Source organism: Clinocottus analis, unplaced genomic scaffold, assembly GCF_023055335.1.
Source record: "Clinocottus analis isolate CAN_PGR_092001 unplaced genomic scaffold, fCliAna1.0.p SCAF_17, whole genome shotgun sequence".
Taxonomy (NCBI): Eukaryota; Metazoa; Chordata; class Actinopteri; order Perciformes; family Cottidae; genus Clinocottus; species Clinocottus analis.
The window spans coordinates 8,294,438-8,363,682 of NW_027175898.1; the positions used below are offsets into that span (position 1 = coordinate 8,294,438).

At 41.3% G+C, this 69,245-nt stretch overlaps 6 protein-coding genes across 12 annotated transcripts; 2 read left to right on the forward strand and 4 right to left on the reverse strand.

The window, feature by feature from the left end:
- Positions 1-256: 256 nt before the first annotated feature.
- rpap1 (RNA polymerase II associated protein 1) lies at positions 257-16,466 on the reverse strand. Of its 4 annotated transcripts, XR_011077669.1 has the most exons (28): positions 15,945-16,006; positions 15,043-15,260; positions 14,748-14,896; positions 14,468-14,560; positions 14,036-14,198; positions 13,721-13,885; positions 13,353-13,580; positions 12,004-12,119; positions 11,807-11,905; positions 11,315-11,416; positions 11,056-11,223; positions 10,669-10,848; positions 10,066-10,200; positions 9,788-9,958; positions 9,271-9,428; positions 8,908-9,078; positions 8,305-8,500; positions 8,098-8,207; positions 7,729-7,924; positions 7,345-7,491; positions 7,021-7,163; positions 6,305-6,737; positions 5,507-5,625; positions 5,184-5,415; positions 4,865-5,041; positions 4,335-4,391; positions 687-1,097; positions 257-604 (listed from the first exon to the last, which is right to left on the reverse strand). XR_011077669.1 is itself a non-coding variant. In XM_068580296.1 (27 exons), exons 2-27 carry the CDS (start codon positions 15,254-15,256, stop codon positions 948-950), a joined length of 4,272 nt encoding a protein of 1,423 aa, XP_068436397.1. In that variant the 5' UTR covers positions 15,257-15,260; positions 16,251-16,466; the 3' UTR covers positions 257-947. The 4 variants fall into 4 exon arrangements, 3 of the variants coding, with proteins under 3 accessions (XP_068436397.1, XP_068436395.1, XP_068436396.1); XM_068580296.1 differs by lacking the exon at positions 15,945-16,006 and adding an exon at positions 16,251-16,466 and having other exon boundaries at positions 257-1,097; XM_068580294.1 differs by having other exon boundaries at positions 257-1,097.
- si:dkey-13p1.4 (transmembrane protein 151B) lies at positions 16,101-21,275 on the forward strand. The gene is made up of 2 exons (XM_068580297.1): positions 16,101-16,756; positions 18,733-21,275. Exons 1-2 carry the CDS (start codon positions 16,634-16,636, stop codon positions 20,353-20,355), a joined length of 1,746 nt encoding a protein of 581 aa, XP_068436398.1. The 5' UTR covers positions 16,101-16,633; the 3' UTR covers positions 20,356-21,275.
- A 1,481-nt stretch (positions 21,276-22,756) lies between these two features.
- lrr1 (leucine rich repeat protein 1) lies at positions 22,757-26,501 on the forward strand. Of its 2 annotated transcripts, XM_068580670.1 has the most exons (5): positions 22,757-23,300; positions 24,033-24,131; positions 24,743-24,995; positions 25,209-25,683; positions 25,776-26,501. In XM_068580670.1, the coding sequence occupies exons 1-5, from the start codon at positions 23,118-23,120 to the stop codon at positions 26,029-26,031; spliced, it is 1,266 nt and encodes a 421-aa protein (XP_068436771.1). In that variant the 5' UTR covers positions 22,757-23,117; the 3' UTR covers positions 26,032-26,501. The 2 variants fall into 2 exon arrangements, with proteins under 2 accessions (XP_068436771.1, XP_068436772.1); XM_068580671.1 differs by lacking the exon at positions 24,033-24,131.
- A 113-nt stretch (positions 26,502-26,614) lies between these two features.
- Positions 26,615-28,965, reverse strand: LOC137787929 (protein kintoun-like). The gene is made up of 2 exons (XM_068580700.1): positions 27,080-28,965; positions 26,615-26,991 (listed from the first exon to the last, which is right to left on the reverse strand). The coding sequence occupies exons 1-2, from the start codon at positions 28,811-28,813 to the stop codon at positions 26,707-26,709; spliced, it is 2,019 nt and encodes a 672-aa protein (XP_068436801.1). The 5' UTR covers positions 28,814-28,965; the 3' UTR covers positions 26,615-26,706.
- A 2,103-nt stretch (positions 28,966-31,068) lies between these two features.
- Positions 31,069-34,697, reverse strand: klf11b (Kruppel like factor 11b). Of its 2 annotated transcripts, none has more exons than XM_068580701.1 (4): positions 34,386-34,697; positions 33,347-33,625; positions 31,911-32,874; positions 31,069-31,666 (listed from the first exon to the last, which is right to left on the reverse strand). In XM_068580701.1, exons 1-4 carry the CDS (start codon positions 34,422-34,424, stop codon positions 31,365-31,367), a joined length of 1,584 nt encoding a protein of 527 aa, XP_068436802.1. In that variant the 5' UTR covers positions 34,425-34,697; the 3' UTR covers positions 31,069-31,364. The 2 variants fall into 2 exon arrangements, with proteins under 2 accessions (XP_068436802.1, XP_068436803.1); XM_068580702.1 differs by lacking the exon at positions 34,386-34,697 and adding an exon at positions 33,787-33,940 and having other exon boundaries at positions 33,347-33,624.
- A 10,775-nt stretch (positions 34,698-45,472) lies between these two features.
- On the reverse strand, positions 45,473-59,092 carry grhl1 (grainyhead-like transcription factor 1). 2 transcript variants are annotated; one of them, XM_068580251.1, is made up of 16 exons: positions 59,037-59,092; positions 56,689-56,878; positions 56,389-56,462; positions 55,677-55,810; positions 55,354-55,589; positions 54,799-54,881; positions 54,283-54,436; positions 54,054-54,165; positions 53,731-53,825; positions 51,437-51,680; positions 50,991-51,118; positions 49,845-49,873; positions 49,545-49,627; positions 47,689-47,774; positions 47,332-47,396; positions 45,473-46,844 (listed from the first exon to the last, which is right to left on the reverse strand). In XM_068580251.1, exons 1-16 carry the CDS (start codon positions 59,054-59,056, stop codon positions 46,730-46,732), a joined length of 1,848 nt encoding a protein of 615 aa, XP_068436352.1. In that variant the 5' UTR covers positions 59,057-59,092; the 3' UTR covers positions 45,473-46,729. The 2 variants fall into 2 exon arrangements, with proteins under 2 accessions (XP_068436352.1, XP_068436353.1); XM_068580252.1 differs by lacking the exons at positions 45,473-46,844; positions 47,332-47,396; positions 47,689-47,774; positions 49,545-49,627; positions 49,845-49,873 and adding an exon at positions 50,263-50,343.
- Positions 59,093-69,245: the final 10,153 nt, after the last annotated feature.

Genomic DNA, 69,245 nt, shown 5'->3' on the forward strand with positions numbered 1-69,245 from the left:
CCGAGAGGGAACAATGCTCATCTCGATATTTCCAAGAGAACCAGGCTGGATGTGGGTTTTTACCTCAAATTTAATTAGGTTAAACCCACTGAAAGCAATATGTTTTGTTTTTAATCAAATAGTGTGGGTTTGCATCTGTGTTAGGGTCGTCTATAAAAAACAGCTCCTTCAAACTCTATTTTATGGTCTGCAACTGCAAGCATTGTGATGAAAGAAAACACACACTGACATTAAACAAACTTGAAAACCTGTTTTATTCACACAAGAGACAATTTCAGGCACTTGTAAAGAAGAACATGTCTTTACTCTGAGATGCCAAAAACCATCCGGGACTATTGCAGACACACACCAACTTTGGTAAAGTGCTGGTGTTACAAGGAAATGAACAACTGTCTTTTTACTGGGTCCAACAGACTTTGCCAAACATCATGCAGAAGCCTCAGCAGCTGATACCATGCTGCTGTTGTGTTTGTTTGATTTCAACTCTTCCGGTTTGGATAGGTTTGTGACCTGCACCCCGCTGCAACAGCACTTCACTTTTAGTATTTGTATTTCACCTTTGAATTTACTTCAGTTCAGACTTCAGAGTTCAGGTTTAAGTGACCTGAAAATACCAAAACTTTAACAGACTTGTCATATCAACTACACTGACAGTGTAAAATGTAGTTTTCAATTGTACGCTTTACCTTTATTATGCTTGAAGCAAAGACCTGGTCAATTCTATCTCTGGTTGGACTTCTTTTAAGATAAAAGGGGACAGAAGATGTTCTTGAAACCTTGATGAGAACTTTAAGAATTTGAAATGAATGTCTCACTTTGTGTTCTTTTCTTTCTCAGCGTCTTCTTCTCGTGTACATCTTTTGATTTGTCTCAGTCCCGTATCGTCCCTCTTCCGGAACAGCTGCTTTTGATTCACTACTTTTTTATTTTTCCACTCCCCGCTGCTTTCAGTCTCCTTTGTCATCACTGCTGTCTTGCTGTTTCAGGACACTCTCCAGACGTTTCGCCCTAATTGGAGGCAATTGCTCATACAAGTCAAAGCCAAACTCTGAGTGCTGTTGTGGAAGACGGAAGAGCAGCAAGTGGTTCCTCAACACCTGGAAATGAGACAAGGAGCGTGAGAAGAGCAGTATCGGTTGTTGCCAAGATGTATGTGGAAGCATTGTGGAGTATATATATATATATATCTATATATATATATATATATATCTATATATCTATATATATATATCTATATATATATATCTATATATATATATATATATATATATATAGATATATATATATATCTATATATATATATCTATATATATATATATATATATATATATATATATATCTATATATATATCTATATATATATATATATATATATATATCTATATATATATAGATATATATATATCTATATATATAGATATATATATATAGATATATATATATATATAGATATATCTATATATATATATATATATATATATATATATATATATATAGATATATCTATATATATATATATCTATATATATATATAGATATATCTATATATATAGATATATATATATATATAGATATATATATATAGATATATCTATATATATATATATCTATATATATATATAGATATATATATATATATATATCTATCTATCTATCTATCTATCTATCTATCTATCTATCTATCTATCTATCTATCTATCTATCTATCTATCTATATATATATATATATATATATATATATATATATATATATATATATATATATATATATATGGTGTGGGAAGGTGTGGGAAGAGACACACCTGATCCTGATCTCCTCGTCAGAGAGGAGAACGGTGCTGAGGAGAAGACATGCGACGAGAGCAGAAAAGAGGCTTTGCCTCTTTGTGAAGGAGATTAAACCGGTAAATTGGCTCGCGGCCCGGCTGATATACTTTAGTTTGTGTGGTTAATTGATACCGCTCTGGACAGAATTACGATTTCAGTTATTTTGTGTTTGTTCAATTAAAAACCTTTCAAACCTGCAGAATTGACTGTGATTGCGACGCTGCCCTAACTTCTATGTCCTCCATATCGTCCTGTTACAGCTGTGTTATAATTGAAAACATAAAAATTATTTAGCAAGCCAGCAGAGAGATCTAAACAGCCAAACTTGGAACCTATGGTCTATTTAGCCTGACTATTTAGCCTTTGAAGACGAGGCCCACATTTTGAGAAGGTCTAACGGGAGGTAGTGCCTAAATACAATAAATAGCAGAAATAAGTACATGAGGACTAAAGGGCATCGTTTTTATGATCACATCTCTTCCCCACTCTGTTGTGGCTGAGCCCCGACTAACACAAACTAAAAGAGATGTCAGCAGATCAGAGAGGCCACAGGGAAGACAGCGAAGTAAAGATAACTCTAGATGATGATAACTATGCTTGTTAAGTACAATAAAACCTTCATGAGAAAAATGCTAATATAATATCAATACAGCTGCATAACAAGCATAATTTAAATGTAGTCTGCTCTGGTCTCAGTCTAAGCCCCCACTGCCATGTTTTAACTCAAGCACATCAGTTTCAATAAAAGCAAAATGTTACAAACAAGCTAAAAACAAAAGCTGTGGTCTGTTTCGCTTAGTTTACCACGTATCTTGAATGTTGTAAACTTATCTGCTGGCTGAGACAAAGCAGCTCACCACCCGCGACCAGCAGAGGAAAAGACTGATATCTGTGTTCTCCATTCTTTCTAAACTTCACTTAAGAATATTAATCATTTAATTGACATTTTAATTTCCAGTAACATTCATTTAATTTAATTCAAATAGCTCAAAAGCTGTTTAGACTGCTATTTAAAGAAACGAGTCAAAGATCAGCAGGCAAACTCTTTCATTCTTTCGGTGCCTGAAAAGCCTGAAGTCCATCGCACCAGATTGAGAAAGTGCTCTGGACACATGCAGGAGATTTCCATTGTTACCAGATTCCAGGTACTTACAGACAAGCTGTCTCTGGGCTTTAGCACCCACCACCAAAATATACATTTTCTGACTTCAGCTGGAGGAAGTGTGCTGCCATCAAGTGGTTGATTTCTTCTAAGCAGCTCGTGGGATGAAAAGCTGCACGTCATCTGCATAATTATGTTATTTTTGGTGATGATGTAGCTAAGAGGAAGCATCTGTTAAATAGAGGAGGTCCAATGAGGGAGCCCTGTGGGGCGCCTGCACACTAACATTTGACTGTTGGAGTGGAAGTCCTCAAGTGTATATATACATGTTATATGTTATTTTATTGTCACCTTAGATCCTCATGTCATTAACAACTAGAGTAGTTTATGTACATTGTTTATGACTAAATAAAGGCTATTCCACTTACTGATATGTCTTCCCTAATGTAAGTCTGAGGGAAAACGTATTTTTGACAGACCAGGAATTTGTAATTCCACAGTTTGCCCACGATGTGAAATTTGCTTCAAAGCCCTCGGGTTCAGCCAGAGTTAATGGATAATGGATTTCCGGGCCAGGACCTCCTCTTCGGTGCAGTGGTCTTGTTTACTTGTAAATTACGGGCCTATTTAGAGAATAATAGACCATAAAGCAGGGTATGCTTTAGGGCAGGCTACCTTGTGATTGACAGTCTACAAATCAAAGGCGATGTAACGATGACGACGTCTACCTCTTATCCACAGTCTATGTATGTTACAAAATATCTGGCGGGTCAGGCATTTAGCCGTCTGGCTGGAAGACAGCAGCCAAAAGCAAGTAGGAAAACTTCCAGCTCGCTTGAGCTCTCCAGACGATCTCCCTCCAACCAGCTGCCCCCTTATTTAAATTTTTGTAGTGAAATAAGGAGGTATCCTTAAAGATAACTCCTCATTTCAACATGAACGACCAGCTGTGCCTCGTCTATTACGTCCATTTCAAAGCAACCGACGGGAATAAATAGAAACGCTGTGTTTTACAACAGCTCAAAAAGTCTCGTTGCACTGAGCAGTAAGACACAGAACCATGAAAAATAATAAATTCAAACTTCACTATTGGCCAATTTTTAAACACTTTACGTGAAAGTTGAAACATTATTCACCCTTAGACATTCAAATTAATTGTGGAGGATTTAAGTGAAAAAAACAGTAAGAAAAATGTCTGGTGACTTGCAAGGTGTTGAACAAGATGAGAAACAGACGAATTTATCAAAGAATGTGGAGAGACTATAGAGAAAAAAAATTCTCAGAAAGTTTCATGGGAGGAGAGGTGAAGAATTGGTACAATCAATAAACACCTCAGAGCATAAAGATCAGAGAGTGTGAAAGATAAAGGAGAAAAAGCAGTTGATTGCAAAAAGTAGAGCAGTACCTCATCGGTCAAGTAGTAAATTTTCCTCAGCATACTGTGTCGAGCTGCTTCAACCTCCTGGAAAAAGAATCATAGGATTTAAGATCAAAGGCCTCATTGACGTAGTGTACTGACTCACTTTAAGTCATAAGTGTACAAACTCTACACATGCACGCATGAGCAGTTTCAGCAACACTGCTGTGAAAATAGGTCTTTGTGAATTGAGTAAATATGGTAAAGTTTCTAAATGTGTTTCTTAGCCCTTGACCCTTTGACAGTTATTAATAACATGCGAGTTTTGCAGAAGCATGAAATCTGAAAGATCTTATGTCCAACAAGCGCATATTTGATGCAGAAAATGTACATAAATCCTAATAAAAACCCCTTAATTCTCACGCAAATCCAACTTTCTATTCAGTGCAGCTGTAGCAGCTTCTGGATTTGGTAAATTTTCACATATGTGGTAACAGTTTGTAATATGTTTTACTGTCGCTGACATTGAAAAAGGCACAAACTACAATCGTAACATTAATAAATATACAGTGGTGTACCTGTGCTGCAGCATCCTGAGAGAAGATGAAAGTATTGACATGAGACAAGGTCACCACATATAAGACGGGACACCAGCGGGGCTTCAGGGTCCCCGTAACCAAAGAGCGGAAGTAGAGGTGGAGGAGAGGGAGGGAGTCTTCAGGGGGGGAGGTGAACCGCTCAATAGGAATGGAGAGCTTCAAATTAAGTGACAAAAAAATAATACATTTATCCAAACTGATCATAAATTAATCATAGAATATTGGTCAGAAAACAATTGTCAAATGACTTTCAAAGTGCAACGAGTGAGAATGACAGCAGGAACATCCTCATCGTTACCTGTTCCAGAGTGACTCCCAGTGACCTCAGCATTCCCACATGTTCTCCAAACACAGCCAGCCTCATGGTGGCGCTGTACCTCCTCTGCAAGGGTAAGAGCACCCAGCAGCCAAACAGCCGGTCTCCAAAGGACACAGCTTCATACTGGGACAAAAGAGCAGTATACAGGTCCTGGAAGGAAGCGAGACCAGGAGGAGGGATGTTGAGGTCCAAAGAGTCCAGCCTGGATTGCCTGACGAGGGATAAGATTTGATTTAATTCTGTTCTCTGTGCTTAATTTAGCTCATGTACAGCAAAAATATGGATATCAAACATGTTCAGACCTGGTCAGCAGTCTGAACAGACCCCAGGCCAGTTTCTGAACAGGTCTCTCCAGGAACAAGTCGCTGGAACACAGGAACACGCAGGACAGGCGGGCGAGTTTGGCGACAGGTAGTATCACCTACGACATCACAAAATATTCCAGGGGTTAGTCACAACAACAAATATAATGTTATATTACCTAACAAAGACACACTAGACTAGAGGCTAGACAACCAGAGGCTCAGTATTAATGACTAGTATATGTTTAACGTGAATATGTTGGGCTTCATTTACCAATATCTTCTTAAGTTTGAGCTGAAATTTGTTCTTGAAAACGGTCCTACAAAAAGCATACGTCAGATTCTCAATGTCTTCTTAAACTGCTGACGTGTGCGAATATAATGTTGAATACCATTGCCTGCATGTTTCCAGTTGATCATAATCATCTGGCATAAAAAAGGCATAAACTGCACAGCCATGTGCACACAGATATTAAATAACAGTTAAAAGTGAAGAAGAGGGTGTCAATCAATGATCAAGAAATAATGATGATAAATCATAATAACATTTAAAAAGAAAGTGTATGAAGATAAATAAATGTTATTGTAGTGTTTATTTATATTAAAGAGCTTAATGCTTTGTAAAATAATTAAACTAAGAGTCTGAACACTCTGTTCTTACCTAAGATTATATCCCAAGTACGTGGGTTTTAAGCAGTTCTTTTATTAAGAACGTTTGGTGATTGTTATAAAGGCAACAATAAACAATGAATTTTGATGTGTCTGCTAAATAAACTTGTAATTGACTTGTTTCTGTACCTTTAATGCCTCCTCCCTCCAGACCTCCAGCAGCAGCAGCCACTGCAGACAGTGGCTCACCGCCTGCAGCGCCCCCTGTGGGAGGTGTTCCACCTCTAGCCCGCCACCGTCGGACAGCCCCGTCGACTCATAGAGGCTCACAAGTGGGAGAAAAGGCCAATCAGATGGTACAGTGGGACCAGTGAGCTCTGGGAGGAGATGGGAGCTTATCCAGGGGCCGCGACCGAGGAGAGCGTCTCGGGACGTCAGAACGGACGACTCCAGGTGGGCCAGATGAGTGAGGAAGCAGCCTCGGATGGATGGCAGCTGGATGCAGGCTTCTCTCAGGAGAGCCCCAACAGTCTGCAGAGAGGGAGAGGTGTGGTGGTGCGTTTCCTCTTGGAGTTTCAGCTCTCCCAGCTCTACAGCCTCGGGTCCTCCACTGTGGCCCTCTCTGGAAAGCAAAGAAAACATGCAATGAGTAACTAAAGAGGAAGTAAAGAATGAAGAACATCACTTTTGGTAGAAATGGATCATCCGCTAAATCTATCAAATTCCAAAGAGATGCTATTTTGAGTATAATATGACCAATGAAATTAGTTTATATTACATTACAATTATATCACAATTACAAAGAAAGAACTCATGATTTGAGTCAACAAAACAAAAGAGGCTCAGTGTTGATCATGTCGGCACCTACTGGCAATCAATTACAATGAGTATGGTAGTCGACTTACGATATAAAGTCTTTGTTGAAGATGATGCTGGACAGCAGTTCGTGTCCCAGATATTCACTGCCTGGTAACAACCATGGTAGCAGAACCAGCGCCACCTGGTGGTACATTGAGGCATGCTTGGCTACTTCTGGCTCAATGGAAACCTGAGAAAACACAAAAATGGTTATTATGCATTACTAATGAGAGGTGGATTTAGTTTGGAACAGAAGCTAGCATAATCTGAAAGAATAGCAGAAGATAGTGTTGCTGACTGAAACAAAGCTTTAACTTCATGCTTTAGGTCAACACAATCATTTACGGGACATTGATCAAAGTTGGACCTACCAGCCTGTGTGCCAGCCGGAGCAGCAGGTAGAGGAGATGGTGTTCATGACGGACAAGCCAGGCTCTGGTGTGAGACAGTGTGGGCACAGCCTGACTGCAGCTTCTCAGATAACCAATCACAGGTTCTGACAGGAGGAGGCTGTTGAACTAAAGAGACGGTGTTGAGATAAAACAGATGGGATTTTGGCCAAAGCGTGCACTCGTCTGCCAAGAGGCCACAACCAAGATTACACTGGATCGTTTTACTGATTAGTAGCTCATCTTTGGCTGAAGGTGTGCTGAGCAGTGATACAATCTAATGAACAAAATTGCTTGGCTCGTTATTGTCTGTCGCTGTCCTTGCACACACAAAAAACACCTCTAAAGTTCTCCCTGAAGATTTACCTTGTAGCTGAGGCCTTTGTGAATGCCTGTGATGGTTTCGAGGAGAAGCCCCAGGGCTGTGAGAAGAGGGAAGGGAGAGCTGGGAGCAACCAGCCACGAACGATCCCTCCATCCTGAGCAGGCCAGACCAGGGAGGCTGGGAGTGGTTTCTGGGTCCCGGTGACTAGACTGGACATTACAGACCACGGAGGAAGCCCTGGTGAAAAAAAAGATAATAATAATGGAAAAAACTGTCAACAAATCAATATTTTTTTTCAGAACCAAATGAGGCTGAGAGCAAAACAAAGGCAAATACCATTGTCCTTATTTAGACATTATTATTTGACAATATGACGATAAATAACAACAATTGCTCTCAGTCAGACATACTTTAGGTTCTTAATCAGGCCTTGAACGACATGGTGGGACAGCAGAGGAAGGAGAAGCTCGGACGCCAGCCGCTCCAATTCCTGAAGGGCCTCTACTGGCTTGAAACAGTGCTGAGGAAGAGTCAAATAGGTCATGGATTCATAGAACTAGTTGAGCGATAACAATACACTTATACACTGCAGAAAGTAGAACTTGATTTGCCCTAACCTGTCTGGAGAGCTGATGGTAGTAAGCTTCTAGGTAGACCAAGTAAGCTGGTATGACAGCCAGACTGATGTCTTTCTGCACTGGATTATCAAGGTTCTTCACAAAGCCCCTCAAATGTCCCAACAGGGATGCCTGCAACCCTGTGACATGACCCCAAGACACAGGAGGAGGAGGAGGGCACTCTTCTCCCTGAGAGCTGTGGTAAAACAGAGAGGGGAATGTGTGTATGGCTGCAACGAACAGACATTTTAATTGTTGATAATCTTGCAATAATGTTCTTCATTAAAAATATAGTGAGAGGTGACAGTGTTGCCCAAAGCTGGTTGACGTCCTCAAATGTCTTGTTTTGTCCACAACTGGAAAGGTATACAATTTTACTGTTGACACTAGAAAATGTTCCCGTTTAGGAAGCATATCTGACAGAATTTAACTATTTCTTTCTTTAAAAATTACTCAAACCAATGAATATATTTTCAAAATAATTGCCAATTCATTAAACAGTTATCAACTTATCCATCCATTTTTTCAGTTCTAAACTTGTCGATAAATTAGGACACAACTGTGATGATTTTTTTTTCAAACCACTTTAATCCTGATCTGTACCTGACCATGCCAGCCTGCAGCTCCTGGTGGCAACCAGCTGTGTGTGTGACCTGCGTGAGCAGAGAAAGCAGAGCCAGGACCCGCTGGATCTGCAGAGGCAACAGAGGACCTGAGAGGGCCAGGACTGTGTGAACCGACTGTAAGGTCTTTGCTAAACTTGGATAGAGGTCTCTGTGGAAACATAATGACAAACAGTGTGAGAGAAGCACAGAGCAGAGGATTAGGGAGTCAAGGTAATCAGCACAGTCTTCATAAAAACAGTTCTACAGATTGTCTGTCTCTAATTAGCCTACTCAACACTCAACACTCCTGAAGTGAGAGTTCTCTGTCCCTCTGCTGGTCAGATTGAATGGGTTCACTTGCATGTATAATTTGCAGGCCTGTCCATAGCCGGCTGCCACCGCCCACAGCCTGTAGGCCTCAGTGGTGATCCTGAGGGCCTCGGTCGGTTCCAGCAGCAGCTGACCGGGCTCCGCACTCAGCAGACAAGGTAGACGCTCCTTCACTCCAAGAGAGTTTAACTAGAGAGAGGAGAGACAAAGAATAATCAAATAATTTAGATAGAATAATGATGATATTGGTACTTGTCATGCGGTTGCAAATCAGAAACAGTTATGTTTTGCGTTTTCCTCTTGACTGTTTTTGTATTTTACCACTACATCCTGTAGTAAGCACAACAAATAACTTCACATGATCAATAAAGACGGGTGTCAACACAACACCCTTCACACACCACAATACACTTTCATATCTGCTGCATCAGTTCATCTAGTTATTAAAGACCTCTCTAAAACACAATCTAATACATTGTAATGCGGCTAAACACTGCTTCGGACACTGGCCCTCATATTCCATATGTAAAAGGCCAGATTCCTCTTACCAGCCTGGCACAGGTATGTCTGCCAGAGGTGGCCAACACTCTCAACAGCTTCATGGCGCTGGCCACTGGGAGTCGGTAAACAGACTGAGGAATGGAAGAAGATGGAGCCGTCCAGGACACTGGAAGGAACTCTGACAACACCGTCTCCATCAAGCGAGGACAGTCGAGCACCTGTGAGTGAATTGCAATCTTACTGAATTTGGCAAAAGATGAAACTGTAGACAACAGTAATGAATTGTCCTATTAGCATGTTGATAAGTGACTGTTATTGTTGTTACCTGAGTGGCAGATAAGGCAGAGTGCCTTGCGATGCGAATCAGGATCTGCAGGACGTCCTGGACCACTCGAGGCGAAGGTCGGAACACCTCGAGGATGTAACGCAGCCTGGGGAGCAGTTTCATCTTCAAGAGACCCTGAAACGACAATAAGCATTTAATCTTTATCTTCTGAACAACTTAATCACTTTACATTTACATCAAATTACTAAAAAGGAAGTCTCTTTGTCTGTATGGCCTCAATTTTTTTCGACAATCATTCATCATATCGACTTCCCACTTGGCAGCATGCTGATGCAGAATTCTCTGCACAGCGGATGTAAGAGCATGAGGGTCAAAGTAGAATGTCCTGCTGAAATGCAAATCTGCATGCAACGGTAAGTACTATGCAAGGAAAGTTGCAGAATGTACTAAAAAAAAATTTCATGGATGCGATTTAGAAAGCGGTCAGCTGAGCCCCGCCCGCTCTCCATCAACGTTCGTGTGAGCCTTTGCACCCAAATGACGCGAATATTTCCAGACAGGCATGTTTGAGCTGACACTGCAGCTCTGGTTATTAAAATCTGAAAAAGCCAAGGAAAACAAGTAAAAAGTAAACATGTTTACCTTGACAACATCCTGCCTGGCCACGTCATGATCAGTCTTCCTCTCCTCCTTCTCCTTCGCCGTGTCCTTCATACATTCTGGCAGCCCAGCATCATCCTCTTCTTCCTCCTCCTGAGCAGACGGCAGCAGAGGGAAGGAGGCCAGGCCACGAAACCAAGAGAAGGTGCCGTCCAAACACTCCTGAGAAGGCAAACAGTGTTTATTTGAACATGAGCAACATAAAAACAAAGTGTATTTCTTCTACAAATTACGTTTACAGTTCTGGGACATATTTTGTGATGACTGTTCAATGTTACTGGGATTTTATTGCACTGCATTTCGCTAACTTTATTACCGTTAATTTTTGCACATAAAATTACACAATAAAAATGTAATGGATTGTCTTACTTCATCGTCTTCACACACAAGGAGGGCCTTAAGTGCATGCACAGCTGCAGACATGACTCCTTCCACACTGTCATCCAATGCGAAGCGGAGCAAGAAGAGCAGGCCGGCATCGAGCAGAGAGGACACCATGCTGCCTTTCAGAACTGACAGGTACTCTCCAGCACGTGCCTACGGGGTAAGAAAATCCACCACTTAAATGAACACAGACATGTGCCTCTGCAGCTACATTGTGTATGTGTGTGTTTATTTGTTTATGTACCTTTGAGAGGATGTTGGACAGAGTACCGAGGGCCAGACTCCTCTGCTGGATGAGCTGACTCCGAGACAGCAGGAACAGTTCCTGCAGGGAGTAACCTGCTTGCTGCAGAGAAATCCTCAATGTTAGGAGTAAACTTATCTCAAAGCAAAAGTCCTTTGAGCCTTGTCTCAAAGGCTAACTTCGATATTGATCTGGTTTTCAGTCTCACATTGACACTGCATTCAAATGAACAAGACAGAGCATGAAAAAGACTGTTCCGGGAGCAATGAACCACCATAATGAGATTCAAAATTGCAGGTAATGTTCAGAACTAATCAGAATTGAACTTTGCAGTTAGCTGGTACTGCTTTTGTGCTTTGTGAGCCAAACCCGGCTATTAAACACAAAAAATGTCATAAACAATAGATCTGATGCTGGTATAAACATTGTATTGGTAACTTTAAACAAAAATAAAAAATGTAATAATATGAATAAAATGACTTGTCCACTGACCTCAGGCTCCTCTCCGTGGTGGTGCAGGCCTAAATGGGTGGGCAGATCCTCAGTGGGTGGAATCAAGGTCCCCGCAAAGTCAAACCGAGCTTGCATGGCCTATCAGTACACAGAACCACAAGTGACTCAATGAAATGCAAGCTTTAGGTTGAAACTGATAACAATGACATCTGCTGGTATAAGAAATATATCCTTACCTTCTTGGTTCCTTTCCTTTTGGGTGCAGGCAAGTCCCTCATCCACTCCAGCTTCTCTGGCTCCAGCTTATCCATGTGGACCCACTCTTTCTGAGGCTTCAGCAGCAGGTCCATCTCTAAATTCACACACACGGGAGAGGTAAAAGCAAGAATCATAACTATGGATGATTTCATCTAATAATTGGTACAACAGCTGTTTGTTGTAGCCAGCACAGAGAAAGTCACAACTACAACATGTGTCGAAGCTGTAAACACAAACTACTTCTGCACTCACTACCCTCAACACCGCTCTTTCCCACGGCTATGATTAATGATACTTTGGAAGGAGCTGAGGCAATGCCTGGCTATTTATTCTCAACCCAAAAACAAGGGTTGTTTTCTCTAAAAGGGAGGTAGAGAAGGCAATGAATTATCTCTGCAAAGAATAAAGTAAATCGTCTTGACATGCGTCTTCAGAAAGGTCCTAGAGGCCAAAACGCCGACTCTTTTTAAATGAATGGATGCAGAGCTGATTTGTGTTGTGCATATTGGCTTCTACTCATGTAAGAAATCATCTCTGACCAAAATAACAAAACCAGCTCGCATTTTAAAATAACACAGTTTGGAAAACTTTTGGCATCCACGATGTGCAAGATCGGTCTTCATGTGATCCATTAGCATCACTTTCATCAGGGATGGGAGTATACGTTGAATGATCTGCAGTAACTTCATTGCAGAGAGTGGCTACTTCTGGCTCAGTCTGGCCTTTCTGCTCATCAATCAAAGTGAAGTCAATGATCAGCATTACGTCGGGACTTTAGCCTTGCAGCAGAAGCATTGCACATTAATTATACAATTAAGGGAATGGATCCTTGAGAGAGAGGGAGAGCAGAGAAAGTGAAGGAAAGAAACATCAGGAGGGAGACGAAGGGGGGAATGGAGGCAGAGAAAGCTGGCAGACACACAGGTGGGATGGCCTTCTTTACAGTGGCAAGTTTAGGGATTACCAGAAAGATATACCACTGATCCAAATAATTGTATAATATCAGCAACAAGCTTACAATTAAACAGTGGTGAAAGAAGAGTTTAGGTCCTTAATTTAAGTACAAGTACTACCGCATTGTAAAAATACTCCAATACAAGTATAGTTGTGTATTAATAATTAATAATATTTATAATAATGTACGCTGTTACATTCCACCTCTGCAATTTAAACAAGTCTAAATAGGCAAGAAGTAGTGTGAAAAAATTGCATAGTCATCCCCATAACTTTGATGCTATTGAAGTATTTATATCTCCAGCAGCAGCAGCGGCCAGGAACAACTGACAAGGTAGACCTGATGAAGAGGTTGCTTTAAAATTCATCATACCTGTCACAGCAGGTGGTGGTGGCAGGTCCTCCTCTCTTTCCATCTCTACTTCTCTGGGTTTCTGAAAAAGCACAGCAGCACCAGAGGAGACTGACTGTCTGCTCTTATTTCCAAGAGAAAAATTGTCCTTGCTGCTTTTGCCCCAGGGTTGTTTGGATGCGGAGGCGGAGGCAGAGGACGGGACGCTCTGGGCTTTGCGAGATCTAACAAAGTCCACCAGTCCAGGATCTGGGAAGCAGAAATAATTGTGTTATATGCAGTAGTACCAACAAAATGTCCTTCACTAGTTATAAGACAAGCTCAACACATACCATGTCAATATATATTATATATAAATTTACCATCATGTGAACAACATGATTACCTACCGAGTTGACATAAGAGCTTCTTCTGCTCCTGTAGTATCTCAGATTGAGACATGGCCTGGAGCTTAGCCTGGTTCTCTCTGTGGATCCTCATAGTTTCTGCTGAGCTATCTGAGGCTCCAAGTCCCTGACCAGACAGCAGACTGAGACATGAGGCTGCAGATGGCTCTGGTGAATGGAGAGGAGGTGGGTATAAAGACAAAGGGAGATACAAAACAATATGAAAGGGGGTTCTGTGGAGAAAGATACCACGGACCAATTCCGAAATACAAAACATGTGAAATAATTACTCACGATGATCTGTAGCACCACACTGACCTGTATCCATGCTGGTCTCAGGTGGCAGGTTTTGCTTTCTGTGTTCAGGTGTGTGAGCAGCTTCAGGTGCACAATGTAAAGGTGTCTTTCCCTCCTTTTGTCTCTGAGCTGCTAACTGACGTGCAAAGATACTCTTCTTTCCAACAGTGGAAGACAGTGTGGCCTAGACGTAAGGATGAATTAACATTAAAAAAAACAAGCTGAATTGCATATATTGTGATAATACAATGTATCTGTGTGTCCAAGTGTGGACACACAGATTGAATATAAAAATTGTATACGTTTAAAGTATTTTTAAGTAGTATGAGATTTTTCCGGTAAAGATAAGCCATTCATTGTCAATGGCCAGAGTATGTTTCCATGTTTGTAATTAAACTATTCACACAATGTAAGAATCACATCCAACGTAAATAATTATTAATGTTATCTTACCTGACTGCTGGTTTCTGAACAGTGCAATACTTTAGGGAAAGCCATGCCGGTAAATGCTGGTAGAGATACTGGAGTAGAGGTGGTGTCTCTCTCCTTAAACAAAGATGGAGGTGACAGATCCATTAATAAAATAATAGATAAAAACACTGATGGAAAAAAACTGCTAAACACACCATATGCATGCATACTTGGGTCCAATACGGGAAAGAAATCTACTTAATTAAGCACATAGTCACTGATTCATACTTTTTTCAATTTGCATTCAACAACAGCAACTTACAACTATTTTGGAGAGAACAGCACTGACGTGCATGTCATGTCGGTCCAGCCTCTCACCAGCGTCCTCATCCTCGAAAGTAACACGACTGGCTTTGAATCGAGACTTCTTAGGAGGGGCTGGCGTCAGAGACGGGAGTTGGTCTGGAAGATCTGGAGGAAACATAAAGAATATTCAATGGTCTTACATATTGTTGTATACTATCCATGTGTGTAACTTATCCCTTTTAGGTACAACCGTATACACACAACATGTCAACAGTTGATGTGTTTCTAATCTCAAAAAACACATTTCTCACCTTCTATGGTGACGACATCCTTCTCTCTTCCTTTGTTCTCCCTGTTATATTCCCCTCTTTCCCCTTCTTCTTCTCCTCCTGCTCCAGCCTCGCCTCTCCTCTTGTCAGGTCTGCGGACTACAGTGGCAGCAGACGATGCGCCAGAGGTCAGAAACTCCTCCTGCTCCCTCAGGAGGTCTGCCTCACAGTCAGATGGCTTGGGGCGCCGCAACATCCCTCTAAAGGACACACAAGATCATGTTAAATGCATTGCCACAGTTGGGTCTAACGATAACGCTCCTGTCTATTTATGCCCGTATTTACTTCCACAACACCTAGCTAACTGTTAACCTAAACCCTGACTGCTTTACTGAAAAACTTTCGACAAAAGACTATTGAAGTGAAAGGTGCTGAATCAAAGAACCCCAAACTGGTGTTTGCCCTCAAAAACAACTGCGTGACGACCCTGTAGCCAGATTAAAAAATATAGTATTTTATTAAACAGAGAGGAGGCCATCGTAATTCAAGAAAATGTGTAATTTAAACGTTAGCTCTGGAGTAACGTTGATTGGTTAGATGCTGCACTTAGCTTTGCTAACCTTAAGAAGAACTAACGTTATTTGGGATGATAAGAAAGGACAGACAGCAACACGCTTTAACCAATAAACAAAATGCATGGCACTTATTTAACGTTGTTTTAAAACAATTAGCTATTGCTTCAACGTCAGTTAAGTTTACATCCGACTCGGACCGGGGGACGAGTCCAACTCACAGTTAGTTAGCTATTGTTAGCTTAACGTTAGCTTGAAACGTCAGATCGTATTCAGCTGAAGGTAAAATTAGCCAACATAATACCAAAATGTGTCATGACAGTATGGCCGTATTTGTTGTTTTTAAAATATGTCACAACTGTGGTGGCTAACCTTCAGTTGACGTTAAGTGTTGGGTCCGTGTTACCAGCGTGATGCACAACTCTCGGTTGACCACACGGAGGATTTTGAATGTAACACCAAGCTCCTCCTTCATAATAAAAGCTCGGCCCGAATAAACCGACAGTAACGCACAGCGACTTCCTTCGTTTTTCTCCTACATCCCGCATTTTCTGCCAAAGTGTATTACGGTAATTGTGGGCTTGGAAGGCATACGTAATGTATCTGAGTTGTTGACAAATATTGTAATGCGCGCTCGCTGAATTATCCCGTGTAACGTGCAGGGTTTCCCCCACATACCTCAGCTACATCTCGCGGTATCCTCCTCCCTTCTCCAGGACACTGGACAGCGCGCCGGCATCTGGATCGGCACTGCGCAGTGACGTTTTTTGTTATGTATTGGTTTATTAGATAATTGAAACTGGCCATTGACAACGAGCCTCGTTTACTGCATAATGGTCAACCTCTGCTGCCTTTGCTGCGGTGAAATCCCTCAACCCCGCCCCCCTCCGTCGGGCCAGGCGGGACCTCCGCGGGATCCCCGCTCCGTGCAGCAGCAGCCCGCTGGCTCCGGCCCAGACGGTGTGGGGCTGAAGGGGACACACAAAGGGGGGACAAAGAAAGCGAATAAGAAGGAGTGAGTTCATAATCTCTCTCTCTCTCTGACATGCAAAAAGTGCAGCATGCTCTCCTCCGATCCGGACTCTACGGAGGACACGGCGGCCAGCGCTCCCAATGATGCTGAGGGAGAGGAGCAGGAGGAAGAGGAGGAGGACTCGCCAGCTGAGAGCGATGTCCTGGAAGAGGTAGGTGTAGTCGGTAATTAGTTTATTTTTTTAAACAACACTCCTTAAAATTGCACACACACACACACACACACACACACACACACACACACACACACACACACACACACACACACACACACATACACACACACACACACACACACACACACACACACACACACACACACACACACACACACACACACAAACGCCTGCAATTAACAATTTAAAAAATAGTAAAAGAAAAGTATAAGAAATAAATAAGAAACATGATGAACCAAAACATCCTTGTTGTGCACAAAAAAATATCTTAAGTGCACGTTCCTTGTGCTCAATCTGTTTTATTAATTCATTTAGAACATTTTTTTGATTTAAAACACATTTAAGTTGTGGGATCACTGGAAAAATAAATATTGACATCCTCTCTGTGCCATTAGAGCGCAAATGTGTCCACCTGCAGACAGACAACCTCTCGACTTGATGAAATGTCAGATTCCATTTCACACAGAGGCAGTAGAATCCATTGATGTGGAAAGATTCTCTCAGAAGTGCATGCATAACATTTTGAAAGAGAGTTGTTAAGCCAGCAAACAATTATTTTTTCAAATTTTTTACAATTTTAAGTTTTGATCAAGTGTACATGCATGTTTCTGTGTTTGCTCCACTATGGCCTACGTCTTTACTGTCATGGAATAATTACTGTGATTCCATCTGGGGGATTGGCTGTGTGCAGCCAGCCATGCACAGATAGTAAGAGAGCGCGAGTTACCTCAGAGCCATTGTTCATCTAACTGCCAGGTCCTATTTTACTGTTAAAGTACAATTTAGGAACAAGCAAATTGTGTCTTTTTCCCATGCCTCCTATTTATCGTCAACTAAATTTAATTTTAATTTTTTCTAAGAAGACTCTTGCACATCTAAACTGTAGTGTGTAATGTCTGCAGTCCAAAGGCCGAGACTACTGAATGCCATCCTCTCTAGAATTGCGTCTCTGTTGCTCCATAAATAACTGAGGTGGAATCCGCAAAGTGACATCCCCACCCCGGTGTCAGCGCAGTAATGGATGGGCTGGATGTCAGCGTAAATTGTTTTACTCCATAAAACACCAGAGGTAGCCTACGAGAAGACAGGATCTCATGGGGATGATTGTCACAACAAGAACCCACAATATTAGAAAGCACCATGAAGTCATTTAGAAATCGATTGATGTGACTGACAATTGCAAATTACTTTTGAATGTGTGAAACTTCCAAACTAAGAGATGCACACATTAAAAGTGTCGGTCCTGGTTTGCTCTCTTTGTGCACAAAGGGTTACACTCAAGCTTCTTTTACTCTTAGTGTTACTGATGAGAGCTTGGGCCATTGTGTCTTTGCTGGATGTAAGCACTTTCTGTGTGTGTGTTTGTGTATGTGTTTACATGGGCAGTGCTTTTTCTTGACTTGAATATCTAAATTAGAATGAAAAATACTACATTATAACATAATGTTATATTATTATAATATTATTTCATTATATGTATTAGATGGGTTACTATATCAGCAGCAATTTAATTATTACATACTTTACATACAGTACAGTATTTTACATACAGACATAATTCATTTTAATCTCCAAGGTCTTTAGGAACTTTGTCTACATATAAAAGTCCTAACGTGTGATATTAATGTGACAACTTTACTAGTATATTCGCCCATGTCATTATAAATTAAATTAATTTCAGAGAAAGATGTGTGAAAACATCTCAGTTAACATTTATAGGACACGCTTGGTTTTCTCTGAGCTTTCTTTAGTTTGATTTACTTTGTGCTTAGGTATGGGAAAGCTTGGCAGTCCATAGTGGAGCCACGTTAATTTGCATTTCTACTGAATGTCACCACCAGGTTTCATGGCCTCATTGCTTTAAGTACCCCTCTCTCTCTCTCTCTCTCTCTCTCTCTCTCTCTCTCTCTCTCTCTCTCTCTCTCTCTCTCTCTCTCTCTCTCTCTCTACAGCAGCGTCCAGTGAAGCAGTCCCTGGGTGCTTGCATCTTTCGGGAGTCCCATTGGCGCTGCCTGTTGCTCTCTCTGCTCATGTACAGCTGCCTGGGCGTGGTGGCCTGGTGTCAGCTGACCAGGGTCACCAAAATCCGCTTCAACTCCGCCCTCACCTCCTCCTTCACAGCCACTTTCACCTCCTCCCTGCGCGGGGCCTCTGGGATGGCCGTTGGAGGACACTCAATGATCTATCACGACAGCCCCTGCTCTGACGGCTACATCTACATCCCTCTGGCCTTCCTGCTCATACTCTACATCTTATACATGGTGGAGTGCTGGAACTGCAGAGCCAGGAGCGAGCTGCAGAGCAAAGCAGACGTGGACAATGTGTATGAGCGTGTGCTGCGGATGAGAGAGGCCCAACCTTGCATATGGTGGAAGGCTATCAGCTATCACTTTGTGCGAAGGACTCGGCAAGTCACTCGATACCGTAACGGGGATGCGTACACCACCACTCAGGTGTACCATGAGAGAGTGAACACCCACGTGGCTGAGGGTGAGTTTGACTACAGCCACTGTGGGATGAAAGATGTATCGCGGGACCTCAGAGGCTTGGATGGCCATCCGGCAACTCGCCTGCACTTCACCAAATGCTTCAGCTTCACAGAGGCCGGTCCAGAAAATGAATACCTCAACCAGAGGGCCAGGTTCTTCTCTGAAATTGAGGGTTTGGACGAATACATGGAGGCCAGGGAGGGGATGCAGCTGAAAAACGTGGACTTCAGAGAAAACCTAATAGCCTATATAGATCCAGATAGGATGCCTTGGTACACTTCGCAGGTTGCCTTCTGGCTGGCAGCTCTGCTGATGTTGTCCTGGCCTCTGAGAGTGCTGATAGAGTACCGCACTGCTTATGTGCACTACCGCATAGAGAAACTATTTGGGTTAGAGTACAGACCCTCTCCTCTAGATGAAGACAGGCCTTTGGGGAATAATACTGGTTGTGTTATTCCAAGAGTAGACACACTGGACAGCACTGAACTGGAGTGGCACATACGATGTAACCGCCAGGTGATTCCCAGCTACTCAGAGGCCATGCTGATAAACCTGAGCACAGCAGACTCAAACTCATTACAAGACACCGAGCGCACCTCGTCCTCAAACTGCTTCCTTCTGGACAGCAGCCAGACTGCTCAAAGTTATGGCGCTCTGCAAAGCCAAGAGGACTGCGGGCAATGCAGAGAGCCGAACGGGCAAGGGAATGGAGGAGGCAGGAGGAGGACCATCACCAGCTCCAGCTGCTCCTCCATCTTCTCCTGCCGGGGAGCGCTGCTCCACTCGCACCTCTCCTCGGACACGTCTCGGTTCTCTCTCTGCCGCATGTACGGCTCCCATCGCACCGTGTCTCTGTGGAGGAGCCACAGCAGCAACCTGACGGACCCCTGCTGCATTGACGAGCAATGCTGCCAGTCTGACTCCAGCCGTCTGGCGCTCAGCGATAGTCCACCGACTTACAGGGACGCCCGGTTCTTCCCCGTTCTCATTGTGCATCGGTCCGAGGGCTGCGGCAGCGAGGACGGGAGAGAAGTAAGGCGATATTTCATACGCAGAGGGTCGTCCTGTGTGGAGACGGATCTGTGAAGGACACAGAGACACTTATTGATGAGTCAAGATAGATTTAAACCAGGAATGATAGATGGTGTTGGTCACTGTTTGCTCCATAGACAGAATTACATTAATGAAGATGTATGGAGCTCTTTCAAAATATTCCATTAAGGTGAAGGAAAACTTCCTTCTATTTTTTAACAGTCACCAAAAGGTCAAAGAGTCCTCGTATTGAATTGCACATGTCTATATTATTACAGTTTAATTGGCTCTATGAACAGACACAGGTGTTGTAGGAGTGAATCTAAATGCGTCACCTCTGCAGTGCCGTGCCCTCCTGGTTGCAGCAACAGTCTATCAGTTGCAGTGTGTACAATGACAATAAAAATCTGAACACATAGTCCAGACATGCCACTGAGACATGAAAACTGCACGACGTCAGCATCCGACTGTTTTCATCATTTACATTTTTTTTAAAAGCACAGGATGCAAAACTTCACCGGTTCTTACATTGACCTTGTAAGTGTTAATATACGTGTGAGGATTGTGCTACTTAGAGGTAAGAATACAAGTTGCATGTCATAAGCTGTTGTCTTTTTAGTTGATTTACAGTAAAACAAAAGACATGAGTTTTTTCTATTTCGTTTATTTTTCCAAATACTTAATATTAATCAACTAATTTGAGTAAATAAACCGCCATGTTTTCCTCTTAAATCTGACATGGTACAAGTCACAACTCTGTTGGACACAAATAATTTGTTTAGACTACTTATATTGCTTACATTTTAACATTTCAGTTCATGTTACTCATCATATTCCTCATCAATAAAAGTGTTGTGGTGTTTAAATCATACACTGAATCATATCACTGTGGCACATTTCTATATTTCAATTTAAGGTCACAAACAAATGTACAGGTCCCCGTTGTGTGTGCTGAAGAAGAAGAAGAAGAAGAAGAAGAAGAAGAAGAAGAAGAAGAAGAAGAAGAAGAAGAAGAAGAAGAAGAAGAAGAAGAGAAATAAGTTCCTCCTGGTCATGTTGATTTGAGGTGACAGATCCTCTCAGACTCTCAGCTCACTGGCTTCTCAAGTACAGCGAGAAGTAAAGAAGCACTGGAACGAAGCTGACATTCACTTTTGTGTGTGGTTGATACAAATAAAAAATGTATGCAAGTAAAACATGAAATGCAGCATGTTGTTTTGACTAGCAAAACGTTTACTATTATTAAAGCAATATAGCAAAAATACTCCTTTGCAAGAAAGAGTACAGAAGTATTATCAGCCCAAAATACTTGTAAAATGTTAAAATATTACACAGTCTATTACTTTTCGGATTATTATTACCAATGTATGAATGACTATTTAGCATTTTAATGCTGTTGTCGGAGTAGTTCAAGCTATACCAGTGCATCATGTTTATAAGATTATGATTTATATTGAAAATCTGAATCTACAAAGTAAGAAACGCTATCAAATACATGCATCTCCCTGGTCGTTCTTTCTGTTGACCACTAGATGCCACTATTGCTAAGGACTATATTAAAAAGGACTATATTTTCATGGTTTCAACAGTAAAGATTTAAAGAAAGAAAGACAGAAATAATAAAATTGCTTTTCAATTTTCTTCAGCAGTTTTAGCTCAGTAGAAACTTCAGTGAGCAACATGCAACAGGGCAAATGTGGACCGTCGAAAGGCCAAGAAAAAGCGAGTAAGTGGACCTTGAGTGAAGAGTTTTTGTCAAACCTCTATTGGTTGCTTTATGAAACCGATCAGCTAATAATGTAGACTGGGTGAATGACATAGTGGTCTTTGATCTTAAATGTGACTGCATTAGAGAATATGAAATAGTCATTTTAAAATAATTACAATTTTGTAAAACAAGCGACCACACATCCCAGTGATGGAAGAAGTGCTCAGATCTCAAAAGTAGTAATGCAACACCGGTAATACTTGGTTGCAAGTAAAAGTAAACAGATTAGCATCAAAATATAGCTGCTTGAAGTACCAAAAGTAAAAGTTGTATATTCATCACATGTAAGGCCCATTGCAGAATAACATATAGTCAATTATGTTAAATTGATGAATTGTGATGTGGAGATTATCTTTACATAATAATACACACATCATATCCAATTGATGATTTTATTTTGGATTATTAATCTTAATGTCAAAAAAGTGATTAGTAACTAAAGTGAGCAAATAAGTAAAAAGTAGGCTTCAATATTTGTAGTTTAAAGTATTATGAAATTAAACAATCAGGTAGAGAATATGACACGTTCTTCATAACTGCACAGTCTTTGAGTAAATGTACTTTCCACCAGCCGTGCCACGTTTTATTGATCGTTTATTATAAAGTAGTTGTCTGTCTCTGGGTCTGTCCCGCTCCTCTTAAACGCGCGCCCGCTTCCATGACGTCACTTCCCACGCGCGCGATTTCATGCTAACGGCAGCTAACCACACCGACTAAACAGAGGGGGCCCTTTCACACTTTGTCAAGACACCGTGGAGCTCAGAGCGTTTTCCCCGCTGACGACCCGGTTCCCTCACGGTGTATCGAGTCTCCGACAGCCGGGCAGAGGCAGCTGCCGCTCGGTAGAGACGGCCCCTCGGTGTCCGGTTGTTGACATCCATGACGGGGACACTGTGTGTGTTGTGCCCGTAGCTCCAGCGCGTCACTGGCTCCGCGTTACTTCTCCTCGGAAGTTTCTTTCCTCCCTCTGGTATGCATTTAGACCCTCGGTTTGCTCCGACTCGGCCTTAAAGCTGGGCCACCTCGGGTGTTGGTTTAGTATTTGGGGATGAAGCTGCAGTGTGACGTAGAAGTGCTGAATCGGATGCTTCCCTCGTTTGGGATGAAGAGTCGAGGAAAGGGCACGAGAGCCGTGCTGTCCATCGGGAAGCACTTGGACAAGACGAGTCACCGCAGCAACATCTACATGATGATCTGCACCGCTAAAGACAGAGCAGGCTCCAAGTACAAGGTCAGTGTGTGTTGTTGATTGTGTGTACTGTACTGCTGCTGCAATTTCTTTTACATGTATTATTCTCTAGTTTGATACACGTTGTTTTATTTTGGCCGATCTGCACATGTAGGATCTGTTTATACTTCAGTCCATCCATCCAGGAAGGGGTCTTGACCCCTATTCAGCATGTATTTGCAAGATTAATTCACCAGAACAGCTCAGTGGTTGACTTTAGTTGCAAAGTATTTAAAAAAGACTTAAAAAGGAGAAAACAATTCAAACATTATGTCCATATTATTACTGACCTTTTAATATAATGTAGAAGAAGAACAAACTCTTTTGTATGTTTATGGTGCTATATTATTTTTGTTTGAGTTAATGCAACTTGTTAATACTGTTGTTGGTGTTATTTATCTCCTTAAATTATAATTTGAAAAATGTTTATCTGGATGCAATATGGCTAAATACATCTTTGTTCAATCTAATGTACTTTGTATTTATCTATGTATTACTCCTCATCAAATGCTGCCTTTGGGGGCTCTTCAGGAGATTCTGATATCAAACGGCCATTTAAATAGTGCAGTAAAAATATACACCTGCATGTTGAGGAAAAGGTTCCAAAGCTTTTGCTATTCCTGTCTCCGCTTGTTGAGACCGTGAATCACTCTTGGTTGAGCGGTCATGTGTTCCCGCCCTGCTGTTGCGTCGTGTGTTTTTCCATCACTGACATTTGCCAACTTTCACTTGCAGCTTAAAGACAACATCGAGAAGTTCTTTACTTGGTTTGTGGAGGAAGGCAAGGCCACTGTGAGATTAAAGGAACCCGCTATTGACATTTGTTTGAGCAAGGTACGACTTCCGAAGTTGTTGTGGTTGTTTTACCAGATTTTCAGGTTCATGATGAAGCAACTTTAAATCTTATTTCCTTTTAATGTCCCAAGACTCGACCTACATGTTACAATCGACAGACAGACGCAGTCAGTTGTTTTGACTGCAGCTGATGACTGGACAGTCACCATATCAGCTTCATTGTTTCCAGTTGCTTTAAAGCCCTCCCCGCTGTTTTGAGGGCTGTGGTGACCTTTCACTTATATTCTAACGTGGTTGAACCTGCCATGTTAAAAGACATGCACACACACACACACACACACACACACACACACACACACACACACACACATAAGTATGGCAGGGTAGCAGCAGGAACAGAATGTCCTACATCGTGGGCAATGTTGCACACAAACTTCAATCAACCTACAGGACAACGTTTTTTTATAATCACAAATAAATTGACCATACATTTAAATTAACATTAATGTTTATTCAAAGAAAGTGTCAAGATATTCCAGGCCAGTACATTCAGATATTTCAAGGAAACTAGTCATACACAAGCCCTTAAACTGCTTTTTCCTCTGACCTATGAATCTCACCAGTACCTTCATCTAATCATTTATTTGTAGGCGGATGCAAATAGCTTGAAGAACTTCCTCTCAGCGGCTCGTCTGGCAGACAGAGGAAGTGACGTCAATAGCTTTCCCCTCTCCACGCTTACTCCCGTTCGCGCCAGAGACGTAGAGCAACCCAAGAAGAAGCTCACCATCGTGTCCAAGAAGGACTACCCTCTCACCTCCAGCTTCCCCTACTCTCTGGAGCAGCTGCAAGTCTCCTACTGCAAACTGTCACGGGTGGACATGCGGATGCTGTCACTTAAAGGTAGAATGAGCCGACAGGGTTGTTGGCTGCACACTGAAACTTATATTTTGATTTCCAGTCTGTTTCTGAACTTTACTCCCATTTTGTTTTCATAAAGAAGATTAGAAGGCATTAGTAAGTTAAAGGTTAATGAGTTTAATGTCATGTCATCTATGGTACAATTCTAAATGGCTAGATTACCTCCTTTTTTTTAAGTTGCTTTTGTTTTTGCAGCACTCCGCAAGCTAGACCTCAGTAACAACCACATCAAGAAACTCCCCGCCACCATCGGTGACCTCAGCTGCCTCTCTGAGCTCATCCTCCACAACAACCACCTGGAGGCCTTCAGCGAGGCCCTCTGCCTGTCCACCCTGCAGCGGACCCTCCAGCTCCTGGACCTCAGCCAAAATCGCCTGCAGTCCCTCCCCGCTCAGTTCTGCCAGCTCAAGGAGCTGGTGAACCTCAAGCTGGACGACAACGAGCTCGTCTGTTTGCCGTTCCACGTGGGCCGACTCTCGAAGTTGAGGTTCCTGTCAGCGGCGCACAACCAGCTAGCCATGTTGCCCTCTGACTTCCGTAAACTTAGTCTGGAGAACCTGGACATGTTTGGGAATCCATTTGTCCAACCGAACCCTCTGGACCACAAAATGAATCTTACATTCCCGCTTCCACTCCAAGAGATGGCTTCCAGAGCTGTGGCCAACCTCAGGTTAGAATCAAACGTGCCTTGTATGTCACACTGTTGTCCTTGTGGCTCTCACAGCGACCTCCTCATTGTGTCCTTTCTGATTCCCCTCGCAGGTTACCATACGGTCCTCAACTCATCCCTGCCCACTTGTGTCGGGACCTAGAAGTTGCCAAGATGTGCGACTGCGGCCAGGTCTGCATCAATTTCTACATAAAGACGGCGGTCAGCATGAACCTGCACCAAGTCTCGCACACGGTTGTCCTGGTGGACGACATGGGGGGCACGGAGGCTCCTGTGCAGCAGCACTTTTGCTCCCTCTCTTGTTACTCCGAGTTTTTAGACAACTCATTCCAGAGAGGAATCAGATGAGGAAGAACAAACTTTTTTGTTTGACAGGAAATGGACAAAACTGCTGTGGATTTATGCAATAGATTGCAGGTTAAGAGATTCTGTTGGAGGATACAGTCGTCTAATAATGCCTTTACACAAAAAGGAGAATATTGACTCTTTTTAAAAGTGCTTAAAGCAGCTGGTTTTACAACTTGTATTGCACTTCGCTGTACCTGAATAGCACTGACTTTATGTAAGGATAGTGGACAGCCACACTAATACATCACAAATGTTTGTCATTGCCGCCGGTAAACGTCATGCATCGTCTTTCCTGTTCTTCCCGCCTCTTGTAGGCTCCCCAACTGACCTGCTTCTGCACGGCAGGGAATAAAGAAAGTAGATTAATTGGAGTTTCTTCCTGAACACAGTGCCTCAGGGTTTGTGGGCATTGGCGAAAAGGAGTTTGTTTTTACTGTGCTAATGACCTACAAGTTTTATATTCATGTGAAAAAGGCAATAAAATAAAATAATTCACATTGTTGTGCCAATGATTTTATTCAGAGACATTTAGATGATTTATGCATTGTGTATTTGATTTAAGTGATTGACGACAACGGTCAGGTTTTGAGAATAAGAACATTTAATATTGTTTAAATAAACAGTAACTTTCTATGATACAGGAGCACCACCTCACAGCCTCTGAACCCTCAGTCCTCAGTCGAGCTCATACATCAGGGAGTTCTGGAAGATGAACCCAGCAGATGTGGAATGGTCACTGATGATCGTTTCTTTTCCATCTTTATCAATTTCCCTTAATAACACAGGTGGCGGCTTGTTGTCGGGCTCTGGTCTGTGGAGGATTTGTGCCTTTGGCAGGTCATCTAGGTCTGTACTCTTCCCCTCATCCTGCTTCATGTTGTGGCTCTGAGGTTCAGTGGCTGTGGATGTTTGGGATTTCTCACTTGATTTGTAATTTTGAAATGCAGCGTCCACTTCCACCTACAACAGAAAGATATAAACAGCTTAGTGTCAACACACGTTTACATCCTTGTCTCCACAGTTTATGGTATTTCAGGACTCATCTTACCTCCTTTCTAATGTCTGAAGTCTTCATTTTAGATGGTGACTCCAAACAAGACATCAAATTGACTCCTCCCTCTTTTTCTACACACCTTAAATGTTCTTCAAGAACTAAACCAAGCTGGTTATCTGTTTCAGGTGTGGCCTCAAGCTTGTTATAATCATCAGGCAAGGAGTTTATTTCTTCTACAGAAACAGTAGCCCTTTGAAAACCTAGACCAGAGTCCTTGTCTTCAAATTGCCGCCTTTTCTGTTGGTTAGACTTTCTAACCTCTTTGTCACTTTCCTGTTTCTGCTCTTTCAATATCTCTTCCTTGATTTCTTGGCCTTTTCTTTTAGTCTCTTTCAATTCTTCTCCACTCTTTTCTCCTTCCTGTGTTGCCTTCTCTTCCACTACCCTTTCCTCTCCTGTTACACTTTCCTCCTCTTCCCTCCTCTGCTCCCCTCCTTTCTCATCATGACCTCTTTGACCCTCTTCATCAACTTTCTCTCCCCTTCTCTGCTGCCTAACATCCTTCACAGTATTTTGCTCCTCGCTGTCCTTGCTTTCCCTCTTTGTCTCCTTCCATTCATCCTCCTCATTCACCTCTTTTTTCTCTTCCTGACTCTCATCATCACAAACACTAGCCTGAGAAGACCCTGCAGCGTAAACGAATGCCTCATCAGAAGGAAGAACAGACAGCATGACTGTGAGCTGTCCTGTCTGTTTATTGAACTTGGCCTCTCCTTTATCTTCATCCACAGGGTAGGCTAAGGGCAGCTCCAGTCTGTAGGCTGGTTTCTTGGACGCCAGCAGCAGCTGCCTCTCTTTTACCTCCAGGCTGGCGTCTGAGGCCGCCTTCAGAAGGGGCATGGCGACGGTCACCACTATCTCTTTGGGCCTAGGGCTTTGGGCGGAGTCTCTAGCGTATCTGAAGTCTTGGAGATCCACGAATGAGCGATATTTTATTGTGTAGTTTGGCTTGGTGGGCTCTTTGATTTTCTTAGGCTTGTGGCTTTTAGGTTCAGCATCACTGCTGTTTTCCTTTGCAGCTGATTCTGTGGCCTTCATTTGCAGTGACGTTGTCGGTCTTTTGTCATCCGGGTATGGGAAGGCAAGAGGGTCCGGCTCCTCTGAGGGCTCCTTGGATTTGTATCCAGGAATGGATTTTCGGAGGACACAAGGCTGAGGGGCACCCTTGTATTTAGTGCTCATCTCCCTCACATTGTTTTTATCCAGAGTCACTTTGAAAGCTTTCTGGATTCCCTGAATGGCCGTGCTGTCCACCATGTCCATAAATCTCTTGTTTTTGCTTGCCATGTGCACAGTATCAGGGTGGAAGATGACATCATGGATCTTGATCTTCTTCCCTTTGGGGTCTGTGTCTTGTCTCCCTGGGGGCAGACTGTGAGGCAGGGACCAGCACTGTCCCCTGCGGCCGTCCTCCGACACCCCGCCTTTAACTGTGGGCTTTCCAACGTGTTCACTGGCGCAGATGTTGATGAAACACTTCTGCTTGCCGTCCACACTCGTCCTGAGAGACCGAAACGGTTTCGGGTTGATGAACTCAATCGTGTTTCCTCTCTCCTGCTCCAGGAGTTTGATCTCTTCTTCGTACCTTTTCTTATTCTCAGGGTCCGACAGTTCGCGCGCGTAATCGCGCAGCATTTCCCCGAATTTCTCGTCTTTGAGCGCTTTTGTCAGCCGGTCCACTTCTTCTACCGTCATGTCGAGTTCTCTCAGCTTATCTCCAACCTCCATGCTGACGACGACGATTAGAAATAAAGGTCTGAAACGTCCTAAAAGTGAGTCCAGAAGCGAAGTGAGCTAATTAAAGGAGAGGCACGGGCTGTTTTTCGTGTCGTTTTAAATCGTCAAGGTGTGTTTAGTTTCTGACCTCCTCGTTCGGTTGATGTAACCATAGCAACATGAAAGTCTTTGGTGCAACAAGGAAACTCTTCCCTGTGGAACTTTTTGTGTGTGTGCCGCGTTTAGATCCCACAGGATTTAATGCATGAATTAAAATATTTAACTGAAAAAATATAATCAGAAAAATTATAAGCATTCGTAATTTAATTCAAAATAATTGACCAAAATGAAATAGTGCCATGGCTGATAAAATCACACACACACACACACACACACACACACACACACACACACACACACACACACACACACACACACACACACACACACACACCTACAGTGTTGTGTTGTGATTCATTCATTCATTACATTTATGTGTGTGTACCTTTTGGCACTTAAAGTTCTATGACCTTACATATACACAGTTTTGCGCTTTTCTAAATAGACAATTTTCACAGCGGACATTTTGACAATTCAAACGGAAACATATTGCTATAAATACCCCTACAGTTATTTGAAGATCTCGTGTATTACTACCAACCTTCGTTAACATTAGTTGAATGGGTTTTATTAAAGACTAGCCTAAATAGAGGCTGCATTGTGTTTTGAGACCACACAGACAGCTTCTTATCTATGTCTAGTCTATATGTACACATATTCTTTGTGTTAATTTCACCTGCAAAACTATGCACAAAAAAAACTAAATAGAGCAAGAAAATATTCACAATTTAATTTTTAATGACACGTAATTTTAATCATAATTGTATGAAGCTTTTTAGTAGGCATCAAATGTGAAATGCATTACGATCACCTATACTAGTAAAATGTTCTAACTATGTAAAACTAACATGTTCTGCTGTAAATAGTGAAATTACATGAATTGGCCGCAAGATGTCACTATAGATCGCTGCTGAAGTGGCAGAGAGCCAGTGAAGAAGTCGGTCAGTAAGGCAAAGGGGCGGATACGCAGGAAAGAGAAGTGATTGGTCGCACCCCCAGCAGTTCATATTTCTCACTGTCTGATTGGAAGGGGCGTGCTGTTACTGGGTGTGGGACCACTGCTCATGAATGTGTAGGCGAGAGGGAGGGAGAGAGGATGGAGGCAGCACCAGCAGCATCTATAAGGCTCCTTTTTGTTTGCTTTATATATTTTCCACTTGCATCCTCACAATTTCTCCAGCTGAAATTGTCTTTCTTCTATAATTTCATATCTGCATTTATTACATTACTGCATAACCTGTTTACATTCCAATCTATATGTTAAACTACGACCGTGCACCTGTTTACCACAGCGTTATATATGGTCATAGTACTTGCCCAAATACATTTTATACATATTTGTGTCAGGGTTGTTGGAGGGAATATGAGAAAAAATAATTACACTTCCAACAAGTGCTTCACTGTGATTTTTTTTTTTGCACATTTGCCATTACTAAGAACTTATATTTAGGACCACTAAGTAAAAGAACAAGATATGTTTTCCAAATTATATCAGACTGGAAACATTTTTCCCTGAATACAACTGAGTGGTTTATTATGCAAGAGTCACACAGCCTCACCACCTCCCCATGTGACAGTGCTGGATGGGCTCAAGAGATCAGCAAATAAACTCTAAAACACTGCAAACAAATCTGTCTAGTCTGCTGACTCATCAACAATATCGCTCTGAGCTAATGAACAGTACACAATGTCCTTAAATGGTCTTACCAAAGAGCTTTCATAACACCTAATTTCATCCAGCCAGTGGACCAGAAGAGGGCGGTAGTGGGGGGAGTCAGCGCGTGACGCACACAGGATGTGGCCAGACACCACTCTGGGAAAGACTGCTGATTCTACCTCGATCCCACACTTAGGTTCACCAGAAAGGTCACAAAATGCACAAACACTGACTCACTTAATCTTTTTTATTACAAATATGTATTAAATAATATGAAAAGTTAGACAGGGAGATATAATCAAGGTATAATCGTAGTACTGATGGTTAATATTCATATCATTTTTGCGTGTTTTCCCAAAAATGACAAATAAATGCATTTTCATAATACAACAATCAATACATTCCCATATGTATATATATATATATATATATATATATATATATATATATATATATATATATATATATATATATATATATATATACCAGTATCAACACAAACAAAAAGAAAGTGTTGTAGGAAGGGTGGAAGGTGAAATGTATAAGACAAACTTCATACAAAGGCTTTGGCAAGAGTGCATTGATATTATCAAATATATCAAAGTAAACAAAAGAATCCTTTAAAGAAAAATACATGTACAAATGAGCAGTCGAGAGGAATAAAAGAGTCCAGTGCATGTTTTTCTGTCATTCCCATGAGTGAAATTAGGAGCAGCCTTGTGTGCTTGGCTGCTCCCGGTGTCCCTGTGGTATCTTGGGAGTGGGTAGGATGGCAGCGTTCATTGTCTACTTTGAGCCGGCAGGTACCAGCATGCTTAGTGTGGCAAGTCCTGGTTTAGGAGGAGGTGTCTTGCCAGCAGCCATTTTGTTCAGGCTCCGGACATCAGCTTGCCAGGAGGGCATTTTCTTTGTGGTCATGTGGCGGCGGGCGTGTTTGGTGAGGTGATCACTGCGCATGAATCGCCGGTCGCACACGGGACACACAAATTTCTTCTCACCCGTGTGTGTCCGCCGGTGGCGGGAGAGCTCATCGGAGCGGGCGAACCTCTTTTCACAGCCATCCCAGCTGCAGCTGAAAGGCTTCTCACCTAAGGGAGGAAACAAGGAGAGTAGGTAGTCAGTAAGTGAGTCAAACTGCAGTCATAACAACTTTACCCCATCGTGCCTAAGATATACAACAATGAGCTCACTTTCTTCCCGTCAAGAACGACAAATCCAAGAAAGGAATGTTTTACAAACAGGATGGAACACTCATCTGTGGTCCCAATTTCTTTCCACATCCTCACGACTATCAACCAAACCAAACACTTCTGAATGCAGTTAACCCCTCACCTGTGTGTGTTCTTAGGTGAGCCTTGAGGTGTGAGCTCTTAAAATATGTCTTCCTGCAGCCTGGAAAGTTGCAGACATAGTTCCTCCTGCGGGAAAAGTCCATCTTTGTTGCTGTTATACCGCAGCTGGGCCCCGCTGGCACATACACTGGGGCCGGGGCCAGAGGTAGCAGCTTGGTGTTGCCCAGAGTCATGACAGTCTGAGGGCAGTGAGGGGCCTGAGAGATAGAGGATTGAGGGAGAACTAGCATCACCGTGCCCTGGGGCATCGCCGAGCCCATGATGAGGGACTGCTGAACAGGGGCGGCGTTAGCTGAGGCCGGCTGGGGGAGGATGGGTGTGGTGGTGGTCCGAATCCCAGTATTGGTTGTCTGAACCGCACCAGGGATGAAGGCTGAGATTATACCTGATTGGCTGCTGACAGGGAACATCTGGCAGATGATTTGAGGGCTGGGGATTGAGGGCGGGGACATGGCTGGGGGAGCAAAGGGAGTGGGAGGGTTGCTTAGCGGCAGCATATTGACAGGAGTGGGGGTGGAGACACTGTTCAAACATGGTTTTAGGGGACTGGCGTAGTACTCTGTTCTTGAGGCGAACACCGTGGGTGTGAGAGGAGCAGGAGTAGATGGAGGTCTGGTTATCTGCTCAGTCTTTGTAATACGCTGCTGCTGCTGCTCGACCGTTGCAGCCGTTACTGCGTCTCTGGTTTTCTTTGGATTGGGGGCCACTGGAATGCGGTGTTGGCAGGGGGTGCTGTCTGCGGTGTGGCGGATGACGCTGGTCGCCATGGCTCTGCAGGGCTGTGGCAGAGGAGGGAGGGAGGGTGTCTTTTCAGCAATGGGTGCCAGGACAGGCTGATGGAGACCGGACCCACAGTGCTGTGAGGACACGGCCAGGCCAGAGCTTGACTGGAGCACTGTGCTGGATGCCTCAACAAAGCTGGGGCTGTGAGGGGGAGTCATACACTGCAAAAAAGGGAGGGAAGAACATTAAAAGATGTAACCAGTGTAACCTGACGACATGGTGATAAGGAGGGTGTTTCAAGATGTACAGGGGAATGTGCAGAGGTGGCAACACAAGACTAATGATCACTCTAAGTTATAAAGAGCTATAAACTGTGATTTTTATGACTCTTTATGACACTCTGTCTGAAGGTCAAACCACGTTACAGTATCATGACTTTTTCTGCTGCAGCCCCTCTCACCTGCCTGAGTCTCACGTAATAAACCATGAACACTTCTCTTTACACATTCACATCAAAAAGCTATTGATGGAAACCTTGACTCTCAGGAATGTTTACTAAACAAGCAGAAGTAATCTAAATGGTTTTCAAGGCTGTGCGATATCAGTGTCTGCTCTTATTGAGATGTGGGTTACAAATCTGACATACATATTATTCAATAGGTTGACATCCATACGGCATAAAAAGTGACTTACCAGGGAGGAGAGGGACACAAAGTCCTTTGGGGGCTCTGGAAGTTCTGACGGCATGAGGGAGTCACAAGAGTCCGAAGCTGGGGTTAGGGGTCTGGGCTTGCAGGGGTTTGGCCTGTTGCTGCCGAGGAAGTGGCCCTGGCCCCAAGAGCTCATGCACACCAGCGCTTCAGCGGCTTCCAGGTCGGTGTACTCCAGGCCACAGGTTGCACTCGGGACAGACTGTTCACTGTCATGCCTCCTTCTCTTTGCATAGGACCCGCAATGATCCATATACTCAGCCTGAAAGGAACAACAAATAAACTTCAGACAAAACAAGTGAAACGAAAGTACTTCAGTGAGGCATTTTTCAACTGAATTATTTGGTGAGCTTTTTATTCCATTGACCAGAATGGAGGGAAATCTGTGATTCCAGTTATCATCTGCTCTGTCACTGTTCCTCAATCTAAAGTTCCCATCCAAATTACACGATGCTTCCAATAAGGGAGAGGGGGTGTTGATGACTACTCCCCAGCCCAGCACGCACTGCCTTTGGCTCAGAGCCAGGACGCCTCCCATTGCCAAATATAGACCAAACAGTGACGTGCTGCTGAGATGAGCAATGTGAAATCCCCATAAAGCGGGTACGCATCAGGAAGTAACTTGTTTTTACGTTATAACTTTATTACGCATTATTACAGTGAACTAAGCAGATTGCAGATTCTCCACAAGCACATAGCCAGATGTAATAATGTGTCAACAATGACAGGCTACTTGTTTAAATGAAATTAGAGATGACCATAGATATGTGTAGGTAATTACATTTTTAAAGAGCGAAATATGGGTTTAGGGGTTAGGTTTACATTTAATATGGTTGACTTGGCATCGCTGGGATGATGCCGGGATTAATATGAATGAAATTGTATGAATATGTTGCATTAGCGTATGACTTATCTTTCGTTGTGAAATATCAAATCAAGTAAACAAAGTGAATGTTACTGGACGGCGAAATAAATGTCGCGCCCAAATTAAAGTAACGTAAACAGTTTTAAAAAAATCTTACCCCGTTTGAGTCCATTTCTGTAAATCTTCGCGATGGCATTGGGGAATAAAAAGTCGAAATATCACTTAGTGGTCGTCAGAGCCCGTACAGAACAAAGAGACGGCGGTTGCCAGATCTGCTGCCTGCGCCGGGGTAGGGTTGAGGTCGCTTTTCTCTCTGACTGACTCCCTTTTCTCTCAGCTGTGTGTGTAAAACACGGGGAGGAGGGAAAAAAAAGAAAAACAAAACTCACAACACGCACCGGCGGGTGGCAACACTGCGCCAATCACAATTGAGTGTGTGAGGAGCTTCGGCAAATGGGGGAGCAGAGAGCGCGTGAACAGTGCGTGCTCGCCGGACGGTTGGAGGAAATAGGGTGCGTGGCCGTTGGTGGGCGTGGCCGTGAGAGTCAGCAGTGTCAGGGTAAACCCGATGAACTGCCGTCCGTTAACTAGGCGAAAGGTCGATCCAGTCTATGCTGCATTTACGGGCTGTAGGAATAACCACGTAGAAATCAGACAAGAAAGGAAATTGTTTTTTTAACGGATCTAAAAAGATGAGCATCATTGTAATTGATATATTTTGACAAAGAGAAATTGCCAAGACTAGAAAGGAGTTCAGTAACACATAATGTACACACAATCTTCCTTTTTATACATGGGCCTATGCAAATTCACAAAAATGGCCTTCTATATTGTTACTGCGCATTTTTCAAGTTTAAGTGTTACCTATTTTACAATGAAAGAAGAGTGTGCCTACTTGTTTTATCATGTCTGTTGTTTGGCTGCTCAGGTGTGGATTACATATTAGTATGTTCCCCAACCCAGTAAAGAATATCCCTATCTACATTTTTTATTTAAAATTGCTAAATAATGTTAACAAGCCTTTGAAGAAGTGAGTTTATACTTAACAGGGAATGATTAAAACGGCTAGGTTGATTATTGCATTTTATAACACAGGATTTTGTTTTAGGGTAATATAAATAGACATATTCTGCTTGACTTGATTGCATATTACTTCTCCTTGCCAGTAAAAAAAATTGTCAAACTTTATCATCTACTTGAACGCGAGAGAGCAACGCGAGATATATAATTTTTACCACGTTTCCCACAATACCTGAATGCAACACCAGTGTCTCGATGAAGCGCGGGTTTCTGTCTTATTTTTTCTTAGGTGTCTGTGCAGCTTTCTTACAGAAAAAAAACAGATAAACAAGTGGTTGAATGTAAAAACTGCACAAACACATAGTCACAAAGCTTTATAGTAATCATAATGATTTCTTCGTCTATGTTATTACTGTAGTCCATAACCATCTTATTAGTGTAATAATGTATCACTGTCACTTCAAAAGTATGTTTCAAAATGTGATTTTGCTGCAAATCAAGTCACCAAGGAGAGGCCACCAATTAAATGCTATAAATGATAAATTTGGATACATGTTGCTTAAATACCCTATTTATGGAATGATTATCACTTTTTTTTGTCTGTGTGTGTAGCAACTCAAAGATTCGAGGGTGGAGCCAACCTCGATGCCCCATTATATACATATGTGGACCATACTCTTTTTTTTTTTAACATGAGCAGACAAATTCATTTTTTAAGAGAATCCAAGTGTACTGATGCACTAATTTTTCATCATGGGTGAAGAAAAAAAGAGTGTTCTTTGTTCTCCTGTTACTAAATGTATGCTTTGAACTTTATGTATAGGTAAGGCACATTGGCCTGTTTTTCCTGGGGGCCTATTGTCTGCCAATTCCTATGAGATCATTCTCACAAGCACATGTAGGAAAACTCAAATTGGTCTTGACCTACATATGCTGTTATATCACCAACTGCAATTGAACAAAGAGAAAATGTTCCAGAAGTCCTAATGAACTTCTGAAAGGCCTGATGTAAAAAAAAAGTTCACAAGGATTTGTAAATATTACCAATTGGTAAAAACAATATATTTTACCTTCTAGTCTGATGCTCATGAAAAGGACACTGGGTCTACTAGTGGTTTTAACACTAGTAGACCCAGTGTCCTTTTCATGAGCATCAGACGCATGATATTTTAGATTCTGACTCTAAGATTCCCTGCATATGTAAACAAAACTCACGTGACCTCACTTCCACACCTGGCATAACATTGGTAAATTGGTGTTTGTTTGCAACTTGCCAGCAGCAGAAGGTAGTATACAGCAGGTGTGTTCGCCCAGCCCTGCAGCGCCTGGCTGCTAACTGAAGCCGTGCCTCAGTATGACTCACGTAAGCATGACCTCAGAGAGCAATGAGGGCTTGGGACTGTGGCAGTTTAGCTGCAGTGCCAGCAGTTTGTGAGAAGACAGGGGAAGAGGGAGGAGTTACGAGGAAAACGTGTTCACATGCAGGCATGACAGGCAGCCCGGGTCTAAGCACAGCAGCCTGTTTGTGATATAAGTGGGGCAGGCCGCTTCAACTCAGTTATGGAATCTGGAGGAAAGGTTACGCTGGCCCTATCTGGGCCTCCACATGCACTCCTCCCCTGTCCGGCCAACTCCCCCAACTCAAGAACTCCAAGAGGGGGAAGTTGCCCCAGCAGGGTTAAATATATCACCCAAGGACTGTATTTCACTAAAAGCCTTCAGAGCACTGACAGGCAGCCATGTCATCTAGACAAGAGTGTTATTTCCACATTAAGTAAATCCACTCAGAATGTAAAATGTTGTCATTAGTTAGAAAGCCATTACACATTTGAGCACAATCAACCCAAACCGTATTAATTAAAATACATTTTGTAAATATCCCGAGTTCATAAATTCTAATTTACATCGTTTTACGTTCATGTGGGAGCACACATTTACGTCTCAATCCATTTTGATGCATCCTAACTCACATTGAGGACTGCAAATGCATGACATGGTTGCAAAGATTTTGATAACATGTCTTAAGAGAGCAGTAAAAGTGGTGATACTTTAAGTATATCACAGAAGAGCCACAAAGGTCACTCTGTTATTCCCTTTTTTGTTTTGTATTTATAATTTTATACATTCATGAGGAAAGAAAGCAGGAGTGAACCAAATGAAAACCTTAGTGCTTGAGAAATACTGTGTTGTGAAATCCCTTCATTGTACTCTTGTCAATGGGTTTACATTTTTGTTGTGATGGATTGCAAAGCCAAACTGTATTTTTCTGATTATCATTAAAGATAATCAAGTATCACTTGCCTATTATTCCCCCCAAATGCATTGTTTCAGTCTAACCTTTCAAGATGATGATATTATGTATTCACAGAAACTAATGCCAATGTTATACAAATATTCAGAATGTCAGCTCCTCCCCTCCATCACTACAAGCAGGCATCTGGGGAAAAGGATGCAGCAAGCAAAGAAGGATCCTTTATCCTTCATCTTTGCTTCCTTCTGCCCCTCTTTTTGTAGGCTTCTATGGTTGTTTTTTAAATGTAAGATCAATGCAAATACTAGAAAGACTCTAGAAAAACTACTATTGGAGATAACTGTGGTTCTAGCAGACCATGCTATATGAAAAATAATGACAAGCCAAAGCATGTGGAGTTTATGTGTGCAAGTGCTCTTTCTCCAAAAATTACATGGAGTTTACTTCTGTGATTTCTGCATGTCAGAATGCTATTTTGGCATTACATCTATTATTTATACAAGGGAAAAGAGTCACCGACGGATGTATTTTGTTTGTTAGTGAAGTATAACTGCATGAGTAAAGTGCAAAAATCCATCTTTAATTACTCTATAGTTTGCTTTCACGTTAGCTCCTTCTAAAAGATACAAAATGGTCATCAAATGTATCACAAATTCATATGTATTACATTATCTCCTACATTTTATAGTAAGGTCCTATGTGCATACTACAAAACTAGCCCAATTAATAAATTAAATATTGGACTCACAGTAAACCACATTTCAATAACATGTTTCCAAAACATTTGGATAATGCTGCAAACGCTATGAGGAAGGATTTAATGGCTAAGTGGTCTAAAACAAACAGTGGAGGTTAAGGCTTTCCAAGTCATTTTAATTTTGCAGAGAGCAATCACTTCTATACTCTAGAGATCTATAGCCTCGGATTCTTAAGAATGGACAATCTTTGTTGTGGTTGTGGTCAAAGTACACTGAAGGTAGCATTTTCATCTCAATCTCATTGAAATTACATCTCACTTCATTAAAAGTACAGAAATGTAATATCGACACACAACAAGAGCTCACAATGACTTTAAGTACAAAAGCTCAACAACTCCGTCTTACAAAGGTGTTAGAAAAGCTTTAATTTCCTGATAAAATGGTTAACCTTCTGTACTTTTATGATTACATTATGTCTTGAATTGATTACAAAATACGCCATGATCAGTTATTGCTGGAACAGAGCCAACACAGAGATTTTTGTTAACATTTTGTGCGAGTGTGTTATAGATAGTAAATGTTGCCTAACAACAAACCGCAGATGGCCTGTTGTTGGAGCCATCTCTGATAGTCAACACTACGGAAGGATGCTTTGTGTAAAACACACAACACAAGTGGCCCCGCCCCCTCTCTCCTCCTACAAATCAGAATGGAGGGACAAGAGGGATTCCTCTACAAGCACCTGGCTCCTGATTGGTGGGAATGGGATTCTAATCTGTTGCTATGAGACACTGACTAGTGTTCTGTTGTCCTGGCAACACGAGGAACAGGAGGCAGGGTTGCGGGCTCCCTGGAGGAGCTCCCCTGCAGACGGTCTGAGCATGTGTGTTGTTTAATGATGGAGGCTTGGAAATCTGGGATATTATTAAATAATACACTTATTCTGTCTGGTTGTCTGCCTGCAAGCAGAATATGTCATTCTTCTGCAAAGCCTCGCCATATAATGCTCTATGAAACAAGTGCATGCTGTTATTTCATCATCTCCTTTCAAAGACCTACAGTAGAATATTAAACTGTAGTCCATTTGAAGTCTGCAAATGAGTCTTATCAATAAATATGAAACGCTTTTAATGTTAATGCATAGTTATTATTCACTCCTTTTGAGCAGATGATGTAGATATGAGACCTATCGAGCTCTTTTCAGTGTTCAGCAGTGACAAAAAAAGACGACACAACATGTATTGTAAATGTTACTTACACCCCACGGAAGGGGAAACATGAAACCAGTTGGAATCGGGAAAATAAAGTAATTTATTTCACCTTTTACAAGTTCAAACAAAGAGGCAAACTACAATGGAACAAAGGGCCTCAGGCAGCTTCGTCAGGGCTCAAGAGGAAGCCGACAGAGGTGGGGTCAGGATTCTGTACAACCAGCCAGAAACAACCAGTCACTCTGATGAACAATTAATCAGACACCTCCATCTGCACTACTCTGATTACTCTGTTGTCTCGATTGTCTTTAATTGTCTTTTTGTCTCTGTTGTCTTTAATGTCTTTTTTATATTTATATTGTTTATTGTGTATAATAGGTAAAGTAAAGAGTCAAATGCCATGTATGTGTTGTGTAGAAACACATGGACAATAGATTCTGATTCTGATTCTCTTGGTGCTTAAATTAAACCGAGACAAAAAAAAAAAGCGCAATGAAGTTAATTCAACATTCAACAACATTTTTGTTTAAAGAGAGCACCTTATTTTTTTTAAACATTTCAACCCAGTTTAAAATGTAAACTTTTGTCAACATTTGACAGCAGAGGATTACACAACCAAAAGTTGTATTCAATTTTGTTTGTTTTCATTTATTTTCGTATTTGAAATGTTGAAGGAAACACTAAGCCGTCGTGTTTTTATGTTAGGCTTGAAATATGGGAGGACACCAGAGGACCCGGAGAAAACTCAAGGACGAGGGGAGGATGGTGATTTGGCAGCTGCCTCTGACGTACCACTTGAACGGCTTGATTAAACTTTTCCCCATTTCTGAAAAACACCTGGCAACTGTGCACGTCTTTGGGGGCGGGGAGCTGAGGAGGGCCGTCAGATGGTTCTTAATATTCTGCAAACCCCACTAGCTTTCGTTGAGAGACAAACTTTTCAAGGTCTTTGATAACGGCCTTGTTGATTTAACTTATGCTGTCAAGGACTTTTGTGACAGCAGATCCAGACAAGTTGATTTCCTTCCGCAGCACGTCTGACAGGCGTTTGATGATGTCGTTGGCTACTGTATTCAACAAGTGCCATCTGCTTGTGCGAGAGGCTCTTGTGACGAGCCTCATGGCCAGAGCAGTGAGGAGGTTGTTGATCAACCTCTCTGTTGTAGGAGATGAGGGATCACTTGACACTGTGAAGACTCCCTTTTTGGGCCTTGAGAGTATCTCCAGACTGGGGGTGAGGCGCTGCATGGAGTTGAAAAAAGACCGTTAAAGGTTCAACAGATTCAGAAGACAGACACTTCAAAAATCTGACTCTATCAATATGGTACCTGACATTAAAGCCGACACCATTAAGATCACAGCAGGTGGAACTATTATGTCTTGGATTTTGGTGAGTGCACCAATAACATTGTCTCTGGGTCTTGCTTTTTCTGAAGGCCCGTAGCACCCGCTGCAAGAACGTTCCCACCGCATCCTCCATTATGGCGTAAAGAACTTCAATAGAAAAGGGAGACTTACTGGCGTCCCCCTTCCTGAGCTCAGAGATGACAGAGTTAGAGAGATGTTTTCCTGTTTGAAATATGGGAATCTGATATGTCGGTCCAGCCAGCTGTCAGCTTCTTTGAGAACTTCCTGATTTTGCCTCTGGACATGATGGGTTACAGTGTTTTCCTTACAGGTTTAATCTAGTACACACAAGCTGCCAACATCTTTTCAGATGGTTTTGAAATCGACTTGAGAAGACAGCTGCCTTCTCACACTGCATTGATCGATGTTGGCTTGCTGCTCTGAAAGCTTGTTTCAGGTTTGGGCCTGGGAGTATCTGGAACAGCTCCTAGGAGAATGCCGGCTTCATCTCGAACGAGTCTTTGCTGTTTCAGACGCACAAAAAGGAAGTTGGTGTCTTTTGCTGTAAACACGCTCTTCAGCTCCACCTGCATTTTTTAAAATAGTTTTTGAACAAACTTGAAAAAGCTGTGTTTTTTAACGTTTTTGTCGTCTCTATCTTCTGAGGCTAAAAAGGTTTTTCTGGTGACTCCCTGGACCATTTTATGAGGACTTCACTCACAGCTTTTGCCGCTCAGGGGACAGAGATCACAGAGTTTACGCTCTGAGACATGTTTTCCAGGGTTTGTGGCGAAACAAAAAAAGTATTTTGTACCAACACAATGTCAGCTTACCTAAATATCTTCTCATGTCATGAAGAGAGGTTGTGTTGCACATGGTTCCATTTAAAAAAAAAAAAAAAAGGCCAGCGCTGTAGACCAGACAAAGCTGTTGATGGCCACAGATATGGCCGATTGTACTTTCTTTGGAACTTTTCTCTTGACCAGTACTGACAATTATTTTGTGGCAGCAACGCTACCAGAAAGGGAGTCTCCCACACTAGTGGTAAAGTTCTCCAAAGCTTTAGTTATATCAGCAGGAAAGGCATTTTTTTCCGCCTTTACCATTGGCTGGAGATTTCTCAGGATGATTGTAGCAATTGTCTGTACAAGTCCAGCACACATATTAACCTGTTTAGCCTGTGTGTCTGAATTCTTCTTTGACAAGGTGCCTTTGCTCGGGTTTGTTTGAAACTCTCTGTAAATTGTTCAGTAAGTGAGTGTTGTTCAAGAAGAACATTTCATTCAATAGTTTGGTTGCAAATAAGGGAACATGCAAAGAAAAACACTTCACATCTATACAAATGTAATGAGTACAATATGGACCAATGTATACTCTATTATGTGCTTGGATAAATCTTAATGCACAACAATTTTCAATAACAAAAGACAGTTTGTCTGTGTAACCTAATGGCATTCATCTGGTTAGTTAGTCAATGGTATTGTCCTGGAAATAATAATGAATAGTAAATATCATGTATTGTCTGACACAGATGACACTCAACAGTTGTACGTTATTCAGATGTAAAGGAGCATGAATGGCTTGAATAGGTTTGGTGTTTATTCACTGAGACAAAAAAGTGTTTATTTTAGATATAGGTCACACATTGTGCACACACTCACAACCATTGCTGCTGTGCACACACACGGAGCACTCAATACTTCACTTAAGAAAATGGACTTTGTAAGTATCAATACCATTGTCTTTGTGAGTGAGTGTGTGTGATTGTGTGCATGATAATAGATTATAGATGATGCTATTTTCTGAATCTCATTAGATCTCTTTCTGTTTTCCGCTTCTTCTTCAATTATCTGTTTTTAACAATTGAATTTGCTGAATTCAATCTGCTGAAACTGATAGGAAAAGGAAGTGTGGATGAATTCAATGACACATGTAAAAGGTCATGGTTTAACTGTGTGGGTACTGTAGGTGTGGGTATATTTTCAGAGCTAGATTGAAATGATCATATTTTCAGGAGGCAAACTGAAATTACGCTTCCTGTTATGTCACCAAGTATACACTTGGCAAGTGAATAACTTCCCAGCAGAAGGTATTTTTTACTTTAAAGAGATATGAATCACACATGTAAGACCAGATGGAACAAACTGACTCAAACAGTGAGAATAATGCAGTTTTTTCACTTTATATTGGAGGTTATTGTTGCTGTAATAGCAAATAAAATAAAAGAGATTGGTGATGGGGAAGATTTGTGATTGAGAAGATGATTGTTAAAAACACTTTCCAAATTAGATCAAATCCCTTTGTTGTTTATTTCTTAACTGAATTCTCCTGTTTGAGAAACTAGTGTTTCAGTATGAACTTAGAAAAAGATACTACTATATTTATCTGGACTCCAGTCTGATACCAGATATGGAACAAGACAAATCGGTGTCAACTTGAAAAGGATTGCAGTGTTGAAGAAGGACTTTGTTTAGTTTTTTCAAAGTGTGAATCGAGGGCTGCACTTGGGGTGTTTCAATAGCATCAAAGTCGATCACTTGTGGTCTGGTTTGCCGATGGTACACTGTGTCATACGAGTGTGTAACTTAAGAGGGCAGAACCCAAAATGGTTCTGAACCTAACCTCAGAAAGGTCAGTTTCAACTGAATATACTCAACAAAAACACCAATTCTCATGAAAAACTACTGCTTGACTGATGAATCAAATTATTATTATTATTATTATTATTTAAAAGTCAGTTGTGAAATTGCAATCATGAAAGGATTATAAACTTTTACAAAATAAAATCAAATGTGTATATTTTAATGACATCCGAGCTTTCAGTTATAAATCATCTTAGAGATCCAAGGTAAACTAAACTTTATCCCGGGTTGTAACCCCAATGTGAATCATCTGTGCAACCCAACGTTAATCGCGTTTAGGTGTTGAGTGATCGAGGAAATTATGAGAGTAAAAAAGTGTAATCATTCAAAACGTATAACTATTTTCTTTTCCTGTATAACCATTGAATGAATACATGCACTGTTTGGTCTTCATTTAAAGTGTAGTTTGTGATTAGACCTTATAAAATGCATAGGATGCTATAAGTTGCTACGTTTTGTAATATTTTCTGTGTTATGGGTAATTGTAAAAAGCTCTCCTGTGTAATAGGGTACAGCAACCAATGTTACCATATTAGGCAACAAACCCTCAGTTGACCTTAGAGGCAAGAACTAGGGTTGACATTTGAAGAAAAGGAGGGGTTAAGTGTGTCTGTGATGTGATGCACAGAGCGAGGAGAAAACTTTCACCAGATCTCAGTCTGAATAGGATTCCACCAGATTCAAAGAAAATATGCACTTAATATGCAACTTTACTCGAACAGGAGAAAAATCATATCTCCGTTCACGCTACATAGGCAACAACAACATTTACACAAAGCAGAATACATTCAAATTAACACAACTACAATGAGATTAGGCAATACCGCTAAACTGACATTGTTCATAGTACGACGTGAACAATGGCACTTGAGTTACGATATACTTTGGACCAAAATCCCACTCAAGGGGTTTGTAGTCTTACGACATTGTGACTAAACAAATGAAAGACATTGGATGCGATATGAGGAAAAAGGAACAACATCTACATATTACAAACAATTGCAATGCTATGTAAAAAATAATGCACTGAAAAACTAAAAACTAGCCATATCTTACATTAAAAATACCATCATTCACTTTTTAAGTCGCAATAAAGCAAACACACGTCAGTGGATATTTAATGTCTGACCAATACCCGTATTATTCTTTGTCTACTATTATGTTGATGTAACATCTGACTGTTAGTAGGAAAATGCGATAGAAAATCAGGAGAGAGCATATGCCGGTTTCCTGACTGCTCAAAGTCATCTACTGTAAACAGAGGAGAGGAGCTACATCTTGACACCAAGTGTTGGGTTCAAACCAGGACACCTCTGGGGAGAATGAGAGAGACAGTAACAGAAACAGACCAGAGGGCCATGACGGAAGGACGGCAGGACAGCATAACAACGTTGGCGTGGCCAGTTGGTTGAATTACAACCAAATGAGCTTCATGCCGTCCTTTACCTGCACACCTGAGCCCTTAGAGAGTGCCATGTGCTCGGTAGTTGATGTTCATAATAAACACAGGGATTATAGCCTTCTGTCGTACTGTAGCTATCACTTACAAAAGACCAAGTCAGAGGAATGACTTACTTGTTACAAGTAAGTTTACTAAATGTCCTTAAAACATGTACAAATTATATGGAATAGCTAATGAGGGGTCAAATTTCCTCTACTTGGTTATTTCTTTATTGTTTAGACTACAGTGGGTGCTGTGCTTTGAGCTAAACACTAACACGACATACCACTAGAGTCATGAAGATGTATCAACATTTAATGGCAATCCATTATTATTTGTAGCAAGGTTTCCGACAGAGCAGCTTCTCTGCCCGGCTGTCCTGCCTGCCTGTTTCCTGCATGTAGACTGAGGGTTGATGCCCAGACATCTGTTCCTGTGGACACACACAGAAAACACTGGCACGGCAAAGTTAATCTCTGCTGCAGCAACACACCTCAACCAGACAGATCGACTATAAATGATTTAAAACCATTTCCTTTTCATGGACAGTTGTAAAAATTGACAATTTGAGTTATATGGAGGCAATGTTTGAAAAAAGAATAAATGTCAAATAGTACATCAGGAGGAGAAGGTCTCAGACAACCAAAACAGAAGCTTCTGGAAAGCTTTTATTGGCACTTTGTGCATCAAATCCTTTACAAATAAAAACACATTAACAACTTTTTGTCCCTTGACATAGAATAACTTCATATAAAAAGGAAAAAAATAAACATTATATTAATAGGAATAATAGAAATTTGGATATATAGTAAATAAAAAAACAATGACCCACATCCATCTCTTAATAAATATATACACAATAAGTACTGAAATACAAAAGAAAGGATCAGAGACCCATTTTTTTCAGTGGCTATATACAACAGAATTTCCATTAAAAAAAAAAACAGTTTCATCAGATAATATGTATCATCTACCTTAACTATGGCAATAGACTAGAGGTTATTTTGCCGAATGTGTCTGAACCTAAACGTCATATTGCACTTCCAGAACAGCCTGACTGTACTCGACATTCATTGACCTATTTCATGAACATTCAGAAAACTACTCTATAGGGGAACGGTAGCTGTCTTTTAGCATCGTTATCGATAAATATTTAGTGACTATTTAATACTTACAAAGAGGCCATTTTCATATCGATCGAACAAAAAACATATTTTAAGTAATTTCATTCACAAACAAAATGTGCCCTATGCTAAAAAACATTTACATTATCCTAATCTAATTGTATGATGGTTGAAGAGTTTTGCACACTAAATACTGCCATGTTGTTTTGTATTAATACACTGAACCACTGGGGCTCCATCAACAATTTGCTGTCTTCATTTTGGGCACAAAATCCCCAAATGTACAGATTGTAATCATCAGTGCTATGGCTTTACGAAGCTAAAACACGCCGTTTCCCCTCAGAAAAAGAAACACTGCTGCTTGCATAGCATGAGGTATAGCAGCACCACAAATGCTCTGTACACACATTTACAAAGGTATAGGCATTATTATCTGAGGTGCAACTTACTGAATACAAAATAAAGAAGTCATAAAAATGAAACCGGTCCTCACTTGTTAATTTCTTTTTTTTTTTTTTGAATGAATGAATGAATCAAAATGTAATGTACAGATCTAATCTACATTGTGATCTATTAAGAGCTATGGGTTATTTAAATACCTCTTTAAAATTAGTTTGCCGTTAATACGGCACAAAGACAACATGATTTAAGCTTTAAATCAAGTCCATAACCACTGCTTATAGACGTGTAAACCACTACTCCTGACGGCTCCATTTTATTCATCCTCCATCCCTCTGGTCTGGGTGATGTCGCCTCCTCCCATCCAATTAGATCTCAGTGAGGGTTAGTTTGTACATGCCGCCCATCTCCTCCATGGTGATCTGGAAGGTGTCTTCGTTGGAGTAGTGTTTGATGATGTTGTCGTCCATGTGCACCATGATCCTATTATGAATCAGATATGGATGTTAGTGAACTGCTCATTTCATCCTCAAAACAAATAAAGACTAATGTCCCAAATTAAACAACATACAAAGAAATGGAGAAATCAATCTACTGTATGCATGTATATCTGGAAAATAATTGGAAAATAATTTTACTTTAATGCAATACATTTTTGGAAATGTTCTTTGTTAAAAATGTTGCTACAGCCATCAGTTAGCTCTCATTTGAATGTTGTCAGGCTAGCTGTTTCCCCCTGTTTCCAGTCTTTGTGCTAAGCTAAGCTAATCAGCTGCAGCCATATTTTTGCTGAACAAATAACAGTGGTACCAATCTTCTCTTATGACTTTAGTCAAGAAATAAGCACAATTTATGAGAGCCGTCTGTATGAGTAATTTAATTAATTGATTTGGTTATTCAGTAATGTCAGGTTTGATCCTTCACAAAGTTGTACACATATTGTGGTGCAGTGTTAATAAATCATACTAACCCTTTCTTGCACTTCTTATAGACTTTTCCAACCTTATCCAAAGGTAATTCATACTTCTCTGCAATCTGGTTGAAAAAAAACACAACTCAATGTTAGATTATTGAAAGAAACATAAATGCTTGAACAATCCTAAACTGACATCTGGTTCATCAATCCTACTGTTGGTTCTTTATAATGACTGACCACGAGCCCTACTGCCTCTTTTTGTGCTTCTATTTCTCTTTCATTTTAAACACTCTTGCCTCACATCTTCTTTGACAAACAGCGTGAACTGTGTCTCAAGTGCATTGGCCCGAAAACAAAATCATGAAGCGCAATACCAGCCACCACCAGTATGATAACCTGAAGTCAACTTACTGCTTCCACCAGGCCCTTCAGCGAGGGATTCTTCAGCATAAGGGCATCAAACACCTCCTCCGCCTCCCTGCGCACGTACAGCAGGACTGTGTATTGAAAAAGAGAAGGAAGAGACAAAAATGTGTCAAAGCAAAGTAAGTTTATGGGTTGGACACAAAAGAAAACCCCAAATCTGGCCTCAGACAAAAGCTACTGGCAGGCGTGAAGCGTGCATTTGCGTCAGTCTTGACTGTTGGTTTGGTTCATTTGTGTGGGTTTGAGGATTTGTGGCTTCACTGCATCCCCGTCTCCATTATGCAGCAGCGAAGCACATGCACACGAATGTTTAATCCATTATTGCATTCAAAGTTGTATTGTATAAACTAAATGCTCCCCTGCCAGACTTTACAGGCACTCGTCCAGGTTAAAAAAAGTGGCACTAGGCCCAGACAAAGCACACCTAGAAAGCACACTCATTATACATGGGCAGACCCACACCTCATTCACAACACTCGGTCTTCTCAAAATAGATCATGCCCAAAATAGATTTTCTCATATTGTTTTCCAACCTGTTTTGGCCTCTAAATACAACAATTATCATGTGTACAGGAGTTTTTTTTCACTAGTCTGTCCCAAACCAAATAAGAAAGAAGTGAGACAGTATGGTAACTGACTGTGGTGGGGTTCATCATGCTACAGCATATGTAGGCCACAGGTCACTGTGGTCTGGAGCTGCCATAGTTAACCTTCTTTGAGACGGACGTCATTTCATGGAAGCTGTTCAACACACTGGTAGTTTTCTCTTTCACTCGAGCGTCAACAGAATCCCGTCCAAACCATTGCAGCACTGACAATTTTCTAACTGAAAAAACACAACAGCTGTTGTGGAAAGATTATCAAAAACTTTCCCCTAACCTTAAGCTCAATTTACATTAAAATGTAATGTAAATTTCAGGTGACAAATTGCCTGTGCTCTTTTCTGAATGATGCTTCATTTGAGATTTATTTTTTAGTCGTATAGTGGTGCATGATTTATGAGCAGTTTTAGCTTCTGAGATTGTTCATGTCTTTTAGAAACCCAATATGGGTGAACTATTGCAGTATTTCATCCCAAAAAAAGTTAGTGAAAATCAGAAATTTACAGGAACATGACCCCTGGAAACGTCCCTGTGATTCACTGATTGGTCTGTATACATTTGATCGGGTCTATTGGTTCTATGTAGATAGCTTCCAGATTAAAATCCTCCACCACAAACATATCTTGCAAGATCTAGCCAGGCTTTGTGAAGTTATTGACTAGACGTACGCAGGTGTATTTAAATGGTCAAGTTGAAGCCTATAACTTTCCTGTTCTAGATATAACGCATTGTAAAGCATTTATTTACACATTGTATAATTGGAAAAAGCCTGCTGTTTGTCTATGAATAGTAAATGGAGGAAAGGGCATGGACTTGTTTGCATAAGTGTGTGCACGTAGCTATCAGTGGTATTTTGTTGGGTCAATGGAGGCCTTGGACACGTGTATGTGTTTTGAAAGACCTGGAATCACATGGCTCAGAGAGGGAGGGAGGAGAGAGAGAGACACTGGAAGGGAAAGAGACAAAGAGTCAGACACAGTGCATGCATGTGTCTGTGTGAGTGAGTATTATTCCTAATAAGAGGCCTTCCGGTGTAGTGTGTGCATTGTCTTCAGGGGCCAACCACAGCAAATACACACTTTGACACACTAAATTGTCCCCTGAAAAAAGCATAACTCACCTGATCAGCATGTGAACAGTCAAAGCGTTACATTACAGCAACACGCACACGCACTCGCACACGCACGCACGCACACACACACACACACACACACACACACACACACACACGTGTAGTACCTTTCTTTGGTTCCCCTCTCGCCATCTTGTTTGGAGGTGAACCAAACTCCTCATCATTGAAGGGTAATCTCTTCATGCCTGAGCTGCAGTGGACAAACATGAATCACTATTAAAAAGACCCTGACCACCAGCTAACTGGCTATAAAGATGACACGTATGCACACAATGCTAACGGTCATTTCCTAGAAACAGCCTATGTATCTCTGTTTTTCTTTTAATTGGGAGGAACCAAAAGATTGTTTCCCTTCAAAACCACTTTAAAAGCAATTGTGAAAAGAGCGAGTGTAAAGCAGCGCTTACCTTTCCTCTCCATCTTCTGTTGGGAACGGCTGCAGAGGAAACAGAAACGGAGAAATTAACTCATACAGAGAACAACAACTGTATATATAGTATCAAATATGACTTTGAATTGTGAATAGTCTCAGCTGTAGATATCTGGGAGTTGGGTACCTATAATTCAAGGTAAAATAATTGAATATACTTTATATCCTACGATGCATGTTTTTTGGAGCCTTTTTCAGTATCTTTATTGATCGCAGGCTGCTAATAGCATTCTATTCTGAGAGGGAACCCTGTAAACCCAGAGTTTATCAGAAACTGATAACAGTTCAGTCAGGTTTAATGTCATGTCAACACCAAAAATAACCTTCTGTCCCTCCATCAGCCTCGCTAGTGAAAGGTAGACGTAGGTCCTCAGCAGGGACGGCTCATAATGTGTCCAGAAGGGGCCACTTAAAGGTCACACGCAGTCAAATGAATGTTCCTTCAGAGTCCTTTCCTACTAATTAAGCAGCTCATCCTACAAAGAAAACATGAAAACGCATGCACTCACATGCACACGCACGCACACACACACACACACACACACACACACACACACACACACACACACACACACACACACACACATACACATGTAAAATGTTCATCCTGACTGGAAGCAGCGAAGCTCAGAGTCCATTCAGAGGAAGATAAAAACCTGAGAAACGGGGTCGGTAAAATCTGCCACATACAGCATCAGCACATCCTTAACGATGCAGTGTGCAGTTATTTCTCCGTCTCTAAATCTATCTCTTTATTTTCCTCTTAGCATACGAACCTATAAAGTTACCAGGACAGGTAGTATCTTCTGAAACCCTTGGTTTGTTTTAAGTCACTGGTAAATGATTCATCAAGTGAGTAAGCAGTCTGAAATACAGCCACTGGTACGTAGGACTCAGAGCTCTAAATCAGAACTCAATGTTCCTGCCAACTAGCGAGCGAGCATGTCACCTCGACCCAGCCGCCTGATGAGTGGGTGGAGGCAGAAACAAAACTGTTTATGGACCATCTAAGATGCCGCGCATGTTACATAAATGTAGCAAAACAAAATGTCCAAGGTCAGAAATGACAGGCAAGGCGTGTTGATCCATGGTGGAGTTTTGTGTGTCTGTGACGAGCACTCACATGGCGCTGGAAGGTAGAGAAGTGGATGTCAGGGATGAAAAGGACGGGCTGGGTCTCGTGGTCATTCATCATCTTGAAGATGGTGACATCGTTGCGCTTCTGGAGGATGGGAACTTTGGCATCTCCAACTGGGAGGAAAAGATGCAACAAGGAGTTGTTTAGAATTGTATCAGGTTTCCATTAAGTGACTTTAAAGTCTGCATTAAAGAATCCCCTTATAACGTTCGGTGTTAGAATAAAGTAATTTACACACATTCCTGCAGCTTTAAGACACAAATATAAAGGTGATTTGGGGTGAGAAAGAACCCAGGTGTTTTTATCCGTTATGAAGTATAACCGACACTAATACACTTAAACTCTGGCATTAGGTGGGAAAATAATCTAGGTCAAATAATAAGTAGTTTCAATTCCCTGCTCATGTTTGTTATACAAGGTGATGGACTCACAGGCCATTCCAGGGTTGAGTTCGGCAACCTTCCCTTTTCGGCGGGACTGCTTCCTCTCCTCGTCTCGGATCTTCCTCTCGGCTCCCTTGTCACAGAAGACTTTGATCTGGCAGTAGGAGCGATGGATGGGCTTGTTGCTGCGGTTGTTGTAGCTGTAGGTGTCGATCTGCAGGTTCAGAGGAAGCCCCTTCACACCCTTCTGGGAGGAGAAGTCGGTGCTCAGACAGTTGACGGAGATGAAGATCTGTGGAGGGAGGAACAGTTGTGTTTAAAGCACAAAGAAAATGTCCAACTTCACCTGTACAAAGTTGGAGAAACCAACAATGAAAACATTGACAAGCTCTTTCAATTAAAGTCACGACAACTTCTATTTCTGCAATAGCTGCTTGTAAATCATAAAGGTTTCCATGAATCATCTATCGCTCACATTATCCTCATAGTAAAACACTGAAGGCCTTTCTGCGGCTCAGTCCTCAGATACATTCAGTGTGCTGTGTTGCCCTCCAGTGGTTAACTACAGTAATTACAGGCACGTGTTTTTTCTCTCGTGGAGATGCTCCCCTGTCCTCCCGGTGCTTGTATTGAAAACAGGTTATCATTGTGTCAACAAAGCCTACTATCATAACATCATGAACAGAAAGGAACCAAGGAGTAAGCAGCAGATATCACAGATAACATATAATAATGTATTATTGAAATGCCGAGAGAAAAAGTTATCTTAGTAAATGTATGTGTGCAATGAATAAACACAGTAAAACCATCTGGAGTCTCTTAATCGATGAATACACTGAGCATTGTATTTATATATCTTATTAATATATAATTTCTATCATCATAGTATCATTATCATTAAGCTGATGTCCTGATGACTGTCAAGTTGGAATAAAATCCCTTTAAAAGTAAATAGATTGTATTTCACTTGTACATGTTTCTTTTTTTCGGCTGTGTTTGTGTGTACTATATTTCCTACAACCTTGAATTGTCCGATAATAATATTTGGGGTGAAGATTTCTGTGTTTTTAAAAAGGTATTTTTTCTTGTATTTGGGGTTCTTGGCTGCTTTATACTGTAATAAAAGCATTCAATAAATAATCTTAACTATTTTCCCCAGAGCAGGTAAACATACAGCCTTTTGCAAACACACCACAGCACATATATGTTGCGGAGAAATCACCCTGGGGGGAAAGCCACACACCTGCTTACACACAGAAAGAAAATTAGAAAGATAGCTAAATACACACACACACACACACACACACACACACACACACACACACACACACACACACACACACACACACACACACACACACACACACACTTTTTCATCTGTCATCCAACATCTCATCTAAATGAGGAGATGCTCAAACAACGCTGCAGGGTGGTGCTTCAAAAAATACACACAAGGATGAACATCCTATGGACACAGCCCTCGAGTCATGAGACAGTTAGACCCACATCCTGGTGTGTGTGTGTGTGTGTGTGTGTGTGTGTGTGTGTGTGTGGGAGACGTTTGTGCATGTGACTATTCAAGTTGTAGCCTGCAGAGAGCAAGGCGCTGGAGATGAGCGGTGGAGTCATGTTCTCTCTTCGTCTGTTTAGCGTGTCTGTCGTCCTCCACCTCGGGCTCACAGTGGATCGCTGCCAGGGAGCGGCGACATGAGGGTCAACAACAACTGAAAAATGGAAGTAGAGCTCCTCTTTTCAGTCATCTCTCCTACCCGTTGAACAGGATTTTATTTGTTAACTGTGTGATCCGGTCTCCCCCCTGCTGAGTTTCCTCATTCCCACACTCTTTGTTGCACCTGTCTGGTGGTGGTGTGCAGAAATACTTTAACACACAGCATCACAATGGGGGAGACAGGCAGGTTGGCCGAGTCAAGACAACGCTCACCGCTCACCTCCATGTCACCACGCAACAAGGATAAACACACAAGAGGAGGGGAGGAACGACGTGACGGCATCCTCGCGCTTCTATTTAGGCTCCAGTTTTCTTTAACGACTATTTTGGAGGATCACAATGAACAAAGCTGCTGATGATCACCAACAAAAGGGTGTTAACACCTGAAACCTAGATCGTAGTCTGTTTGTGGCTTAAGGTTTTAAGAGTTTTGATGTGAAGAGTTCAAGGCTGGTATTAAGAGTTTAATAAAAGGAAGTTATGAAACCCTATGGACCAAATGCTGTTCTTCTTCTTACAAGAATGATGTCATAAGCAGCCTTGTGATTAGAACATGATGTCATTCAGTCGGATATCCCTTAATCTGTTTGTGTCTCTTTTTTTGGGGTCTTACTTTGGCCTCATCGTTGGTGTCCCAGGTGAAGGAAATGGCGTTATAGGAAATCTCCTCAATGTTACCAATGGTGTTGAAGCTCTCCTTGTAGTCAGCTGTCACAATAAAACAACAGTTTTGTGAATTTAACAGCAGTGTGAAAAAGTGTAAAAGTGTTGGCAAACTTTATCTTTATCTATGACACGCTGCAGAATAAATCCACAGCAACAGACTTTGTCCTGTTAGCTATACTACTCAACTGCTAATTTCACTCATTATTGCAGCACCAAATAGCGCATATCTTTGATGTGATTGACCGCTGAAATAAAAAAAGTGGATCTTACCAATGTCCAGACACCTCTGTTTGGCGGTGTGCTGCCTGGAGTGCCAGTACTTCCAGTGCTTCAGCTGATCATCTCTGCACTTCTCCTCTCCAAACACCACCATCACTACACTCTGGCAATGGAAGAACACGATGACAACGTCATAGGTTGAAATGAGAATTTAGCGTCTGATTAAAGTGATTAATCCTATGTCGTTGTCTATAGTTTTAGGTTGATTTCCTATTCTTACCCTGACTTTGGTAATGGGTTGCTGAATTCCTTTGTTGTCAACCTCCCTGAGGGTGATGGGGTAAAACTGCCCCTTGTTGAGGTACGTCATCGTCCCGTCACCTGTCTTCTGACGCAGAGACTTAGATGCCTCAAGGGTGTACTCAAAGTTATTCCTAAAATATAGTAAACAAGCAGCAGAATGACATGAAAAAAAATCAAGAATATAATGCCGAGAAAATGTTTTTATTTTCTGTAAAACTGGCTGACAATGCAACAATAGCGCAACAATAGCATTCAAAAACCAAAGCATAATGGTGCACGCGTCATTTATCAATTGCATCTAAAAGGTGAATTTAAAATCAGTGAGTGGAGGCCAGATAACGCCCGACTGTGTGTGCAGAATCTTGTCTTTCACAAAGAGGGTAGTCTGGTGTCTCCCTTGTGACCGCCATGAATAGGGCCATTCTGTGGTGTTGTGTTAAAATGCTGAATGGCGGTGGAAGTCTGACGGTGGGCAGGCGGCAGTGCGACTTACCCCGGCAAGGTGTTAAACTGAGTGTAGTCCTCAGGCGTCATGGAGGCCATACGTAACTGGATATCCCCAGGGAAGGAAAACACCTGCAGCGGGCAAAGAAAAGAGTTAAAGAGTGAAGGCTCAGCAAAAAGAGGATATTAAACAGCTACTTTGCTTTGATTTGAAATTATTTATTTTCATTTTAATGGCCTTCCTTTAATCCCCCACCTCCCTCTCACATTTTTCTGCACAGGTTATGTTGGGTTACTCTATTCTAAGGTAATTCGCCTCAAGGTAAAATAGAAAAAAGGGGAGAGAGAAAGGGCTTTGGCTATTGTAGGAGAAGAGTACAGCACTTTATTGTGTTGGTGAGACAATGGCATAATAACACACTGGCCGCTATTTTGGCATGTTCAAATAAAACCAGGGAAGGCTGAGCCCACCGCTGGCTCCATGGGATCAGGTGAATATCCTATTGTGTGATGGGAGAGATCTGAGAGCGGAGAAGAGAGGAAGGAGGGGTTTTTTAGGGAGAGCATTAGCGGGGTTTAAAGCGAGGGGGATCGAAACACACACCTCCTGGGAACCATCCTTGTAACTCTCGGAGAAGGTGGAGTCGGGGGGCGTACGGGAATGGGTGCTGGGGCTGAACTGCACCGCGTTGTGGGTGAGCTGGCGGTCAAAGACGCCCACATGGCCCTCGGTTTCGGCACAGTTGTTTGGCACGGTCACTGAGAAGCCGTGGGTGGGCATCTCCGTCTTGACGGGCGGGTAGTTTGGCACGGTGGCAATGGAAACGGTGACGGTCGTGTCTGAAGAGACAAAATCAGCAAACTGACGATCAGGTTTTCAGTTTTTAAGATGCTCGCGTCTGTTTGTGCTGTTGAACGTGAACACACCTGGTGAGGGGAACTGGGCCCTCTTGTCCGGGGCCAGCTGAAGAATATTGAAGGGCCCCTTGAGGACCTGGATCCTGTTCTCCATACCGCCTTCCTGATGCGGAGCGATGGGGTGTCCGGCCTGGATCTGGTGTCTGCGACAAACAAAAACAGCACATAGCACTGAATCCTTGGTCCTATCTGGTTTGTCGTGAATCTTGTCAATCAAAACGAACATTAAAAACGTCTTCTTATATACTGATACGAGCACATTTACCATATCAGGATTCATCATTAAGCGCCCATAAGCCTAATTATTTTATTCTGCTTTGAGAATTTAAAAGCTGTGTGTTATTTTTATGACACTTAAGATTGTCTTTATTGTTTTTGTGTCACTGTGCGACTGTCTGACTTCTCTTGAAAAATAAATATGCGACAACCTTATGTTTTTTAACTTTAAATTTAAATCTAACAAATTAGTCTCCTAAATTGTGCTCAAGCAAAATACAAGGCTGTTTTTTGGTGCCGAAGAGAGGTTTTGGATAAACAATGTGCTCCTTCACAAATGAATCTGTGCTGTTTTAATTAAATTAGTGAGCAGTTAAGGCTGCACTCTGTGCTGCTCATTTGTATATATGCAAATGTACACACAACATTTAGACTGTGAATGGGCTCGAGTCCCTCTGTTCCCTTCAGGCCGTGGTTCCCCTCTGCTTTTCGTGTTGTTGCCTACCTTTTGTTGGGATCCACATCACAGACCATGGCTTCTGGCTTGCTTTGGGTTATTGTTCTCTTTTCCCTTGGCACCTGTATGGAAGGGTAAACACAGCCGCTCAGCGTCTGACCACATCACATCCAACAAGCCGGGTCATCCTGCTGTCTATAGATCAGTTAAATGACATAAGCTCTGCCTCACAGATGCTGCTGAGTGGTCAGAAGTCAGTATGGCAAAAGATCATATAGGTAAAGCCCCCGATACAAGATTTAGCATTTTTGATTGCTTCCAGATCCCCTGGTAAGGTTTTCCCGCTACCTTATAGTAGTCGTATAGCAGGCCGAGAGCTGCAGCGCTGTCTTCGTCCCCGTTTATGCTCATCATGGCCTTGGTGGCAGCCGTCAGCGGGTTCTCCAAAAAGGATTTCCAGGCTTCGTCTTCTGAGGTGAAGGAGCGACGCTGGCCGCCAAAGCCTGGCTCATTCTGGAGAACCACGACGGTACGCTTACTGTAAAAAGACAGAGTTTCGTAAGTGGCCCATACAAATGAAGTATTAAGATGTTAAAGCTTTTTTCCAATGCATTTAAAAGTTTTGCATCAAAACATTTTTGGTTGTTAACAATTTAAGGTATATACTGAACACTACTCATGCAAATATAGACTGCAGGATTAATATCTTCTCATCTGAGCTTCTTAATCATTCGACAGATTGATTTGCCTCACTGAATTCATCCGAGTTCACGAAGCCAAGACCTACAATCACAACCTTGTTTAAAACAGACAAACAGGTTATAAAAGCGAGAGATCATCCATGTAGCTGTTCTTTATATGCAAGACCTGTTGTTCAAGCTTTTCAAGGATTGTGTAACAAATCTCAGCCGTCAAACCACCGAGGTGTCTCAAGCAAAAGATGCTCTACAGGCTCGTCCGGTGTGACGACTCGGGAACTTCTCATTGGCTGAGAAGCTGGCCACAAGTGACGCGACTGACCCGGCCACATTCCAGCGCCACGCTACTGTGTTCGGAAGAAAACCATGAGTTTTTATTGAAAGTCACTGGCTGTGTATTTCTCCTTCTCTTCCTCCTCCATCTTGTGAGGCCTTTAGAGTCATTGCTGTGTAAACAGGGCTGAGTTGAACCAATGAGATCTCAGCTTGTGTTTTGATGCGGCTCATCTGCTGGTAACCATCATAACGTGTTCATTTAAGCTCATTGAATTTAGGTAAACGTCTTCAAATTTAAAAGAAATGAATACACAATTTCAACAACTGAGAAACGTTGCTCGTTTTAATACTGAACTCTGAGTAATTTTTTTTAAAATGTTTGCTTAGCTTATATTTACTTAGACGTGTTAAACCAACAAAGTGAAGTAATTAGTCAAGCTCTTGTTATTAAAGTTTCATCTATCATTCGCTTTCCTTGTCCAACTTTAGAAGCTACACACACTCATAAGACACCTTCAATCATCTGGCCACTAAATCCAACTGCCTGATTTTTTGCCCCCACGAAGTGATTATGACAAAGTGTTAACGGACGGGCTTAGTTTCCATGTTGAGTATCTACAACAAATACAGCTTTTTTTCCTCTCAATGGTCAAAGCTAAGTGATAATTAGTAATCCTATATCTAATTGTGCTATTCATAAAAGGCAACCTGATAAGATCCATTATTTACTGGCAATAAAACTCAAAGGACACGTAATCCATTACTAAAACAAAAAAGAGTTTGATTGTTTTTCAGAGAGAGATTTAAATTAGATTTCACTTGTAGTCAGTAATGCAGCATAATTTCACTCTCGTCTCCTTTAATGTGCAAGAGTATGACAAAAGCAACACATATTTAGAGAACTGCACAATGTAGATAGTATCACATTTTGGACACATAAAACATTTAAGTCATGTAGAGTAAAATCTCCTAACCTAATATGGCCCTGTGCTTGCTTAGACTACTGTCTGTGTTAGTAAAGTCGAGCCAACGCCTAGCAGGTGTACAATTTCACTCCCCTCAAAACGTCCCTCGTTATTGCCCTAAAATACCAAATAGAATATAGATGAAGCATTTTTACCAACATGAACAATATTCATAGTATATAAAGTAAAGTAAATACTTTGTAGTAAAGCTGTTGTCACGAATGTGCAGCCATCTGCAGAGACAGTTTCTTTAGCTGACATCTCGCTGCTGAGGTTCATGTTTATTCCTAAACAAACATCATCGAGACTATCCACATAACTGTTGAAGCTTAAAGCAAATCAAACAATAAACCGCCCATCTCTATCACGGGACAGTTTTTATTCTAACAGGCTCCTCTGCTCGCACGACAGGTGGAGATACACCTGTACAGGCTTGAACATGACAGGTGAAATCAGCGGAGTTACACCATGGGAAACTATGAGATATAATCGCTCCCCAGTTTGGCAGCCAAGTCTTAAAGTAAACTCACCCTCAAAAAAAACTATGAGAAATAATCCTAAAAAGAATACGTAATAAATATCTCAACACATTTAGAGTACAGCAGACAGCAGGGCCGATGTGGACCGTGAATATAAAAGTCCATCAGTGCCATAAACTTACAAAAACGGTGTAAAAAAAATCCTACAATAGTATTTTCAATCATATAATCTCTCGTGGTCGTTGTGCATGCTGTAAATGCAGAGTCAGGACACTTACTTGTCATGCTCCTGTGACATTTCCGTCGGTCGAACTGGACTTTCTAGTTGGTACTGAAAATCCGACCCGTCTTCTTTACTGAGAAAACTCCGCCGCTAACTCTGGATGAGGGCTGCGGCAACAAACAAGGTGTCCCCTTCTGAGAGAACGGGTTTTGTCGGCTTTTCTCGCTTTTTTTTGGGGCAATGCTGAGAAATTGAGGCCGGTTTTACCTGTGACAGTCGCGCGGATTGGATTACAGGTGGACGGGAGGGCGGGGCCATTCTGTCAATTACCCTCTCCGAGGCTGTGATTGGCTCATGCGGTGGCCTACCTGAGGAGAGGGACTCAGGGTGAGCCAGAGGAGGAGCAGGGTCCAACAGCTGGGGTTGTAACGTGTTGGGTTATTAATTGGTAACGAAATGTGTGTTGAAATACTACTTAAAAAATAATGCGATAAAAAGGACTGAAGGGTGAAAAAAAAACTGAACAAGGATGCACCAGTATTACAATTGAGTCACAACTGATACATTACACGTGGTGTGTTTTACATGTGGTGTGTCAGCGCTAATTTAAAGACTGGAGGAGAAGTTAACACTGTCTTTGAGACGTTTCCACAGCAGCATTATAATAATGGATGTCTTTTTGTTATAGTTTTCGTCCTGCTCTTTAATGGGAATCAAATAAAAGAAATAAAAAATAATCTCATGGGTATATGCAATTTTTTTATCAGATTACATATTATTTCCCCAAAATGTAAAATCTGTAAACATCACTGGATGGAGCTCATTGAACTCATTGATCGTCATTAATGCAAGTTAACACAAGGCTATATACATAGACAAAGACGCTGTTTGTGAAGGTATGTTCAACATTAGTCAGGAGCCCAAATGAACTTTGAAACAGGTTTAGCTGTGGAGAAATAAATCCTTCTCGAACAGGTTTCCATGGTAAAAGATAAGCAACATAATGCAGAGGGCTTGATTTACAACATGAGTTTATTTAAATATGACATGAAGCTTTAACAGTCTGACTTCAGGACAATATACTATATTTACTTACAGTCTTCTTCTAAGTCAGAGACAGACTTTAAAAGTTGTGTCCTTTAACATCATGACCGACTCATTCTGCTTAAAAGGTCAGAATTACTGACATCAGTCTGTTTTATTGAATTGAGGCAATTTTAATATATTAGACACGGTTGTAGAGACACTTTGTAGTGATACTGTACTTTAAAGTGACTTCAGTAAGATTAATTGCAAGAAAAAATATAAATCTGATCATCTACAATTCTATTATAACTATACAAACTATCTCAACAAATCCTGAAATGGTTTTAAGATCCTGAACAGATCATTTTGAAATAGTTGGCTCTTGTGTCAACAACTGATTATTGGCTTCAAAACATATTGCAGGATCACTCGAGTCCAACTATCACAAGAATCAATTGATTATTTATTCAATTTTAAAAATATCTTTACATTTTAAAAGGCTCCATCAGTTTACATCTTTCATTTTCTGAGCCTGGAAATTTGTAAAAAAAAATAAATAAAAAAAAGATTTAAAATTTAAAAAAACATTGATGAAACTAAGTAAAATCAGATGTAAAAGTAGATCAATTGAGTTTAGGTGACCAAGCGTAATAATATTCCTCCATGTGGCTGTGAGTTAGTTTTCCATCCTCCTTAACTGTAAGTCAACCTTTTCCTCATTTTATGAAGAAATACTCGCATCTCTGTCCCCGTTACTGGATGACAACACAGAGAGATGTTTCTTCTCTTGGAGGACACATTAGTATCAGCCTGCGCAGCTGCAGATAAGAAAAAGGCAAATTAGTCCCAAAACTTCCAGAATCAGAAAAGAGAGCAATTAAACGATGAATAAGCATTCAACCAAATCACGGTTTCACTCTTGACGGTTAACATCTCATTTACATCCTAAAGCAAGCTGCATGAAACAGAAGCACATTACTGTCAATGAGCTTCATAAAGCGACGACTTTTCTATGCAACTCTGGATCAATCAAACAATTAGATTCCAACGCGACATACGTTCATCTATGATATATTTTGAGCTGCTGTGAGCCTTTGTGTCATATTTGCATTGCCTCTACCTTTCATAATCCTCAACAACTAGCTGTGATGATTACGATAAGAAAAGATTAAAAGAAATAAACATACTTTACAAAACAGTCATAAACTCCCAAACTGGAGATGAAAGAAAATGAGTAACAACAAACAGCTTTGTTAGAGACAGAGGGAGCTTAAAAGATGCTATCAGCAATATTCAAAGTGTCTCCCCAAAAACACACACTGAGAGAGAAACTAACTGTAATCCACCTCCCCCCACACACACACTCTCTCTCTCTCTCTCTCTCTCTCTCTCTCTCTCTCTCTCTCTCTCTCTCTCTCTCTCTGTAACACACACGCACATGCATGCACACACACACACACGCACACACACGCGCACACAAACAGACTCAACCTCCTGCTCCTGGATCCTGGTTTACTGTTTATTTATCCCAATGGAAAGACACCTGCTTCTCCTGGAGCTTGTTTGTGTTTGCACTGAGGACATGGGATAATACAATGATGGAGGGATACGAGGATGTGTGTGTGTGTGTGTGCGTGTGTGTGTGTGTGTGTGTGTGTGTGTGTGTGTGTGTGTGTGTGTGTGTGTGTGTGTTGTGAGGCTGGGAATATGAACCTGGGCTGCTGATGGTGGGACTGACTTGATGCTGACTAGACAAAGAACTGAGAGGCCATAGCATGAGGGGAAAACACACACAAAAAGAGTTGGATCAAAGTGTGGGATCAAACCTGAGAAAAGAACTACTGAGCTCTTCTCGGGAAGTAAAATAAGTAGATTTGGACAGATCTTTAATTAACAAATACTACTATACTGCAAGATACTCCATTACATAACAAAAAGTCACAGACATACATAACAGTTTGACACAATTACACTTAAATAAAAGTTCAGAACGATCAATAAAATTCACTGAACGTGTCAAAAGTAAAATTACTCTTAAAGTATATGACATTAATACACTGTTTACAATACAAATGCAATAATGATCATTTTAGAGTCGGAGCTGGTCATGGGAAGTTTATTTCAGTCACATACAGTGGTGCTCAATCTAAATGCCCTCCAGAGGGTCAGCAGATGCATCCGAAGGGTTACGGGGTGATTAGTGGGAGAGGAAAGAAGTGACTCACCTTTGTAATCACCTCTTTAACTTTTTTCTAATATTTCTTTATTGTGAAATATTGATAATTTCTCCACCCTGGAAATCAAACAGTTATACATTTGAAAACATCTGTAGTTTGGAGGGGACATTTCTGTTTAAAGGATCTGATGACAATACATCTGAAACGTGACAACAGGTCCCGAGCAGACGCAGGTTTTTTGTAAGAGGTCACAAGACAAAAGGTTGAAAACCACAGATGAACTTTTCAACAATGACTTGAATTTAATAAACATACAATGTATTTTTTAAATAATTTATCTATAACTAATAACAATTGCTGTCAGATAAATGTAATGAAGTAAATGTTCTTAAACTGAATTATATATACTTTATTAAATCAGACACTGATGGCACAGTGCTGTGTATCATTTTGTTTTTTAACCAAAAATGCTTTGCACTGGTTAGGGTGGGCCCAATTCCACAAAGCGTATCACTGATAAAAGGTTGAGAACCAGTGGTTTAGATGAACATAACATTATTACTAAGTACCTCTCTGATAAGATGTTTTCATCTGCACCCAGGGTGCTGTTCTCAGTCCAATCTCCTAAACCTTTTACTCAGATTAAGATATGTTATCAAGCAAAATCTTACTTATAAGGATATTAAAATTAGATGACTTACAACATAATGCTGATAAAACAGAGTACCGCTGTCGGCTTGTCCCTGAGGGGTATGAAAACATGTGTTCGTTCTTCAGATGTAACTCATCTCCTGACCTGTATGTGAAGTCTTAGATTCGTTCATGTTCAAGTTTTGCTCAATTTGACCATCAAACTGAGATGATTATTTATAATTAAAATGTTATCTGCACCAGTGTAATTCCTTCATTACGTGCCTTTTGTTAGCACGATCCTTTGGCTGCTGCGAGACTGTAGTCCCCTTATGGTTACTTTGAGTATTGTGTGGTAAAACACCTGACTGCATTAGACGTCTATTCCAGCCTTGTCACAGTCTCTAAGATCCTCTGTTCGGATTTAATTCGTTTTTCTAAGTTTCAAACGCAAAGTCACGGCTTCCAAACTTTGCAACTCTTTCCAGATGGATCTAATATATCTGCACTCCATTTATTCAATTAACATGAGTAAATCCCTAAACACATGCCAAATGAGAAAGAAAATACAGCTTCATCGTGTTTGTTGTTGCTTTAATTTCAGTCTGCTCTCCAACACAAGCTAGCGGCCCGTCGCTGGTGTTTACTTGCTCAAAGCAAAGAGACGATCACATGACCGTTTGAAAGAGAGACACAAACATACAGAAAGAAATGAAAGGTGGTGCAATAGAGACAAATGGACACCCTTGATGCAACATGAAGCCAATCTCAACAGTTTCCAACGACTCAAACCCTCCAGGATGCTTTGGGACATCTTTGTCAATTTGCTTTGTGGCTTCACCCCCCCGGAGCTCTCTCCCATCCCTCCCTCCTCCTAGAAGACAGTTGGTTTTTAGTGCCGTCCCGCCTTTTTCCAGCCATCAAACCAGGATGGAAATAAGATGCAAATCCATCCCACTTTTCTAGCATGTGAGCACTTGTCTGAGCCGAAAGCACTGGTAACTGTTTTGTGGTCTGTTTGAGTCACACTGGACCGTCAGTTTAGGTTTGCAGCTGAGCAGCTCACGCTGAAGCTTTCTGTTGTTGGGTAAATAGCTGAAGAGCTCACATGAATAAAGAAAGTGTTGTAATGCATTTTAAGATCATTATCACACTGTTGGTCGTCACTAAACTGAACGTTAACAGGCATCGTGGATGTGCACACAGGACAGTCGAGGTTTGAAATGATGTGTTGGATTATTATTTACATCGGATTAACTCCTGGATGACAGATGAGTCTGATTCATAAACCTTATTTTATCCTCTTTCATAGGGATTGCCTTTGCTCCTGGGTAACTTGTCACTTATGACTCTTCTTTAATGGCAACCTCATCAGACGTCTCCATGGTCGTGATGTTTTTCAGTGAATTGCTGAGGCCGGGGTTAGATGGTATCACACCGTTCCCACTGATGACAGTAAAAACAAACACTGAGGGCATCGCAGACCCGCATGCTGCAGCGCAACTCACAACTCAAAAACACACACACTCACACGGGTCAGTACTTTTTCCAGGTCTTATGGGATTTAGGGATTCTTGATTGAGTGTTTGTGTGTGTTTTGCTTCATAACACTGCTGATGTTTTAGCCCCGAGCTGTGGATGTTACTGACCATTGAGTACGATTCAAGACTCAGTTTCAGATTCAGATTCAACTTTATCGTCATTGCACAAGCACCAATGTAAATAACTTATTTACCAGATTATTAAATGGAAACCATTTTGATAACTGTTGGCCAGGTTTATGCTAAACCATACGCATATTGTCTGCTTTACACCAAGTTTAAACATTTTTAAACAATTTTTTTTCAAATAACTACACGCGGTTATCTACATTAGACAAATCCTTTAAAACTAAACACATGTGTGTTGTTTGCTAAACACTGCCGTTGAAATTACAACACTAAATCATCAATCACCTGAACGCAGAATGCATAGTTGAAAACATGTGTAACCAATGAAATCACTTAGAAATCAGAGCTTGAACACGAGAACTATGATTCAAGTTTGTTCTTTGGCATTCACAGCAATAAACTATATTTATATTTAGTGAGCAGTACAATAGAAACTATAACGATGACATCTTCAGTTAAAGGTATTGTGGTTGGCAAAATCAGTATTGAGTGAGAATAAACAAATGTGTCTGTTTCCTCATTGCATTCATGCTACAAATGGAAACGCAAACTCTCTCCATAATATTATTTTATATTTGGCAAATCAGTGTGCGGTTGAAATTGAAATTGAAAGGAACTATTTTATTTGGTGTTTGTGTGTGAAATTGTGATTGTATAAAGATTCATATTTTACATTTGATTGATATGTTTTGGGTTGTGTGTAAAGTGCAAAGATGGCTGTAGTTGCAGAAGTTGTGTTTTATAATTTATTTTAGTTGAATGAAATTATCATTTGCAATTCCATTAATTTGTCATCAACGATATCGTTTTACTTTTAGATCCCTTTCATTCCACCATCAGTTCATCTGATTCTAAGGAAAATCAAAGCACTAAAAACATTTTTTAATAAAAGTTGCTGTAGAAGTTAAATCATTTGCTTCACCATCCTTCCAGGGAAAGATCTCCTGGATAACAAGCAGCAGTAACATTAATTATTAAAAGTTAATAGATTATGAATAGTATAAAGCTGTTTGTTTTAAGAGGTTCAACTGACACAAAATAGAGATGCTGCATCATCTATATGCAAAAGAAAAAGAAACGTTTTTGTTAACCCGCTTTATGAATAATCTTTCCACAAAACAAAGCAAACCCCTCCAATTTACACTCTTGCTTTGAAAATAAGTTCAGAATTTTGAACTTGAAAAAAAAAGCACCTTAAGCTTCTAATAAGTCTTATGGGAAGTTTTTAGGTTTACAAATGAACCAGACAGGGGTTTGCTTTAATGGTGCAGTAGGTCTGTGATGTTGTATAAGACCTCCATGAGCCACCTCACACACACAAACAAGCTGTTGCAGATACACTCTCAAACGCTGTCACAACACTAAGCAGTAACGTGTACAGTGACCCAGCAGTAAATATGAAATTAATATTGACATTCCCTTGTGTCAGCTTCATTCAGAGTTTTCTTCATAGCTGAGATAAAGCTCTGTGAACTGTAAGGAATTCAGCCACCCGACTGATAGAAAGCGCTCAGTGCGACCTGACGCTGAGTTGAGGAGCAGCTCCACGAGCATTTCCATGGAGCAATGTGGAAAGAGGGTTACAGGCAGAATAAACCCAAATTACACTGCAACATATTCTATTACAGTTGTTAGAGGGATGTGTGTGTGCTTCCTTTATCTTCCCACGACTGTTGGGCTAAGTCTCTATTTTGATACACGTTTAATCCCACAAAAAGTGCCACTGTACAAACTGTTGTATTTACAGATAGCTATAAGCGTGAGGTGAGTGAGCTGCTGAGGAATGCTGGCAAACAGAACACACGACATTCCTGCGTGATCATCGTTGCTTCCACGCACTATTTTAAGACTTGCGTCCTTTGAAAATCTTCCCTCCTTCATGTTAAACGCACAGAGGGACATAAGTGTTGAGCCCCGATGACAGAACACTCTGTTACAGTTTAACAGTTTGGATCACGTTCTCCAGTTCAGATATTATCAGATGCAAAACTATTCGACTGTTTGAAATGGTGGACAAGTGAGATTGTGTGAGACAACATCTGCTGCTGTCAGATCCTCATCAGTTGAAACCCCTCAGTCTTCTCATCGGGCCTCACACACAATGGGTTTGTCTAAATCAAGACTTCCAACGTCTTGATATCAGTTTTTTAGCCTCTTTGAGAATTAGCAAAGCATTCAAACTTTAGTATGATCAAACAAAATCCTCTTTCTGCGTTGTTTTCTGTCTCAACCTCAACTCACTGCCGTGTTGTGACTTTAGACCACACGGACAACAATGTGGGCCTTATTTATACGTCACACTGGAGCTTCACAGAGTGGTGGAGGTGAGGTGACTTGTGACTAAAGGTGGTTATTGTTGAAGAAAGCGTGGGAGACTGACAAACAAGCTCTTCCACTTGTCACCTGGTTCAGCCTCTTCGTCTGCCTCGGCCTGTTTTCTTTGTGCTGTGATTGAAGTTGATTCTCCTGCTTCGCAGCCTCCTCACTATTTATTGCATTGAAGATTTAGTCAGAGGAAGAGTCAAGGTGAAAGTAATTCAACTTTATTTGATAGGTGCTATTTTAAAGATATATTTACCCCATTGTAGATAAAGAATGAGAAAAATTGAATGGCAAAAATCAGGACAAAGAAAATAGGGTAAAATATTGTACAAATTCAACTTGAATTTGCAGAGCAATGCAAAGGATTCACAGAGAATAATGTGCTGGGCATTATTCATAGTGTCAAGTCAATGCAATTGAAATCTTATTCCCATTAAAGGATTTTTAAAGGTTGATCTGCAAAGCAGCTACAGCTGTTTTAAGAATGTAAAGCAGTTGAATTAACTCTAATATTGAAGTGAAAGTAGACTATTGCATGAAATTGAAATATTCTGGTGAAGTAGTACCTCGTGGTAATTTAGTTCAGTACTTGAGTAAATGTGCTCAGTTACTTGGAAGGACTACAGGACACACATGTTGTTTCACCTCAGAGAGAAGCTGAACAAGGAACATGCCATTTTTATGTCGTCAAAAAGTAAAGCAGGGACAGAAAAGGCTGATTCGTGCGTGCGGTGGGACTTCATGACTCCTTCGTGTACGCCGGCTTACGTCTGTTCAGTGTCAGCCACACACAAACGCACTTGCGTGACACTCAGAGTCACGCCACTCAGCAGAGAGGAATCCTTCCTGAACAGATTTGCTGTCAAACCTGAAATGTGTCTTTAGGAGGAAACAGGAAACAAAAAACCATTCTGACACATTTCTGGAAAATAAACTGACGTTGTTGAACAACAGGTCGGCATTCACAGTCAATTTGATTTGGCTGAATGTTTTTATGTAGCTTCAGTGTAATATCTTTGAAATAAAGCATCTAAATTGACTTTTTTATTTACTTTTGACAACTCAAAATGTTGTGATGCATTAACACCATATAGGATCTGTCAGGTTCATTAAGTTAACTGAGGGGAACTTTGTCCAGACATGATGCAGTTCCTTTTTCTGCCTGTTGCGTCATCCGGCCTCCTTTCTGTTTCCCTGTTTCCCCTGAAGACATCCCACAAAGGATTCACCACTACAACCAGGACTTTGTTAGGACTATGTTTATCTTTAAACAATGTCTTATTGTGCAACAAATGGTTTAAGTTGTTTTTATCTATGGTTTTATTGCATGGTTACTTATCATTATTAGGGTTATCTGATGTTTTTGTAATCTGTGTTGTTTGATTGGTATGGGAGAATTGTCATTTTGAATCGGAAACCTTAAGAAATATTTTAAAAATATTTTTGCTCAGTATTCACGTAGCGAAATAGTAAACAGTTCTTCATCGGTGTCACAATAATGAAAAAAATATGTCAAGACAAGAACAGAGCTGTAAAGTACAAGTGATACAGGAGGAGTTTCACTCGGGGATTATTGATTTGACACAGACACACACACACACACACACACACACACACATCTCAGATTTTATTTATCTTGGGCGCTACAGTCAGAGGGCATGTATAAACCTGCAGGAGTTTCTGTTGTCTTCCAGCCAACCGTTGCTTTTCAGCAAATACTTGATCTTCATACTGTGAAGGAGCTGCTGTTGTGAAACCCATTCGTCCTCCTCGCCTGTCTCACCTGTAGCAAAGCACTGAGAGCGGTGCAACGCCGAGCAGGGCCCTGCCTCATCTTGAACAGGAAGGTTTTTGGTAGAATCCTTGAGAAACCCCAGAAAAGAGGTTGCAGTCATGAGACAGCCAAACCCATTTTTATGTAAGGCCCCGACACTGAGCGGGAGTACACTGAGGAGTTTCACTTGAACCGGCGCCAAACCTCTCAGCCTGAGGGGTGAGAGGCAGGGAGGAGCGGGGTGATATTTACATGACATTGACAGAAAAATACAAAGTGGATGAGCAGTATTATGAAAGACAGTAGGGAATCTGTCATCGGAAATGTTATGTCGAATAGTAAAAGAATAGAATATAATCTGTCCTAATCCACGACACAGGTTATGTACGGGCTTTAGTAGTCAGTTAAATTGAAGCCCTTTTAGCCCAACCAAATTAATTAATATACAGTTTGATTGCATCAGTGCTCTCATCTTGACTTTCTTGTGTTGAGCTTTAAAGTGAGAATAGACCGCAGCGGTCACAGGGAGTGTGAAACTGCTGCTAAGACAACTTCTTTTCACGATGTCTTTTGCGAGCTGATCCTCAGACCAGTCAAACCAGCAATACCTCGGTCCTTGGTCCATCCCAGGGTGGAGCAGAGAAATCACTGCAGTTGACAAGCTG

What these genes read in the sequence shown, in the direction of transcription:
- lrr1 (XM_068580670.1), top strand. Translation starts at nt 23,118, where the DNA reads ATGAAGCTGCAGTGTGACGTAGAAGTGCTGAATCGGATGCTTCCCTCG. An exon ending in GCGGATGCTGTCACTTAAAG is followed by an intron (nt 24,996 to 25,208) that starts GTAGAATGAGCC and finishes TTGTTTTTGCAG; the next exon opens with CACTCCGCAAGCTAGACCTC. An exon ending in AGAGCTGTGGCCAACCTCAG is followed by an intron (nt 25,684 to 25,775) that starts GTTAGAATCAAA and finishes TTCCCCTCGCAG; the next exon opens with GTTACCATACGGTCCTCAAC.
- LOC137787929 (XM_068580700.1), bottom strand. Translation starts at nt 28,813, where the DNA reads ATGGAGGTTGGAGATAAGCTGAGAGAACTCGACATGACGGTAGAAGAA. An exon ending in CTTCAGACATTAGAAAGGAG is followed by an intron (nt 26,992 to 27,079) that starts GTAAGATGAGTC and finishes TTTCTGTTGTAG; the next exon opens with GTGGAAGTGGACGCTGCATT.
- si:dkey-13p1.4 (XM_068580297.1), top strand. Translation starts at nt 16,634, where the DNA reads ATGCTCTCCTCCGATCCGGACTCTACGGAGGACACGGCGGCCAGCGCT. An exon ending in AGAGCGATGTCCTGGAAGAG is followed by an intron (nt 16,757 to 18,732) that starts GTAGGTGTAGTC and finishes CTCTCTCTACAG; the next exon opens with CAGCGTCCAGTGAAGCAGTC.
- grhl1 (XM_068580251.1), bottom strand. Translation starts at nt 59,056, where the DNA reads ATGTCACAGGAGCATGACAA. An exon ending in GATGTGGATCCCAACAAAAG is followed by an intron (nt 55,811 to 56,388) that starts GTAGGCAACAAC and finishes TGTTTGTCGCAG; the next exon opens with ACACCAGATCCAGGCCGGAC. An exon ending in TCTCTACCTTCCAGCGCCAT is followed by an intron (nt 49,874 to 50,990) that starts GTGAGTGCTCGT and finishes TTTCCTCTGCAG; the next exon opens with CCGTTCCCAACAGAAGATGG.
- rpap1 (XM_068580296.1), bottom strand. Translation starts at nt 15,256, where the DNA reads ATGTTGCGGCGCCCCAAGCCATCTGACTGTGAGGCAGACCTCCTGAGG. An exon ending in ACAAAGGCCTCAGCTACAAG is followed by an intron (nt 7,492 to 7,728) that starts GTAAATCTTCAG and finishes CCGTCTCTTTAG; the next exon opens with TTCAACAGCCTCCTCCTGTC. An exon ending in CTCAGGATGCTGCAGCACAG is followed by an intron (nt 4,392 to 4,864) that starts GTACACCACTGT and finishes TTCTTTTTCCAG; the next exon opens with GAGGTTGAAGCAGCTCGACA.
- klf11b (XM_068580702.1), bottom strand. Translation starts at nt 33,901, where the DNA reads ATGGGAGGCGTCCTGGCTCTGAGCCAAAGGCAGTGCGTGCTGGGCTGG. An exon ending in TTTGGATGGGAACTTTAGAT is followed by an intron (nt 33,625 to 33,786) that starts TGAGGAACAGTG and finishes GTTCCTTTCAGG; the next exon opens with CTGAGTATATGGATCATTGC. An exon ending in TTGTGTCCCTCTCCTCCCTG is followed by an intron (nt 32,875 to 33,346) that starts GTAAGTCACTTT and finishes CCTTTTTTGCAG; the next exon opens with TGTATGACTCCCCCTCACAG.